We start from the raw sequence: 72089 nt of genomic DNA on the forward strand, positions 1-72089 counted from the left end.
GACAACCCACGCCTACCCTTACCACATATTCACAGTTTTTAATAGATCTGCCCCTAGGTATATATGTATATCATTAAAAAAGCATACAGACTAATGTTAACACCAGCTTATCCCATATGATGATGGATTTTATAATAGGCAGGATTTTAAAGAATAAAAAAACAGTAACTTTAAACAGAACCCCCATATCCTCCTTTAAGGTGGTTATTATATATATTGTGAACAATTAGCGTTCAGTTGAGTAAGTGGTAGCCCATGTTTGCCTTCAGATAGAGGAGACTGGACGACCGGGTTAGAGATACGGTAACTTTATTTTAATTATTTATTTATTTATAACCCAATCGAAACAAAAGAAAGCCTGGCCTCTCTGGGGTCTAACTTACTGTTCTTTTGTTTCCCTATCTGGCCCTGTAGAAGCTTGTCCTTCGACAGGTAAAAAATGTGGTAACTTTACTAAGGTTGTGTCCACTGGCCATCAGGGTCTCAAGGCTCTGGTAAGTAACCCTGCCGTTTCTTGATAAAGTCCTTCAAGCCAGGATTAAGTAGCAATCGATCCTTGTAATTCTTTTTCTTTTCACAGATGTTAATTTCCAGTATGCACTCTCAAGTAAGAGTTTCCCTTGTGTTCTGTCCTTTCTGATTGTCCAGCTGTTTCTGTCTGAAGCCACCATGTAAGTTCCAAGTCTAATGATCCAACTGTATCACCCAGAAAGCAAGGCTAATTTCACTAATGCGCTTTGTCACTCTCTATTCAGTAGAAGCGCCCTCTGCTGGAAGACTCCCTCGACACAGCCCAAGGCCCCACAGACAGCAGCCCTGTCTCCACTATTCACTAACCAGTGTAACAAATAAACGTTCTACTTACACCCAGAACCAAACACTGGGTTCGTTTTGTCTTCTATTATGTGCTGCAGTGTCCCCTTTTTAATATGCTTTAATACAGTCTTGGACAGGGGTTTATACTGATCACTGATCAGTCTTTAACTCGTACCTCCCCCCCGACAAAGTACAGTGACCTTTTTTTAAAACAAAGATTGCGGTAATATCTATAGTCCATGAACTGGTCTCAACAAAAAAAAAAAATACTCGCTGCTGCATGCAGCCCTTTTTAACCAAAAAAAACATTGGACCTGTAGTTTTACTCAGGGTTTCCTTTAAAACTTAGCACCGAGTTCTTCTTATGCACAGTCCAGTTCCTACACAGCCTCTAAAATTAATCAAAACAATTACTGCAGTTTTCAGCGTTCCACTCATGGGCACACTCAGGTTTACACACGTAATAAACAAAAGAAAAGCAATGTAATCATTGTACTCACTGAATGTTTTCGTACGAGGTTCTTCCCACCGACAAAGGTAAGAATTTTCATCAAAGGTTTTATATCCAGTCTGGATAAGATGCTTCCTTGTTCCAGCTGAATCCGATAGTAACAGTCTTTTCACTTTGACTAAAGTTGTAATATTTTCTAGCGTCACCTTCACACTGCACAACCGCTGGCTTACTCCGAGCCCTTACACCCACCTCTGTCACCCACCTCTGTCTTTTATATGCTGGTTCAGCTGCTACCAGGTCATTTGTCTTCCTACTTCCTGACTGTTTCTAGGAAATGGAGTTTTTTAGTTCTCATAACCTATTGCTGTTTGTGAACACTCTTCTACTGATTTTCTTATGTGAGGGGAAAGAATCAGTATCCCCACGTTGCTGACACCTTCTCCTCACATCAAACGATGGCGGTTCCTCACATATCTTTCCCTTCAGCTTAAACCTACCAGGTCGAGCGACCTTCCTACCCCAACAATGCACTCTTGATAATCCGTCAGCGTTTGCATTCTTCGCCCCACTTCTATGCTCGAATTTAAATTTATATTGTTGTAGGGCCAAAAACCACCTGGTCACCTTTGCATTTGTTTCTTTATTTTCTTTCATCCATTTCAATGGTGAATGATCCGTGACCAGCGTGAATTCCCGGCCCAACAAATAATATTTTAATGTTTCCACTGCCCACTTTACAGCCAGACATTCTTTCTCAACCACTGCATACCTTGTTTCTCGGGGTAATAGCTTCCGGCTAAGATACATAATGGGAGGTTCCTCGTCTTCAAAAATTTGGGACAGAACCGCCCCGACCCCCACTTCTGAGGAGTCAGTTTGTACAATAAATCTTTCACTAAAGTCTGGAACCTTTAGCACTGGTCCACTTCATAAGCTTGCTATGATTTTCTTAAATGCTTCATTAGCTTCTTCTGACCAACGCACTTTGTTTGTTTCAGAATTCCTAGTTAAATCTGTCAAGGGTGCTGCTATTGCTGAGAACTCGGGCACAAATCGTCGGTAATATCCTGATAACCCCAGGAATGCTCATACCTGTTTCTTACAACTGGGAATCGGCCAAGACTTTAAAGCCTCCACTTTACTTAATTGTGGTTTTATGATACCTCCCCCTACCACATATCCCAAATATTTTGCCTCTGTTAGGCCTACATGACATTTTCCCGGGTTTGCTGTGAGGCCTGCCTCTCTGAGAGCTTGTAAGACCTGGTTCACCCTCGGTAAGTGTTCCTCCCATCCCTCTGAGAAGACCACAATGTCATTAATATAAGCCAAGCCATATTCACTGAGAGGTCTTAACACCTTGTCCATGAGCCTTTGGAAGGATGCTGGAGCCCCGTGTAGTCTGAAGGGCATTACCTTATATTGGTACAACCTTTTTTCTCCCTAGAACTTGGTGTTAGAGGGATTTGCCAATAACCTTTTGTGAGGTCTAGCATGGACATATATTTCACCTTACCGAGTCTTTCGATTAACTCATCTACCCGAGGCATTGGGTATGAACTTCGAGATTTAACTGTCTGAAGTCATTACAGAACCGCCAGCTCCCATCAGGTTTAGCTACCATCACAATAGGACTATTCCAAGGGCTGGAGGATTCTTCAATGACGTCAAGCTGTAACATTTTGTCTAATTCCTGTATCACATCTACCTTTTTGGCCTCGGGTAGACGATATGGTTGTACTCTTACTCTAACACTAGGGGGAGTTTCTATATTGTGTTGAATTACCGTGGTACGACCTTGTATGTTAGAAAACACATCTTGATTTATTCTCATTAACTGTTCTACTTCTTCTCTTTGCTGTATATTCAAATTGGGTCCTATATTGACACTTTTAACCTCAGTTTTAACATTTTCCTCCTGTGCACAAGAGTTGACTGCTCTATCCACTTCCACTGGGGGTTCATATTCTACCAAGGGTTTTAACAAGTTGACATGGTATATCTGAATCTCCTTCTGTTTGCCAGGCTGATGTACTTTATAATTAACCGGTCCCGCGGCTTCAAGGATTTCATAGGGTCCCTGCCACTGGGTAAACATTTTCGTGGTAGGCGTGGGAACTAAGACCATCACTCGGTCTCCCGGTTTAAATGTATGGGCTCTAGCGGTTTTATTGTAGTGATATGCTTGTTTAGACTGTGCTTTCTCTAAATGTTCTCGTACTATTGGGGTCACTCTAGCAATTCTGTCCTGCATTTGTAGGATATAATCCACCATGTTCCTACCTCGGGAAGTCTGTGTCTCTCAGGTCTCTTTGGTGATATCTAATATTCCACGAGGTTGTTGTCCATATAGCAACTCAAAGGGTGAAAACCCTGTGGAAACCTGGGGAATTTCCCGTACTGCAACATTAAATAGGGAAAAGGAGGTCCCAATCCTTCCCATCTTTCCCTATCAGTTTCCTAAGCATCGCTTTCAATGTTTTATTAAATCATTCCACTAGACCATCGCTTTGTGGATGGTAAACCGTGGTTCTAATGGAACTGATTTGTAATGTACTACAATAATCTTGCAACGCCTTATTTATAAAAGGGGTACCTGGGTCCGTAAGTATTTCTTTCGGAATACCCACTCTTGAAAAAACCTGAACCAATTCCTTCATTATAGTTTTTGATGCCATATTACGAAGTGGAATAGCATCAGGATAGCGTGTTGCATAGTCTAAAATGACCAATCTATATTCATGTCCTTGGGCTGACTTAGGGAGGTGTTCTACCTGATCCATGGCGATCCGCGCAAAGGGTATGTCTATAATTGGCATAGCCTGTAGGGGGGTTCTTAAATGAGGCCGTGGACTAGCTCGCTGACAAGTAGGGCATGATTTACAAAAATGATCCACATTTTTCCTTATCCCTATCCAATAAAACCTTTGCAAAATTCTATAGAGAGTTCTGTCAGTGGCTAAGTGGGCGCCAAACAAGTGACTATGTGCTAGTTTCATCACTTGACGTCTATATGAAGGGGGAACCAGTAACTGTTCTACTGGGTTGCCATTAATTATCGTTCCTCGATACACTAAATCATTTTTTTGAAAAGAAAACTCACCACCACCCCTTCAACCGGAACTCCATCAATAGACACCAACCATGTACATACATGAATTAATGACAAATCTTGCTCTTGTTCTTTGGCAAACTGTTCACTTAAGGGACAAACTTGATCTTGCCACGGTTCCTCAGTATGTTCAGGATTGATTTCAGAATGCCCCCCCGCCGTCTCATTTAAAATGTCTTGTTCAGTGCATTTCACAGTACCCCCTTCTGTACTCGTTTCCCTTGATTTCCCACTAAGACATTTTCTACGAGTGGTCCACGCTCTCGTGCTAAGCGCCTCTCCTGTTGTGTTTTCTTGGGCTTGAGTAGTTTTGTTACACGCTCAGATTTACACACGCAATAAACAAAAGAAAAGCGATGTAATCATTGTACTCACTGAATATTTTCGTACGAGGTTCTTCCCACCGACACAGGTAAGAATTTTCATCAAAGGTTTTATATCCAGTCTGGATAAGATGCTTCCTTGTTCCAGCTGAATCCACACGGTGTTTCTTTTGTTTTCCAGGTAAGGTTCCATACACCCACAGGATCCCGTTCTGCACAAAAGCTCTGTTTCACCGATAACAACAGTCTTCTCACTTTGACTAAAGTTGTAATATTTTCTAGCGTCACCTTCACAGCGCACAACCGCTGGCTTACTCCGAGCCCTTACACCCACGTCTGTCTACAGTACATCTTTCTTTTATACGCTGGTTCAGCTCCTACCAGGTCATTTGTCTTCCTACTTCCTGTCTGTTTTTGGGAAATTGAGTTTTTTAGTTCTCGTAACCTATTGCTGTTTGTGAACTCTTCTACTGATTTTCTTATGTGAGGGGAAAGAATCAGTATTCCCACGTTGCTGACACCTTCTCCTCACATCAAACGATGGTGGTTCCTCACAATATATTCAATAAATCTGACCTCTTCCTAAGGCTGTCTTTGAGTATAATGTGCTATTATGTGACTTTCCCAGAAGCCTTTTCTGAAACAGAAATGCTTTTCTGATTGATTTTGTCAGGTAATGCACTATCTTGGAAGTGACTCACGTCATATTCTTAATGTGTTATAAGGCTTTCTAACAACACTGCACTCCTGTAGACCTCAGTTATACCCAATGGGACTTTCAGCAGTTGCTGGTGTGCTGGTTGGAACCTGGTTGTTGCCTGTTAAATTCTTCTAAATCTTATTTCAGAATTATATAAATATGTATAACCACCAGGTACAGCTACAATACTACACAGTTAACTAGACTTCTAAAACTGAGATGTCAGTTACATTTAACATACTTTAGTCAGTTTGGACAGACTGATAATAGTAATTTTCTGAATTGTTTGTACTTTAATCAGTCTGGACATTAATTGATTTTAAATAGATTTTGCTTGCTTTCAACAATGTGTAATGGTAGTTTGAAAAATGAACTGATTCAAAGGTGCTGGTAGTGTTTCATTCATATGCAGATGACACACAGCTATATCTGAAATTGAATACTAACATTTCTTCTGATATATTAGTGCTTACCAAGTGTCTTGCAGGCACTGAATCTTGGATGTCTGCAATTTATTTTTCAGCTAAATGCTGGTAAAACTGAACTTTTGCTTACTGGCTCTGAAACACAATTGAAAACATTCAGGTTAGTTATGGTAACTATCTACTGTAGCCTTCAGCTTCTATAAAGAGCCTTGGGGTACACTTAGATGCCACAATATCTTTTGAGGCACATATTTCGTTTGTTGTCAATCCTCTTTTTTCCATTTACGCAAGATTGCCAAAGTTCAATGTTTTCTGTCTCTCACTGATGCTGAGATTTTGATCCATGCATTTGTAATCTCTAGGCTTGACTAATGTAACTCCCTATTTGCCGGCCTTCCATCTAAAGCAATTGATAGATTACATAGTTCAAAATGCAGCTGGCAGAATCTTGACTGGTATGAAAAAGTACCACCACATTACACCAGTTCTGACTAAACTTCACTGGCTTCCTATCAAGTGTCGAATCTCTTTTAATCTACTTCTCCTGACTTATCGCTCACAGTGGTACTGGTCCTGTTTATTTCAATGAATTACTTTGTCCTTACCGGTCGGTTCGTACCCTTAGATCCTCCCAGGCTGGCCTGCTGGTTGTTCCTGATGTGAAACAGGTTGGTCTCGGTGGTTGTTCCTTTAGCCCCCTGGCTCCTGTCCTATGGAATGACCTCCCCATTGACATCAGGAACTGCCAGTCAGTTTAGCAGTTTAAAAAAAGTCTTAAGACATCTGTTCGGTCTCGCATTTGGTTAAGGCCCTTGCTATCTGTTTGCTTTTATAGCCAAATTCGGTTTTCGTGTTTATGTCCTGATTTTATGATTGGTTTGTTTATTTCTCTCTTAGATATGGTATTTTTTTTAATTATGTAAAGCGCCTTGAGATGTGCAGGTCTGCATATGATAAGGCACTATATAAATTTAAGTTGTTGTTGTTGTTGGTAGAGTATCATGATGAGCCAGCTGTCAAGTGCATGGTGGGTTTATAAGAGCTGTCAAAGCTAGAATCAACGTCTTATTGTTGAACAACCCTTCTTTTTTCATTATGAAATATTGTCATGCTGTAGCGGACAGAGCCTTTTCTACAGGGTTACCTGAACCATGAGTACAAAGTGCTAACATTGAAGTACATATTAAAAATAGGACTTTTCTGAGAAGACTGGGGGGCTAGTAGCGCATATCCCTGCAGATCTGTGAAGCTGAGCCTTACTATATGCCTTTGCAAAGCAGCTCATGCAACTACTGTACTAATGTAGATCCCACAGCTGGTCCAGCAGAAAAATGATGTCTGTGGCAAAGAAATAAAAACATTTCTCAAAAAAAAAAAATACAAAATCAAAGAGGGTTATTCATTGCACAGGAATTTTCTGAGAGTGCACATGGACAAATAAAACTCCATTAAAGTTTGATGCTCAGTACGTTGTTCTACTCACTGCTGCAGGTGACCCAGCAGAGTTCAGCTGAAAACAGCAGATCTATGGGTGTGTAACTGAATAGAGAATTGCACCTTCTCCTGCCTGACTCGAACAGAATGATGATGCTATATCTGATGTTCAATAATAACTGATTTAAAATTACTGCCTGATTCTGTTCGTACTTAATACTTAATTTGCAAAAACATGGTTCAAATTACCAAGCTACTCTTCTGCTAATAACCTAAACAGTAGTTGCCTAGAGGCAACACCATATTGTGGTTTACATTTTTAAACTTAGTTTGCAACAATTAGCCAGAACAAACAGGACCACCATGAAGCATAATAGTCCAGATACCAGTTTTAAACATCATGCAACATCTAAAATTAGAAATGAACACACAGCATAAATGTTTATTTTGGGGGCAAAATTAACAATATGTTCTATATTTGAAAGTACAAAGACTTCTACTGAAGACAAAGTTAATGGCCATATAATTGGAGTAACATAAGTCAGCAAGCAATTGATTGTTCTTTTTTTAAACATTGAAGCTTGTAATTTCTAATGGATTTTTTGGTGTAATTCTCTCTGTTCATTTGGTAATTAGTGTTTTTATTTGAGCAAAAGTCATAACGCTCATCTGCACCTGCGTATAAAATCTGTTTTATTTTAGTTTGGTTTTGTTTGCTTTTTCTTTACCATACAAATATATCTCAAAATGAACAAATACAATTACAGACTGGGAGAGCACTGTAAGTTAGTTTCCAGAACACTGTTTCCATTACCCATGCTAAATTTAACTCCATTGAAAAAAGTACTGTACTGTTTGAAGGCTTCCTTATTCTTGTTGAAATTTTACAGTTTCAAAGCTTTTGTTAAATATATTGTAAGCAAAAACAACGTTATGATGTAATAAGTTTTGTTTGGGGCAAAGAAAACTACTTTTCTGTGTTTCATTCTGCTGGGTCTGTACATTGCACTTTAGAGTTTTCCCACATAAATTACAACAGAGCAGTGAAAAAGTAAGCAATAACCACCACCATTTTGTTTTCACATAACACACCATAACAGAACTATGAGAAATTTGATCAGGAATAAAAATAAAAACTGTATTTTTATTTGAAAACTTTCCTTCAATTGTATCTGTGCCACTATTGCTACTACCTTTCTTACACAACCATTTTCTAAAATTCACAGTATAATTTTCAATTAAGACACATCTCTTTCAAAGTGTCCAAATATCCCCCAGGAGACAACACTGAAACTTTGTTTACTGTAGCCTGTAGAAATGTTATAGTATAATCGAACGAGTTGCTTTTCAGTAGCCTCCTGAATAACTGGACACTGGGTGAGACTGCTCAAAAAATTAGACAGGATACATTTTAATTAAAATCAGAAGACTGTCTTGTTATTGTGTTTTGTAGATTGAAAAATTGATTACACTTTCTAAATAGAAGTTTTTATTAGTTTCAGATTCTTTAGGGCCTTATTTTGGAAGTATGTGCAAAGGCAAATCTTCATATATATATATATATATATATATATATATATATATATATATATATATAATTTTTTTTTTTTTTTAAATGGTGTAACATTAACAAGGCGGAGACATGAAATGGTTGTGTGTCATTACAATTGATTTATTCCAATAAACAAGAAAACAACCTTTCTATTTAGCTACCTGCATTTTGAGAACTGCTGCTAACCGCTTTGACACAGCAATCAAAACAGATATCAGGTTACCAGTCAGGTTTAATTATTTAAAAAGCTCTCAATTGCTGTTTAGGGCAGCAGTCATTAAAATGAATCAATGTGTCAGAAACAGAAACAACAGCCTAATACCATTTACCGTCTATTGCACCTGTCAATAAGAATCTGAACACAGCTTGAAACTGGGCATACCTGGGGGAGGGGTTGTTCCCATGTAGTTCATAGGAGAGATACAATAGTTTAGATCCAAACTGTATACCAGACTTTCACTTAAATCTCCATTAACAGCAGAGTGAAGAAAATATTTTGATAGAGCAATCTCCATTGAAATTATTAGTAGGATCTTGGTATAAAAGTAAACAAATGTCCTGCTCACCGGGTGACAGTTTCCCGGAGGCAGAGGTGGAATAGTCGGTGTTGCCGGGGCAACTGCACAGGGGCCCACGCACTCTCTTTTTTGAACTCCGCAACCACTCGTACTTTAGCCTAGTGGTCTCTCAATATTGCAAAACAGTTTCCTACGGTCTTCATGGAAGGTTTTGGGGTACTGTTCAGCAGTCTTTTGCAGTTATACTCTGTGTGCACAATTCATCCTGTAGTTTAGGTGGAACCTGTTAACGGGTACTACTGGGTACCAAAATAAACTAAAGCAAATTACCATGCCTGTATTTCTGATTTTGAAAAAAAAAACAAAAAACGAATTTCTGTGCAAGACAACATTTCTGTGAATTTCTGCGGAATCCTGGAGGGACAGGTAATTAAACTTGTTAGCTTGTTATTAAAAAGCATGTAGTATTGAAAATGATGCACGCAAAATGATATTCAAGTAGGTGAGTAGAAAAGGTTCTTCTAACATGTAGTCGTATACTGTTTCATACATGCTAACATTCTGAGATAAAATATTGTTAAAAATTAAACACTTGGCATGTTTCATGTTTATAAAAGTATTACATAAAGGTCGGGCCCACAATAAGGTCCTGCACCAGGGCCTATCTTTCTCTTCCTCCGCCACTGCCCGGAGGGAATTGTCAGGTAGCTTACTGTCATTGCTGTGACCTTTTGACGTTTGGCTTTGTAATCCACTTAGCACTCTTCCAGCACAGGATAATGATCATCTACTGTAAAGAGAAAAAGTGACAAATTCCCATTTGTCAGTCAGACAAGACATTAAGGATAGTGAAGCAACTGAATAACTCACATAGATTGGAACAAATATGAATTATGCATTATGTTGTAACAGAAAAGGTACATTCATTTCAAGCAAGTGAAACTCATACCCATATGGCTATGCCCCAACATAACACATATCAATTCAATTTATTTTTTAACCTGCATGTCATTTATTGACAGCACATATTTTCTAACTCCCCCTTTAAATGAAGACAGGGAATAATTTGAAATGGTATTGGGAAATGCAAAAGTTTGTTCTGAAAGCTTCCCTATCTCATGTGTATTTTGTATTTGCTGACTGTTTAGCAATGGTGAACTGACAGAAGAAAGCTTACAAGTGTTCTTTTTAAACAACTACAGGGAAAGGAGAACAAAGATTTTAAAGTTATGGATTTAACAGGCAGACTTGTGGAGCTGACTTTATCAACAGGGTAGAAGTGTGTGCTAACTTTGAAATAAATCCAGTAAAGGCGCTCCACGTGGAGTGCAGGATGCGCTCTATAGTCTGGACGTCGCAAGTTCGAGTCCAGGCTATTCCACAGCCGACCGTGGACGGGAGCTCCCTGGGTGGCTGCATGGTGAGTCTGCAGTGTGAAAAAAAAGTGGTCGGCTGACCGTTCACATAAAGTCAGAAAAAAACAACATATCAATCCAAATTAACATGTATTTATACTAAAGTAATACAAAAATGACTACAAAAAGATTTAGAAGTGAGTAGTTTTTCGAGATTTACGATTATACTGTAAATCACTTTCACGAATCAGCCCCCAAATGTAGTCTCCCATCATGTTCTCGTTATACTGTCCATGGTAGCGGCGTTCAAAGTCCAGTATATCCTGGTGGAAGCGCTCGCCTTGCTCCTCCGAGTACGCTCCCATGTTCTCCTTGAATTTATCAAGATGAGCATCAAGGATATGGACTTTAAGGGACATCCTACAGCCCAACCAGTCTCAACCAGCTCCACATAGTTTTTGGCCTTGTGATTGCCCAGGAAGCCCCGAACCACTGCCAAAAAGCTGTTCCAAGCCGCTTTCTCCTTACTAGTGAGCTTCTTGGGGAATTCATTGCTCTCCAGGATCTTCTTTATCTGTGGTCCCACGAAGACACCGGCTTTGACCTTTGCCTCAGACAGCTTAGGGAAGAAGTCTTGAAGGTACTTGAAGGCTGCCGACTCCTTATCTAGAGCTCTGACAAATTGTTTCATGAGGCCCAATTTGATGTGCAGTGGTGGTATCAGCACCTTCTGGGGGTCCCAGCCGTACTCATCATACTTCAAGGCGTCCAGCAAGGTCTTGATGCTGTTGTAATCCTCTTTGAGGTGCACCGAGTGAGCCAGGGGAAGAGACGGGTACTTGTTACCATTATGGAGCAGCACGGCTTTGAGGCTCCTGGATGAGCTGTCAATGAAGGACAGTATAACAAGAACATGATGGGAGACTACATTTGGGGGCTGATTCGTGAAAGTGATTTACAGTATAATCGTAAATCTCGAAAAACTACTCACTTCTAAATCTTTTGTAGTCATTTTTAAGTTACTCAAGCACTTTACAATAGCTTGTGAAACGGTGTTGTAATTAACAGCCTGTAGGTAAAGTGTATCAAAACAAATAAAATGTGTAACCCATACTGATCTTGTGCATCAGTCGACTCATCAGTGTGACCACTGACAAGCAACCAGACTGTTTTACCAATTCCATAATCTCCTGTTTGTGATACTCGGCAACTTTAGTTAAGTATTCATTCATCAGCTGGGCTGATGAAGGAATCGCTCCACCATTTGCTACACTCTGTCTGAAGAATTATCGTAACTTTTGGTTGTCCAGATATTTGCGCAAATAAACGCCTCTGTCAGGTCAAAATTTAATAAGCGGACTTTTGGAATATGGAAGTCATCGTTTTTTGTTTCTTTGCAAGTAAAGCAGTCGCAGTACTGCTCTGGATTTCCACCTTTCTCTTTTCGTTGAATCTAAATGTCTGTCAACAGACGATTCTCGGTAGTGATCTACAGTAACGTTGCAGGACGTACAGAAGAGCTTACCTCCATCGCTGTGTAAAACTCCTGCTGGATACTGCTTTACATGATCTGCTACAGACACATTTTCTTGTACACAGTGTGTGGGTATTTTAATTTCTCGCTTAGATTGCAGTGACATGACATAATCACTGCACAGCACTGTGTGCATAGCGAATATTACACGCAGGCACATAGCAGAGCTGTTCAATCTTGTTAATGTGATTTTTTAAAATGTTTTGCATGAAATACAAATAATTATGAAATTATTTTTATTTCTTAAGAATACTGTAAAATCGCGATATTGGGCTAAGTTCACAATTTCCGCGCAACCCGTGAAATCGCGATATTCACAGGGCCTTCATCATAAGCACCCGTCCGTATTATTATCCTGACATGTCTCATGATAATGTTTAGCTGGTGGGCTTATCACAGGAGGAATAACAAATGCTCATGCAAAAAAAAAAAAAAATACATCTACATTAATTCCTACTATTGTGATGTTGTTTTAATGTTTAGTCAGTGGGGAATATTATGTTCCAGTTGTGTTTATAAATTGAACCTAAAATATAAATAGTGTATTCCAATAAAAAACATGGTATACAACAAAACTTACAGTACCTGTATTTACACAGCTAAATACAGGGACTATTTGTAATTCTGGCGAATGGAACCATGGTATTTTAAAAATGTTTCAAAGTAAATCCTTTATTCCAGACCTGCTTTTTTCTCTTAAATGTTTGTATTATTTTATTTACAAAATTAACCCAAATCCCATGTATGCAGCAAAATTATTGTAATTAATGTCAGTAGAGGAAAGCATATTTCCTGAAGGCCTATCTGACTGAAATACAATTTCTTTCCTTTCCTAAATAATTATTTTGATATTTATTATGTTTGCTGTGCCCTCCCACATTAAATTAAAATTCACGGGGCGTTCATTGAGGCTGTAAGGATAGAGCAGAGGAAGCAGAAACAAGCTTGTTCGTGGGACAGAGGCGGACAAAGAGAACCCGGACTTAGGATAGAAGGCAAGCCGATGGTCTGGACTTAGAAGTGGGGTTGGAGGGGCCCGGATTGAAGTTAGGATAGGACGAGATCCCCGACCGATGAGCCGCCTTTACGTAGGACACGGGCTTGGTCGAAGGCTGAAAAACCACCGTGGGACAAACAACAGGAGATGCGCCACTGCATAACATAAAAGGCTGCATACCAGAAAAACGAGCAAGGAAAGGACAAACAAAATGAACAAGAGAAAGGTTAAGAAAGGGTTAGTGTGGGATGGTATGTGTATACCTGCCACCCAGTGGAGAGGAAAAAACCCTTTTCTCTTAGGGGAAAACTTCTGGTGGACCCGGTGGACAGGTAGCCCCCACTCCAGGCATGCTAACGATTTTTTGATGGGCTTCAGCAATGTCAGTAGGTGATGAATGAATATATATATATATATCGACCGCTGAGGAAGCCCAGCACCCCATAATTTTTATTGTGTAAATATTGATGTTGGCTTTTGCTGAGGAAGTGGCTGCTCCGATTCTGAATTAATTGGGGGGTATAGAATTGAGGAGGCAGGCCTGCTCGGGCGAAAAGGGTAGCAAGATGAGAGGAGAACTAGTGGCCGGAACAACAAAGCCGGAACAACACTTCACCACTGTCATGAAATAAACTTGTATCACCCACCACAAGCACTACTGCACGCACCCAGGACTGGTGACCGTGTTTGTATGATTGTGGGGCAGATATTATTGTTTATTATTTGGGACTGCAATCCTATTGTTATTTACCCCATGCAGTACACATTGGTGTGTATTGCAGAGGGATTATTGTTTGGTCGCCAGACCTAGAAACCAGTAATAAAATCCTTTCCAAACAGGATTACAATCATCTCTGTCTGTTTCATTCAGCCACTGCATCACTCCTGCACCTGTATCCACTCAGCCACACCTCTCAGTAACGTCAGTCCCTCCCCTATCCATTGATATGTGTTTCAAGCCTGTACTGCAAAGTACGGCTGCCCTGAAAGTCATCAAAACAAAGTGCTTTTTTATCATGTTTACACAATCGCGGTCCTAGAAGCCCACTTCAGTATGATCGTGTTAACACGATCCCAGTCCGTAATTGCTTACCTGTTTCTTTATTGTTGTTTCTTTATTTACCATCGTTACTACTATTCCAGCCAAAAACATCCCTCTGGTTCCATAGACTCCTTAAAGCCAAAATTCCCAAAAGTTCCAACTGTTGTGGAGGCAGAAATGACAGTAATTTGCTATGGTCATTCTAAAACCTCCTCACTTCGGAAGCCAACCCCATTGTTGAAAAGGCCATTATTTAGAAAGCCTGGTAAATAATGATTTAAGCAATAAACATCATTAATTATGTAATTCAAAACAGAATACTGTTGGATACTAAACAGGTAAGAATGAAACAACCTGAAAATGTAGCTGGAATACATGATCTCAGCCTCTATATGACTGAACATACAGGCCAGGTGCAGCCTTTTATACACCTGCATTATTTAAAACGAGTTGAATTATTCATTAATTGCACCACCAATCAAGGGCCACAGTTTCTTAAATTCCCACCACATTCTCATATGGAAATGAAGTGTTACACATCAAGGTCCAAACATATATGGGGATGAATATGTTCTGATCACAAGGTCAAATTGAGCTTGATACAACTGTTCAAATGAATTATTTATGTAGGCCAAAGTTTTCATTTTGCTAATATTATGTCCCTTCCTTTCAATATATGCACAGGGCTTGAATTTGGGCGAAGGATTGCGGGAATCACGCATTTTCCAAGTTGCTCCCGCATATCTGCAACTTTCAGTGCAGGAAAATCCCGCAGAGATATTTTAAGACACCAAGCTACTGTATTTTTCACTCAATTTAGAATGCCTGAAACGCTACAACAATCTATAAGCAAGTGGGTGTCAGTGACGAAAGCACTATGAGCCACATTCTGAGTACTTTTGGTTAAAATAAATAAATAAATACAAGTAGTACTGGATATTTTAAGTGCCGCGAGACTTTATTCTCTCGTACATGATTCTCGGACGCTATCTTTAAGGATTATAGAAACTCTGAACACTGCAGTAAATAAACAGTTTTGAAAAAGCACCAAAGGTTATGCACATATTACTCAGGCACTGTAAAAGCCACCTACCTGGTTCATGGCTTGTTAAAAGTACAGAATCTGGGCTTTCCAAAGACATATTCATTTTGTGTATGTGGTACTAGCCAGAACTACGATCGCCTGAAATTAAGCCTCTCATTATGTGACAGAGTTCACAGCTTAGGTTTCGTTTTGAGTCTATTGCTCCGTCATTGTAGCAGCTAGACTGAAAGGGGTGGTATCATTGGAATGCTCAGCTCCCACCCCATATTGAGGTTCAATGGTGCAGTGTTTTGTTTTGTTTTAGCCATCTATGACTACAATATATATAGCAGTGACCAAACATGATAACATGATTATTTTGGAAAAACGTTTTTTTTTTTTTTTCCATATATTCTCATCTCTACCACATATAGTATGCCTGATCCTGTTGCAACTTACATAATATGAAAGGACATTTTTGTGGCCTTTCATTTGATAAGTTACATACATGCAGCACAAACTATCCAGTAGTTAAACATACATAAAGGAAAACAGTGAAAAACAGGCGGAAATAGGGCAGAGTGTAAAGAGTTAAAAAAAAGAAATGGAGCGCTGGTTTTCTTCTGCTGCATGCAAAAACTTCACGTTAGGCAATGGCAAAAGCAATGGAGAGAGCTCTGTCTCACAGGGATGAACAGCTGTTAGGTTTCCTGAAAGCAGCTTATTTTAAAGCAACACCAGTGTGATGCAGTGCAGCAATTTATAAATCAAGTTTATACATTTTCTATGAATGAAGAAGGTAATTTATAGTTTTGTGGCTGTCGTACAACACCACATAAGCAATGAATGCAGTCACATGATTCCAAAAGAATTCCACACTTCTGATTTACCTCTCGAACTATTATCCACTACATGATATAAACCCTGCGCTTTTGTTTCACCTCATCCACAGTCATTTTTAATATCACCAAGCACACGTGATAAAAGGATCTTGCGATGTATAAAACATGTGGCAATACCTACCAAGTATACTGCTTCGTCAGCTGACTCTTCACTAATCGCCTCCTGCATTAGTGCAGGAAATACCGGTACATTTACCTTCTAGTACATTATTTGGGAAAGCGTTACAGACAAGTACGCTGAAAGGACAGAAAACATTTTTGATGATTCAAATTCAGACCCAAGGCTGACCCGAAAATTTTAATTTTTTGAACCACATCCGAACCGCAAACCGCGAAAAAGTTAACATTCCACCTGAACCCGACCCGCTTTTGTGGGTCACTCGCGGGTACCCGACCCCATGCAGGCCTCTAACGCCTGTTCTTCGTTCTTGTGTTTGTTCAGGTGTTAAAAGCCAAGGACGCAATGCAAATCCACAAGCACCTAAGGAAACTTTATTGTAATTTTCTATACCAAGATTTAATTATTTACATTTACTCTTAGGTATTTATTTGTATAATTCAAATAAAATCTACAGTAGAGGTCAGTTGTCATATAATGTACGTATCCAGAGTTCAGATCCAAAGCTACAGTTGCGTTGATTATATATATATATATATATATATATATATATATATATATATATATATATATATAAAATGTATTAGAGGTCGGCTCATGTACCTGAAAGCCTGGGTACAGGTCGGGTTTTATATTACCTGATCCGACCCGGGTCTCTTTTTACTACCCGGGTATCGATTATTAATTCGAGAATTTATTGAAAATGTAGAAAATATGACAATATAGTTGTAAGCGCGGGTCTCTGGCCGGTGTAATAAAGTCAAAGTTAAAACAAGCTTTTGCATTAAGCCTTTTCTTAACTGACAGGATATCAAGGTTTTACAGAAAACAATAACACAGAGAGCGACAAGTACACCTCAATAATAGTAACTGCGGAGACTATTCTCAGGAACTAAATCGGAAAGAAAACAACATAACATCCTGTTGGGTTAATGTCAGTGATAACTCTTAATTAATCATTAATTATAATTACCATGTGGCTTCCAATACGGAATGCTTTATTTACAGTTATTAGAACATAAGAACATAAAAAGGTTACAAACGAGAGGAGGCCATTCTGCCCATCTTGCTCATTTGGTTGTTTGTAACTTATTGATTCCAGCATCGCATTGTGCAGATTATAGATTCTTACCAAAAAAGATCAAATAAGTAGCCTTCATTTAAAAATAAATAAACAAATAAATAAATAAAGTATTGTGAGCGGTGTACCCCAGAAAACAGACTGAAAACCGTAAACATTTATTTTTATTTTAATGAAGTAGATTTACTAAGGAAAAGCACAGGCACTCCAAAATGTGTAAGGTGCAAAGTACACAATTAAATCAGTTTGAGAAAAACATTACTCACAAACTTAGGAAACGTTTACCTATTTTGTTTTGCGTTAAATAAAAACATTTGTGGAGCACATTAAAGTACTAGTGCTTAGGGTTGCCAGCTCTGACTGAAGCTATTCCGGGAGATTTTTTTTCTCCAATGTGACGTAATGTCATTAATTGTGCTGTTCAACCCGTTCACAATATCAAGCCATCATTGTATTGTGTGTGGGTGTAAGGAGTGTCAATGATTAAAAAACTATATACCACCGTTATGAATCTTGAATAAGAAATATTGCAAAACTAGGTTAGCTCAATAATGTATTAGTTAGCTAACGTTACTATCGATATGATAATTTTATTTCAATTCGAGATCGGATTTCTACATGTTTACCCATCTTTTTGAGTATTAGTTTGCTATGTACAGAGCAACAACAATGAATAGTTTTAAACTTTAAACCTTCATACTTAAATACTTAAATTAATTATAATTAAATGTTACGTTGTTTTTACCTTAAAGCTGTGTCACCTGCCAAATGTCGTTGCCCTCGGCTTCCTTCCTTTTAAATCTGTATTTCAGCTGGCCTCTTGCTTATGAAAGTCTGCACGGACATATTGAAGTTCAATTGCACCTGCAGCTCTGTTTTCACAACACTATCACTCAGTCTGTTTCTGTCCTTGCTCCACAGTTAAACTGAAAACTCTCTCGCAGTAGGCATTGGATACAGGAATGGAAAGTGTGAAAGAGACCAATTTCAATATTTGGCTGTCACCACTCTGGCATTTGTCTGAAAACCTCCACCCATCTGTGATCTATTTTCTGCTCCTTTGAGACAATCTCTTCTCTTGATTGCTGTAAAACACAGTAGTCATCATATAGCTTGTCAATGTCAATCTCAATGCAGAGTGCTGTAACAAGAGTCTCAAAATCTGACCACTTCACATCATTGTCGAGTGAGAGCACTGCCATTTGTTTGAAAACCGATGTTTCGAAATCATACCATTTCTCCAGGTATTCAATGCACCGTGTCAATGTCTTATACGTTTCCTCTCTGAATTTTCTGTTGTCAGATGGAGAGAAAATGACTTGGGCTGATCTTCCATAGAATTTGTCCTCTCTTCTTATCTTTAGTTTTGAATGGAGGCCTTCCATGACACTGTGCAGTTCTGTGCAGTTGACATTGGTACATTCCAGTTTTTTTTACAGCATCGTAAAACATTCCCATCAGATTATGCAGAAAGTAAACATAACAAAGAGGGAAAGACTTGTGTTCTTCCTCACTGAATGCTTCCCACACAATCTTGACACATTCTTCTTCCCCCTCTGACAAGAAGTATGCCCTCAATGCTGGCCAGCTTTGTAGTACTCGTTCAATAGCGGGCAGAAGTGACAGCCACCTTGTTGGTACGTGCCGAAGCACATCTTTGTATTCCATTTCAACAAACTCGAAAAAGGACATAAGAGACTCTGTCTTCTTGGCCGAGGAGGAAAACTCGCTGTATACTTTGAGGACGAGTCTTTTTACGTCAAAACTCAATGCTTTCATCCCATTTTTGAGGCAATTGTGGATTACATGTCATTTACACCCCACTTGTATCAGTCGGTTATTAAGCTGTTTGAGTTTCAGATACACTGACCTGTGTTTCCCAAAGTTCAGAGGCATTGTCAGCCACGTAAGACAACACGTTGCTAATGCTGAGACCATTATCTTGTAGAATATTGGAGATCCCTGTCGCATGCCTCATTTGTCTCCTCATTGTCGTTGTAAAAATCAAGCAAGCCATGTGTAATTACCTCTGTCGCAGAAAAGTAATGCACGGTTAATGGGAAGAATTTCTTATTTCCCTTGTTGGAGGCATCAGATCCAACTGAAAAAAACTATGCACCATCCAAGTCCTAAGCAAATTTTGGTGCCAAAACACTCTCTGTTATGCTGGTTGCTTTCGCCCGTCCAGAAGACATTTTTCTTGCAATTTCAGAATCAGGTAAATATTCTTGTAAGCATTTTGTTTGCACAGTCTTGGCTTGCATAACTTAAATGGTGCGAAATACTGTGGTAAACTTCAGCCGCGGTCACCAGATTTTCTTGGGATGAGTCTCTTTTGGTAAAAAACAATGTGATTTGTGGCGTTCTTTTCTGTTTCTCTGATTCCTTGTGTTTTGTGCTCTCTGCGTGGCTGGTCAGCTCTCCTCTTCCCTCGTATTTCACCCAAAACCCTTGATGACATAGAATGCATTCTGCTGGAACTGTGTCGATTTTGCGAAGCCAATTTTTGAATGCATTTTCTTTGCACCATTTGTCATTAAAACAGCAAAAATGTATTTCTTTTTCACTGTGCTACTGTTCGAATGCCCCTCACCACCATTCATGATTTTTTTTAACTGTTAACCAAATAGCTGTTGTAATGATTCTAGTGCTCGGCAACGGCAACGTTCATGAGCGTATGTGCGCGTGATGATAGTACTTCCGGTTTACATTACGTATTGCAGCGTTTCAGGGGAACAAACAAGAGCCAGACTACTGCAGCAAGATCTCATTCAGATGTTTATTCATTTAACGTTAGGACACCACAGCCCCCCTGAGACCCCCCTGAGCCCTATTGGCTCACACACACAGGGGTACATTTACATACACACGGTCCAATCGCTCAGACCCTCGGTCCCACGCAAGCAGCTGACCGGCAGAACCGAACACAAATCACAGTGCAGCAAACACAGACCCCATCTACATAAAGCTGCACTGTGCACGTGACACCCCAGGCAGCGCGCAAGCACAGCCTAGACACAAAACGCTCTTTACTCACAGATTCATGCAGGGTGACACACAAACTGCGGGAAAGACAGGACAGCACACACACACACACACACACACACACACACACACGCACACACACACAGCACAGATCGCTCCAATATTATGTCTTTACGCTGCCAAGGGAAGAAAAGTGCAAACAGATGACACCGATATGTTTTAACATTGAATGAACTTCTGTATGAATTATGTGCATTCATTATATTAATTTATTTTCCTAAAATATCCTATTAAAATATCCCGGATTGCTTTCAATAGTCACCGGGAGATTGATGCCCATTCCGGTTGACTCCCAGCCAATCCTGGAGGGTTGGCAACCCTACTAGTGCTTCCTCCTTTGAATGAAATATTTCCTTGCCAGAGTTTGCAAATTCCATTTTCTCCTGCTTGATAAAGAAATTCCACACAATGCTTTTCTTGGATGCCATGTTAATGTACTGAAATATTTACTTTTTTTCTATCAGTTCGGATTTGGAGGACTGCACCTTTAAGTAAAATAAAACCTCCATTATTGGAACACTTGCACTCGCCCTGAATCAACACAAGTACAACATTACATTAAGAACAACAGCGGAATATGGCCAATAGATGTTGCAAAGAATCCTGCAGCATGAAGCGCATTTAACAACTGTATTCAAACTGAGATGTTTTATTATTATTATTATTATTATTATTATTATTATTATTATTATTATTATTATTATTATTACGTTTTTTTCATTACCTGAAAAAAACCCAGGTGTCCGGGTATTGTTCACGGGGGGGTACGCGGTTCCCGATTATATATATATATATATATATATATATATATATATATATATATATATATATATATATATATATACACAGTGCTGTGAAAAAGTTTCTACATTTTTGCACATTTTTCACATTGTATTTGGTCAGATTTTTTTGTGGGTTGTAGTAGTATATAGAGGGAGTCTGAGAGAAAAAATGACACCAAAGTTTGGTGCTTCTTTCATTTGTTTGGTGTGCAAGGTAATCGAACATGCAATCTTCAGGTGTGAAAAAGTTATTGCCCCCCATAGTTAACTCAACCCAATTAAAGGGATAATTAGGGTTAGCTGTTTGAGTACTTTGGTTAACAAACAGGCCTGATTTGGACCAGCCCTGCCCAATATAAATCTGACTAACTTTGGCCCTTACCATCAGAGTGAAGTTGTCAGCACACAGGTTCTAGAGCAGGGGTGCCCAATCCTGGTCCTGGAGGGCCGATGCCCTCCTGGTTTTTGTTCAAACTGTACACTAAATTGATTAATTGGACCAATTAAGCTTCTAATAAGGGCTTGATTGGTCCAATTAAGTAATTTAGGGCACAGTTGTAACAAAAGCCAGGAGGGACATCGGCCCTCCAGGACCAGGATTGGGCACCCCTGTTCTAGAGGCACATCATGCCACGAACAAAAGAAATTCCTGAAGACCTCCGGAAAAAAGTTGTTGATGCCTGGAAAGGGTTACAAAGCCATTTCTAAGGCTCTGGGGCTCCACTGAACCACAGAACATGAATGCTCGTCTCAAGTTTGCCAAAAAGCACCTGGATGATCCTCAAGAGTTCTGGAACAATGTTCTATGGACAGATGAGTCAAAAGTGGAACTTTTTGTCCGACATGGGCCCCGTTATGTCTGGCGAAAACCAAAAACTGCATTCCACAGTAAGAACCTCATACCAACGGTCAAGCATGGTGGTGGTAGTGTCATGGTTTGGGGATGCTTTACTGCATCAGGACCTGGACGCCTTGCCATCATTGAAGGAACCATAAATTCTGCTCTGTATCAGAGAATTCTATAGGAGAATGTCAGGCCATCTGTCCGTGAGCTGAAGCTGAAGCGCAGCTAGGTCCTGCAGCAAGACAATGATCCGAATCACACAAGCAAGTCTACATCAGAACGGTTGAAGAACAAGAAATTTAAAGTTTGGAATGGCATAGTCAAAGTCCAGACCTAAACCCCATTGAGATGTTGTGGCAGGACCTGAAACGAGCAGTTCATGCTCGAAAACCCACAAATGTCACTGAGTTGAAGCAGTTCTGCATGGAGGAGTGGGCCAAAATTCCTCCACGGCGCTGTGAGAGACTAATCAATACTAATCAATAACTACAGGAAGCGTTTGGTTGTTATTGCTGCTAAAGGTAGCGTAACCAGTTATTGAGTCTAAGGGGGCGATTACTTTTTCACACGGGGGCATTGTGTGTTGCATAACTTTCTTTAATAAATAAATGAAATTTGTGTCAAATGTTTGTGTTATTTGTTCACTCAGTGTCCCTTTTATCCAGTATTAGGTTTTGGTTGAACATTCAATGTCAAAAATATGCAAAAATGCAGAAAATCAGATGGGGCAAATACTTTTTCATGGCACTGTATATATATATATATATATATATATATATATATATATATATATATATATATATATATGGGTGTCTGCTAAGAAATAAATCATGTATGTATATATAGTATAATAGAGTATTTATTTCATATTCTATAACATACTGAATAACTTGTGCTAAAGAAGATCCTTAACAAGTTTAATCACAATTTAAGACTTTGCGACTCTTTCCCAAGCTGTCACTGAATATTACTAGCACTGGATTGTGGTGCTGCCCAGTGTTTCTGGAAAGCAAAGTCTAGTTGTGCAACGCAGTTTCCTTACACAAATCTAATCGTTTATTTGGAAACCAGAATGCACTGAACGTTACTTGTCTACTGTGTTGCATTTTTTTAATTCCATAATTCCTAAAATAAAACGAAAATGTAAAATGCATGTACTATCGAACGGTCATTATAAGGCATGCCATTTTTAAAAGAAAATAATGTGCTATTGAAATAATTGTATTTCACTCTGCTAATAAAATTGTACGTGCACCCATTTACCCAGCAACCACATTAACTTACCAGCGTGTCGGTGGGTGCCTAGTATTTATTATGACTGGGAAGAATTTCCCAATTTCCCTGGAAGCAATTTTCCCCTTTATGACCTGCTTTTTTCTTTGCTCAACCGCGGACGCGTGTTCAATGTTGTGAGAAATATTTCAATGGGAGGTTGAAACTAAGAAAAGAAGCGACAGATGTAGCTAGGCGCTGGAAGAGGTGAAGCACATTCCGCACCATGTGGAAACGTCCTCATTGAATGAGCTTGTAAAAAAAAAAAATCTGATGAAGAACAAGAAGACAAGGCGTTTGGTACAGAATAAGTAAGTCGTATTTTTTGTCAATTGCAAAGATTTGCTTGTAGTATTATTATTATTTACAATGTAAATTGTTTGGTATGTTGCATTGTATGTAAAAGCTGCCAGCTGTTTGGTGTATTTACATATTAGTTTGTTAAGAAACATACTGCACAAGGCTGGTATAAGCGAGTGTACGGTACAGTATATTTGAAGCTCATGTAATTTGTTGATGTCGTCTAATCTGTATTATTTCAAGAGTAGTTGGGTTGCAGTTTTGTTGGTTGCTCATCTTGTAACTCGTGCAAAAGAACAAAGTTGCCAATAATGTATGGTTGTGGGATTATTGAGAGAAGTGCTTGATCAGGCAAAAACATCTATTCATCAGCCATTATATAGATCACTGCTAAAATGTGTACATGTACGTGCTTTTATAATCTGATCTTGATTATTTGATTATTTTGTGAATTTCTAGAAAGCAATATTTTAAAAATGCACTTTTCGGTGTGTGATACAAGCTGTTGGTGTTGACGAGACATCGTACATCATTTTGGTTGTCTGTTGCTGTGTGTGTCTGCACTTAACAGAAAGAGTCTTCGATCGTAAAATGAATGGGGTAATCAATTTTGGTTTTCTGCAAGTGCTGCTTTCAGGACAATCCTAGTGCTCTTACAGTGTAACGAGAAACTGGCTCTTTTTTTGCGATATTTTGAAGACTTTTAAAGTAAACATTTGCCTCCAACGCATTCCTTTCTGAAAATGATATTTTCCTAAAAGAAAGCTATTTTTCCAGTGATTATCAAAGAAAATACATAGCTGGGAAGAATGAAAGAGTCCTCCATTATTTCCTATCCGATACGTGAGTATATTACAAGACCCATGTCTGTGTAGTAGTGCATACGGTTACTGTAGTGTATAGAAGCGGAAACAAAATTAGAAAACTGCTGTTGATGTTTTTTTGGTCTTGTCTGCCTGCGTGTTAAGACTTTGGTAGATTTTATTACAGTAATTGCATATAATAATGAAAGTACAACACAACTGTAATATGTGTTGTATTAGCAGTTTTTAATCTCTAAGAAGATTGATACATTCTATTATCGATTATTTTGATGACGTTAGTGATTTGATATAGAAAAAAAATCAGATTTTAATATTCAGTATTTACAGTATGCATAGACCACTTACGATATTCATGCGCGAAATACAATGATTGGTGATGTACTTCTATATGGCATGTTCATATTTAGAACGTGATCACCCTCCATTCAGTTGGCATCTTTATACCCAGTAATATTTGTATTCTATTTTGAATCAATTCCGTTTTTTAATCAGTTTTTGCAGTTTATAATACACACAATTAAGATGCCACTGCCACAGTATTTTCATTTACACCATTTGGACTTGTCTTTCTTAGTCTGCTACATATTACAATATCATGATTGATTTATTTGATTTTTTTTTTTCAACATCAGTAGCCTCTATATTAATATGTTATTTTTGTATTCTATATACAAACATATTTTTAAATGCTTGGTTGCAAAATATGTACTGTACAACATTAAAAATAAGAGATTTTCTGTGGAAGAAAATTAATAGGCCTATATATTAAGTTCTATTAATGTATATACATTCCAATATTGATTAAACCTTACAAAAGTGGAGTCAATATAATAGATTAATGAATAATGCACCGTATGTACTATTATTCATGTTGCTGTAGATACATACAGTTACTATATTACAGTACAAGGGCAGAAATGCAACTTTATCATACTAAAACCTATTTTCTGTATTTTTCCCAGTGGCTGCACCTGATCTCCTGGATCCAAAATCAGCAACACATAACTCCAAACCTCGCCTGTCCTTTTCAACCAAACCCATAGTTTTAAATTCAGATGATGACAGTGACTCAATCACAACAGTCATGAAGTGGAAAACAGTCTCTGCCCTCTTTCTTTTAGTTGTACTGTATTTGATCATTGGTGCTACAGTGTTCAAAGCCCTGGAGCAGCCTCATGAGAGCTCGCAGAAGCTTGCGATTCTGGATGGGAAGCTGGAGTTCCTATCTAGCCATTCTTGCGTGAACTCCACCGAGCTGGAGGAACTCGTTCAGGTAATGAGCATGTCATCATTTTTTAGAGGAAGAATTGGCGCTCGCTTTAGCTACATGTCTAAATTCATGCATTCTCTCATTAATCTTATAATTGCCAGAATGAAGACAGGAGTTGTTGATTTACCTTAATGCAAATTAGCAGCAGGCACCAGGTTGATACAGTGTGTTGATGTAAGGATTGGTCCTTTACACAGATGTTCTGTTATGACCCCAGTAGATACCTAAATTAGGTTGCCTGTCTCCTGCTTTCTGTGCATGCTCAATACACATATTAAAAAAACAAACAAACAAAAAACATATTTAAAGGTGTACTGCCTCATACAGGTTTTACATTAAATAAAATACAGGAGTACTACAGAGAAATAGTGCTTCTACTTTACTGTATATATATATATATATATATATATATATATATATATATATATATATATATATATATAATCTTAAAATTAAAAGGTATACAATGGCACTGTTACAATGGCCAAAATTACAATGGCACTGTTCGGAAAGTATCACCTCGTCAGTGGTTTTGTATAAAATGATGTGAACATCTGGGAAAAAACATGCAACAATCCTGTTTTGCTTGCTGAGCTACAACATATTTTATCCATTCAATTATAAGATATTCAGCAGAAATAAAAAGATAGGTCTAATTGTATAAATTTTACTGTAAAACAGCTTGAGGATGTAATACATTAAAGAGTTGGTTCTAGATTCTGTCATATTTCTTTTTATTTAGTGCTGAGACTATTCCAGATAAAACATATCCTTTTGAACAAGTGACTGTGGTGCTGTCAGCTGCAAATATTATAGTTCCCTGTGACGGGATACTCCTAACCCTCTGCATATTAGGATTTGTCCTTTATCCAAGGTGACTTACAGAGACTAGGGTGTGTGAACTATGCATCAGCTGCAGAGTCACTTACAATTATATCTCACCTGAAAGATGGAGCACAAGGAGGTGAAGTGACTTGCTCAGAGTCACACAATGAGTCAGTGGCTGAGGTGGGATTTGAACTGGGGACCTCCTGGTTACACGCCCTTTTCTTTAACCACTGGACCACACAGCCTCCATTTTGTAGTTTAATGCCTTGTGAGAATGCATGGCTGTTGGCTTCTGATTATTTAATTAGCTGACAGTCACACAGTTTTATTAAACCTGTGCAAAATATGACCATGGGGTTAATTGGATAATTGATAACTAGTTAATCCCTCAGTCACCACTATAAGAACCTGCAGCTTTGGCTGCAACGGGTTGAGAGTTCAGGAGTGGAGAACGAGAGTCAGAGCGAGGAGGTAAAACATTAACTATAAAGAAAACATTTGCTACTCGTGCTGAAACAACCAGCACGATACTTGTTATTATTATTGTTAATTTGTTTTGTTTGTTTTGGCCCACATGCCCTTCTGCTGTAGTTTTGTTTTGTGTTTAAACCTTTCATTTTATTTAATAAATACACGCATGAGCACGTTTCATACCCCCAGTGCTGTCTGTGTCTGCCTTCTTCTGGGTCTGTGACGTCACCACACACGCCAGCCTGCCACATATGGTGATAAGAGATGGGATTACAGCGCCACAGTCATAGGCCAGGAGGGAGACGGTATGCGGGTACACTTTTTTTTCTGGAGTTTTGTGTGAGGAGTGGGAAAAAAAGTATGGACAGCTGGATCTGGGGGAACCGCGACACAGCCAAATTAAGTGGGATGAAGGGCTGGAGGACCTCCTCAGTGGCCTTGAGGAGCGAGGATGGTGCCTTGCATGTGGTGAGTACGGGCACACGGTGGTATGCTGCCACCTCCAAGAGGGAAAGGAGGAGCTGCCAGCCCAGAAAAGGGGGGAGCACGAGCATCCAGCATCCAGAAAGAGGGAGCATAATCGTCCAGCGCCCAGAAGGGGGGAGCACGAGCGTCTACAGCCTAAGACGGGTAAGCCCGCGTCTCCAGTGCGAGGGGGAGAAGCCCCGCTGTGTCCACCGCCAGAGGGAGACTACCTGCAGTTCCAGTCTCCACCAGCAGAGGAAGATTGCCTGCTGTTCCCGCCACCACCAGCAGAGGAAGATTGCCTGCTGTTTCCGCCTCCACCACTAGAGGGAGACTGCCTGCAGCTCCCACCGCAAGAGGGAGACTACCTGCAGCTCCTACCTCCACCAGAGGCAGACTATCTGCAGCTCCCACCTCCACCACAAGAGGGAGACTACCTGCAGCTCCCACCTCCACTACCAGAGGGAGATTACCTGTTGCTCACACCTCCACCACTAAAGGGAGACTATCTGTTGCTCACACCACCACCACCAGAGGGAGACTACTTGTTGCTCCCACCATCGCCTCACAAGGATCAACTCCTGCCCGAGCCTGCATCGCCTAGGGCTGTCACGCCTGTACCGCCTAGGGCTGCTGAGCCTGCAACGCCTTAGGCTGCCGAGCCTGCAACACCTGGGGAGACCTGTTCGCCATCGCCTGGGGTTACCCGTGCGCTATTGCCTGGGGATTGCCTCCAGGGATTTGCTGGGGCCGTTAATGGCTCCGCTGACAGTATTTCCGCTATCAGGAGACTGACAGCATTTCCGCTGTCAGCTGGGAAGCTCACAAGATGCCATGGGCCCCTTAAAGCCTCTGTTCTTGGCCCAGGACTTTGAGCAGGACTTTTGGGATTTTAAGGGGGGAGGTGGCCTTTGAGGCTATGTGTGCTGCGCACAAAGGGGGAGATATGTGACAGTCATGCAGAATTAGTAAACCCATGCAAAATGTAACCGAGGGGTTAATAGGATAATTGATAACTAGTTAATCCCTCAGTCACCACTATAAGAACCTGTAGCTTTGGCTGCACGGGGAAGAGAGTTCAGGAGTGAAGAAACAATAGGTAAAACAATAACTATAAAGAAAACAATTGCTATTCGTGCTGGAACAACCAGCACGATACTTGTTAATATTATTTATTTGTTTGTTTGTTTTGGCCCACATGCCCTTTTGCTTTGTGTAATTTTGTTTCGTGTTTAAACCTTTTTATTTTATTTAATAAATACATGCATGAGTGCTTTTCCTTCCCCGCAGTGCTGTCTGTGCCTGCCTTCTTCCGGGTCTGTGACGTCACCACACATGCCAGCCTGCTACATTCCCCCATAGAAAAAGATGCTAAACAATTATATTTTCTATGAAAAGGGTTACAAAAAGAAAAATACGTGTGTTGTCGAGTAGGTTTTTATTTTGCTTTAGCAGACATTATTCATGGGTGTTCCCTGTTTTAGAGACCAAAAAAGAGAGAAACACGTAAAAATTAGAGAGATGCAACCTAATACACAGGAACTACACTTAACTATAATGCTGAATTGTTGAATCCTTAACAACTTATATAGTAGTACTAAAACTCAATTCCATGTTAAATAGAGATTTAATTAATTTCTTTAAATGCTGTATTGTGAACCCTGTTTATTTATTTTTTATTCTGTTTTTGGATTCATGTTATTAGTGGCTGCTTTGACCTATAAAAAAAGAACACAATTGTAATTTAATTTTAGTGTGCACTGACACCCATAGGTAAATCATCAAAGCGTTGCAATGCTAAAATGCTTCCCCTCAGAACCTTGGTAAGTTTTTTGTTTGTTTTTTTTCTCCAGATTTCTTTTTTTCAGTTTTTATTTTAAGAATAGCAAAAAATGATCAGAAACAACAAAATGGAACTATACTGAACACACATAAGAAGGATATTAAACAAGTATAAAAATATTCTGAGAACATGGCAAACCTTTGGGAATATTACCACTGAAAATTGCAAGCCTATAAATTATTTATCATCATCTGATGGGGATTTGGCTTTTATTAGATACATTTTGCTGCATGCTGAAGACCCAGATTCCACCTGGATTGCATGAACAACCTATTTTGACATTTAATCCCAGGATAACCATGGATCTGTGGTGCATTTGATGCATTTCCCCACTGCTGTATTAATTCAGTTTTGGTTTATCCCAGCAGGGAATAGACCTTCTAAATCAACTTCCGAGTTCATGTAACTGATTTCACACATGTGTGTAAATTCCAAACTGCTTTAAACAACACAGGCATATCATTGCACTTTAGAAAGTGGGGGCGTGGGGGCTCATTCATTGTACACAGCACCCTGTGTGGGAGAAATGCTGAAACGTAAGGTCTCCCCACACCAGACACAATGCAATTTTCTAATTGGCAACGAGATACTTTTGCAGCGACATGACCACACACCAGAAGCGACACAGACGCGATGTGACAGGTTTGAAAACTGCCCGATCTTTACAAATGTTCAAAATTGCTATTGACAAAACTATGATCAAGACTGGTACATATTCTTCAACATGATGTGGAAATTATGAGTGTCTTCTCTGACGGTATTTCAACATATATGGCAATAAATCATACACACCAGGCTTATCCAGATCCTTCGAAATTGACTCCACTATATTATCTTTCAAATCTGTATCTTTATAATTCTGATGTCCTTTGTCATAAAGCTCTGGGTATTTTTTCAACGGCATGTATTATTGTTTCCTCTGTCATTGTGGATACTGCTTCACCCTGCTGGACCACGTGCATTGAAGCTGTTCTCTGATTGCTCAGTGCAGTAGTTGATGCTTGTCAAATCGCAAAAAATAGGATTCAATCCTATTTATTTTGCGTCGCTCCAGTGCCGCCCTTCTGCTGCTTCTGTGTTGCCTGTCGCGTCGCCTGTGATGTGAAAGATATTTATCAAAAGTATAGGTTCTATTCATTTTGACGCATCGCTGCACAGTTCCGCTTGCCACATCTCGTCTGGTGGGTAGCAGCTTTTACTGTGATAAAACACAGACAGTATGGGTCCTCTGTTATCAAATAAGTATTTTAAACAAGGATTTATTAAAAATATATATTTTAAAGAGTAAACATTATTTTGCTGTTTTGAAAAAAAAAGACTACTACTACGACTAATAATTTAAGTTGTGTCACGGAAAAACTTGAAATTCCACAATTTCAGATTCAAATCATTTCAATTAATATTATCATTAAAAACCATTTGCTGAATGATTTTTTTTTAAAGATACAGTGGAAAAACCTAAAATCTAATCTAAGTATTGACTTGGACTGGACTGTTCGTGGAGCCCAATGACCTAGCTAAAAACCAATAAGATTAAAGTATTTGAATGAGTTTTTCACCAAAGCTTATTCAGTTAGCATGTGTTTGCCCACTGACGATGGGAATGAGAATGTAGAGATGGGAGCCTAGCTAACAAGATTTAAGTTTTTGCAGGTATTATTCTTTTAAAGACTGTCACCGCTACTGGAAGCAGGACGATCTTTGGGATACAAATTGAACATTTGTGAAACTGCAACAAATACCAGTAGAAAATATTATTAGCAGATCTGTGTAAGTCCTATTGTGGTGTTCGCAGAGCCACTTCGAGCTGAGCCAGGAGGAGAATTTGAATCTTGCTGGGAACAAGCTGACCTATTAGATATGGATTGGATGCTGTAGAATGAAATACATTGTATCCTTTTGAATACGTCTGTGTAAGGTCTAAAAGAGAGCTCCTGATATCAAAAGGTCAAGCCGACCTTATCAGGCAAAAGATCTTTTTTTTAATTAGTCAGAGCAGAGCCTTAAAACATTCTGATCCAGCGAGAGCAAAATGGCAAACTCTATGGAACAGAGTTAATATGCCAGAAGCAATCGAAGCAATTGATTGTAGTAAGAAAAAACAAAAATATATAAGAAACCTAATATAACAACTTTAAGTATACAGTGAACCGATTGAAGGAAAATAACTAAGTTTGTAACCTCGTTCTTACCTGCTTGTAGTAAAAGCAGTGTTGGAGATGACTCATTGATTTTGGCCGATGAAGCGAGAATTTTTTGCTGGTCAGCAATTTAACAGCCAAGATCCTCTCTATAAAGAGCGATCTCGTTAATATTAACAAATGAAATACCTTTCGGATAATAGAAGGGAGGAGTTTATATTAAAATAAACATTTTCTATATATGTCACAGAAATTAATTAGAACCTGGCAGGAAATGGGAATGAAAAGCATAGGACTGTTTATTAAACTAAGCTAAAATCTGGTTAAAAATAATGAGTATTAGAAAATGCTTACAGTAGTGTCTCATATTAATCAACACTAAAATTGCCAAAAGGAGAGGTTGTCTTAAAACCTGCTTCAACTGGATGTTGTATGAAAAGAGAGTAAGGTCAGACTTAGTTCAGTCACTGTAAAACTATTACATTCTAATATGTTGATAGTGGCTTGAATTTAACCCTTTGAGTAGTACGAATGTACCGGTACGTTCTCTGCTCTCCGGTCCCCAGGGAGTATGAACGTACCGGTACGTTCTGCAACTTTAAACTTGAATTACTGAGCCTACAAAACTCCTGATCACATAATAGTCTAACACTAGGTTTCTGTAACACCTTTTATTGGTCTTTTGCGCCCTCTGCCAGATATTGACTGAATTACGTATAATAAACCCATTCACAAAATGTCAACAGTTTTTGTAAACCAGCTAAAATCGCTCAGTGAGAAAGAAGTATTAGTAATAATACTGAATTCCGATTCTGATTTAAATTCAAATACATACAATTCTTCCACTGAATCGGATGTCAGCGAGTGTGTCCGTGAAGACATAAGCGAAGAATATTTACCATCAACATGAAGTGACAGCGAAGAGGCGGCGCCAAGCTCTGTGTGTTGATCCATGCTTCAAGGAGTATCATACGCTGAAGCATTAGACACTCTCACTCCCTCCGCCCCCACCACCTGTTTACCCGGATATGATTTATTCATGTCGCTCTCTCTCTCTGTCGCCTTTTTTTTGTTAGGATGTTGTTGTGGTTGTTACATCGCGTTGTTTATTGTTTATTGCCTACATGTTATTTTTTAGTCGAAACCTTTCCCTATGACTATAAAAAATATATATCTGTTTTATTTATTTACTGTAAAAAATTATGTGTCTGTATTTCGTCAGTATTCATTACATACATACAAACATATAGCTTTCAGCTTGTTTGTATGCTGTACTCGTAATAATCAAGTGCATGCAGAAAAAAATAACTCACTCCCGTGGGACCGGCAGTGCATCTTAGAACTCACTACTCAAAGGGTTAGATGAAAATCACTGGACCCTCCATTGACCCTCCAAATTATTTCATAACAGATCAATGGAGTAAAATAAAATTACTGAAGTATCTGAATTGGAAATATATGTTATAGAGTTAAACTTTTGAAATAACATATTAAAAGTTTATTATAACAGAAGCATGGCATTGACAATATTGTAAACATATTGTTAAGAAACATTTGAGATAACGTTCATTTAATTTAATCAATTTAAGAAGTAGTTCAGTTTCTGTTTCCAACTAAACAAAAAGTCTTTTAGACATTACAATATCAATTAAACCAAATAATATAAATGCTTAGTTTATATAAAGGTTTTACTGCAATAGAAAATAGGAACTGTTAGGTTTGATATAAAACAAAAGTGTAAACTGTATTTAATAATTTTAGTACACAGTAGACTTACTAAAAAGAATTACATTGATAGCATCGCCTTTACTTGCTTGCAGCAGAGCGGTGCTAGACCTGGAAAGGGAGATTTACTGGTCATCAGCAGTTTTGAATCCAAGGCCTTTCTAAAATTAACTCTCTTCATTATATCATACAAATTAATGAAAACTTGGCAGCCAAAGCGAGCATTTCATTTAAATTAGAAAATTTGTCTACAGTATCAGTTCTTATCAGACAGGTAGCGACTTTAATTGGGATGATGTTTGTGAGCCAAAAAATGACTTAATGCGGTGAATTTGGAAAAGCGCTTACAGTGGAGTTTCATATTAACTCTTTGCGGTCCATTTATTAATCGCACGTCAGGCACGCCAGGTCTAATTAATTTTCACACGCACAGTTAATTTTAGATGCGCTGTTTAAAAGTATTTTTTTTCACAGTCAAACAGGTTTAAATGGCCCTGCATATCAACAAAGCACTCACTAGGCATCTCCAGCCCCGCCCCACCCTTTCGTTTGCTATAGCGTTCACCTATGTAAGAAATAAATAATAATAATAATAATAGTCGTACATACCGATCGATCATCTCCGGATCACTCGTTTTATCACCAAACTCCTCAATAATGCGATCCAAGTCATTATTTTATTACTATAACATCTCAAAAAAGCTCTGCAAATGTCAGTGTTTTCTGTGCGCTGATTCAGTCAGCCAACTTGTTTACTTACGTCAGCCCCCGTTATCTGATACCTGATACCATGTATGACTAATCATGAGATACGCCTTTTTTTTTTTTTCGACTTGTCTCGGCTCCTGTCGCTCCCACTCGGCAATTGAATGGTTTTCTCGGCTTTTTCCGGAGAAAAAACGACTAGACACCCGTTTATTGCGTTGCTATAATGATGTCGGACCCAGTCCGACAAAGGACCTGTGAGGAATAATTGCAATGTCGGACCCAGTCCGACAATGGACCGCAAAGGGTTAATTAAAACACTAGCCTTGGCAAATAAACAGGGTGTCTGAAACCTGCTTGTGCAGGCACATTTTTAGAAACAGAGAGGTCAGGCTTAGTCCAAGCATGGCACAGTTAAATAAGGCTATTATATTTAACATGTTAATTATAGCTTAAATTCAAATGAAAACAACTGAACTGACCACTGTATGCTTTGTACTTTCATACAAGGGCTTATGATAACCCCCTACAGTCTTTGTTCAATAGATTGTTAACACACACCTGTATATGAAAGTAAACTAATCTGAAAATGTGAAATGGTATGCTGCTCAGAGGAAATATATTGTAGACCCAGTTTAATATAATCACACAAAAAGTTGATATATAAAATAGCATCTCTTTTAATACACATATAAACTTGTATTGTATTGTAGGAAGGATCCTACAATACAATACAATTTTAGAGAAAGGAGGGTTTGAAAATGAGAACCATGAGATTATGTTCCAATATTTTGGAAAGGAGTTATATCCAATTAATTTTGAATGTTTTTTTTTATATATAACTCCAGTTAGTTTTAAAAAAGAGCTGACCGGATCCTTCTAGAATATATCATTAACTCAAAGATGAGAACTGTTAAGGCAGATTGATGATCAGATTTAATTTGGACCCTTGATGTAGTCAATGGAGGGAAAATCCTATATAAACCCAGAGCAAGACCCCATTCACCCCCATTAAACTTAATCTTGCAAGCTGACGTGGTCCATGCTCTGAGGGTCTCTGAAAAACTGACTGCTGTTTGGTCGTATTTAGAAGTCTCTGCCTTTTGAGGACAGTTCTTATTTTTCAATATATCCTATACTACACTTCCATATACTGGAAGGTAAGCATGTATTTGAATTTATATCTCGTTTATATTGGATGCATTGCTATAAGGTATAGAAATTATGTTCTAATCTTAAGAGAGTGATATATTGTATTTGGTAGGATTTAGCGGTGGGCGCTTTAGCTTTTTGCATTTTATAGCCTGAAGGCTAAGCGTACGATAACCATATTTGTTGTTAATCCTGTAGAGGCACCGGAAACACCCAGACTGCCTATTAGCAGGGATCCAAAGTGGCTTGCAACCACTCAATCCATTATTAAGCATTTAATAAATCGATGGAGTACTAATACTGCTCTGATTCGTTAACTTTAAATTAAATGAGTTTGTGTGATTCTTTTGATTATTTAAAAGTTGTCTGGACATAAAGCATGCCCAGTGCACAAACAAAACCACTTACAGGAGTTTAAAACATCTCTGCCCTGAAATGTCTCCCCTGAGTTGAACAGTGTGCTCAGAGTATATATATATATATATATAAAAATAAAAAGATTATGTGCAATGCTGACAGTGGTCTGGTGCAGATGAGTAGTAGATATACTAGCAAACCATTAAGTGAGATGTTAAACCAAGGTCCTGTATCTCCCTGTGAAGATCCCATGGGATTTTTTTGCAAAAAGAGCTCATCGCTAACCCAAGTGTCCTGACTAAATTTCTCTTCCACATTTAAAAAAAATAAATAAATACTGGGGCAAAAACTAAAAGTGTTTTTGTTGTGCACTGGGCCGATGTCTTTCTGATTGCCTGTCAGTTGTTCAGTGACTGTGAAGTGCATGAGACATTGCTCTGTGTGAAAGGGGCTATGCAATTTAAAATTCCTATCCAACCCCCGTTGGTTACTTTGGCTGAATGTGGTTGCAAAAGGTATTTATTTGTTGAATAGGATTGATTTATAAACTTGTGGCCAATTCTCTATGAAATATGGGACTTCTTAATGAACTGGGCGCACTGCACAGTGTATTAGCATCTTGGTGTAAAATATGTTCATTGACATCATTACAGTTTACGCATAGGACACTAGGGCAGTTAAAAAGAGCAGTACGATGAGATGTCATTTCCTGCATGTGTTTGATTTTGAAAAGATCTTTAGTTTCTCAATAGTAAAGTTAATCAAGTCTATAAAATGTCTATTAATTTGTTTGTAATTTATTTAGGCATTAATAGTTCATTAAATGAAAATTGCACTTCGGTGGTTACACCGAAGGGTTGTGGGTTCAATCCCAGGTGGGGGACACTGCTGCTGTACCCTTGAGCAAGGTACTTTACCTAGATTGCTCCAGTAAAAACCCAACTGTATAAATGGGTAATTGTATGTAAAAATAATGTGATATATTGTAACAATTGTAAGTCGCCCTGGATAAAGGCGTCTGCTAAGAAATAAATAATAATAATAATAATAATAATAATAATAATAATAATAATAATAATAATACTATCATCACAAGCATTGCTATGGGCAATATGTAGGTAATAGAAATCCCATAGGAGAAACCAAACCAAAGCGAGACGTCTTTTTGAAGTATGACTTTGAGGCTCAACTTGCTAGTTTGCCTTTGATCATCTCTTGAGCAATGTATCATAGGGGACTATGCACTATGTTGAATAACTATGAGGATAATTTGTCATACTGATGCATTCAATTGCTAAGGAGTACCTTGAAGGGGTTGGGAAAATACAGTTTTGTTCTTGCTAATACTTAATAGTATTTTACTGTCTGGAATACACAGTATGTTGAGCGCAGTTGAAAGTGAGAGTCAAAAGTGGAACAAAAATAAATTAATTTGGCAATTATAACCAAAAGGGCACATCTGTGGTTTCAACATGGGTATCCTCGTCAGAAATAAATGGATTACTTGGCAGTTAATATAATTATTAGGTCATTTCATCTATCTTACAAGTCATCTGTTAGTTTACTGGTTCCATACCCCACAGAACCACAATGACCTGCTGGAAAGAAATTAGAACATAACAATATTATAGTAATAGTTCAGCATATGGCCTTGATGTTGTGTTTTCTTTACAAGACTTTCTATTGCCAGAATGGAATATCAGATACAAATAATTTCTGAAATACTCCTACTACTGTATATCTAAAATATTTCTTAAAACATTTAAAAACACAATTTAGAAAAAAACACATTTTGCTTGAATTTCACTGCTGTCATCACTAGTCATGCCAGACCTTCACACCTTCACTGGCTTCTTCACTGATATGCTTTCAAGCACTAACATGCTTTGACCCAGAAGGCATGGTTGAGATAAAATGTACAAGGAAGTAAAACAATAACAGACTTCCTGGAAGATATGGCTTGCAAACAGATCTTTAACCTCCATTAGAGTAATACCAGATATAATATTTTTAAAAGAAAATACACCTTTGTTATGACATGTATTTTGTATAAACTGTTACTGTAAAGTACTGTGAAACACTTTTACTGTACAATAATTATTTATTTTCAGTGCATAAGTCACTTTCAAAAAGACTTGTATATGAGTTTGCAATGTCCCTTACAGTATGAATGAACTTACTTTGGAAAGAAATGCATAATTAGTAAACCTTTTCCCAACATTGACCTCTGGGTGTGTAAAAAAGCCATTGCTGTTAGAACTCGTACTCTGAGCCTTCATACATGTAAGGTTTGATTTTGATCCTTCTGAAGTCCGAATATGTATTATTTTACTGGTGGAAGTGAGTGGGCTTAAAAAAAAAATGGATATGTTTTTACTTGGATAGTATTAATTTTACACTGAAAATGTACCAACAAAAAAGTACGGTAAGAGGTTTGTTTGTTTACGTGCAAGTTTTGCACAAATGAAGCCTTAAACTTAAGCATCAGTTTTGTAAACAGCAGAATAGTTTTTTTTTTTCAATTCAACATTTTTTCAACATTTTTTTTAACTGCTTAAAAAAGAATGCCGTTGAGCTTAAATTTCTTTGTGAAATAAATAGAATGGTGGATAGTATTCAGCAGGCTTACAGTCGTGCCACAAACGTTCAAATGACCAGTACAGTAAAAAAAAAAAAAAAAAAAAAAAAAAAATGTACACTTTGTTTTTATGGAATTGTTGTTTGGGTAATTTGACACTAAATGAGTATTTATTTTTTTATTTGAAATTTTTTTAAGTATAAACTGTTCCTCAAAAGTAAGCATGTATGTTTCATACAGATGGGCAAAGATGATAAAACGTCACTAGTAGACCTACTGTTGTGTTAAGAACTAGTACTGTAGTTTTAAAAAAGATTAATGTTTTATTAAAATGGCCTGGAGATACTGTAATTGTATAACTAGCAAAATAAAACGTCTGAATTTATTTTAAACATAGAAGGTTGTGTGTGTGTGTGTGTGTGTTTTATTTTAACCCTCACTATAAGGCCACCCTCGCTTACTGCCCGTTTTTGGCCATGGCCCTTACCAGGCGGTATAAAGAGGGTTATATATATATATATAGATATACTGTATATACACACACACACACATTTCCCAGTGTGTATGGCCTCTGCCCTGTTACAAAAGTTTTGCATCACCCTATAGAATTAACTAATTTTGCTTCATAAAGTCGAATGAAACCTGATGAATAATGTTACGTTAGCATATTGAATTACAAACCACTTAATGAAAAACTGACACAAAATGAAAAATACGACATTTAAAAATCTAACATGAAATACTATAATACTATTATGGCTTCTGATACTTTTGCAATATCATTTTATAGTTTGTTATGTTATATGATGTTAAATGAAAAATCTAAATTATGTTCAACAGTTGTTGGTTTTTTTTTAAATTGTGTCAATCCTAAAATTCTAGGTGATGCAAAACTTTTGGACATGGCTATATTATGTCTGCATGGTTGCGTAGCCATAGTTAAGGTTTGAATGAAGATACTGTTTAAAGTTGATTTTACAACCAGCTCAAAAGGGGGGTAAAAGCCCACCAATATGCATGAAAATAATGTGTGGTCAGATTTTTTTAGAAATGATTAAGATGCATTTTTATACACCTGTATCTCAAAAAGTATAGCAAATTAAGGAACCACGCTCAGCATACACATAGTCCCGGGGGTGTAGATGTGCAACGGAGTATTAATAATTTTTGGGGGGTCCTAGTTTTACAGAAATTGAACCCCAAAGATAATGGTCTGACGTCACTACTGTCTGAAGTCGTTGCTAGGCAGAGGGACTTGCGACCGTTCCATTGCACTAAATAGGGAGATGTGGAATATATAGTTCAGCACACACAGGTCACATCTGTGTTTCTGTCTGGTTTAAAACTGTAATCAGTGATAATGTTTTTTGTGTTTGTGCCTTCAACACTGGGGAAACTAATAATGTGTTTTTAATTTAGGAACTACGATTTTCATTAACCCCCTCTCACATTTGATGTTATGGTGCAGTCGGGATTTCAATGATACCGTTCCATTCTAAAATCAAATCTATGTTGCTGTCGGAATTAAAACTGTTATCTTACTTGTGCTTTTAAATAATAAAACGTGAAAAATAAAAGGGACCCTCTATATAGTGTTGCTTATTATACAATTAAGATCAATTAAACTGGTGGGGACGCAAATAACAAAATAAACAATAACAAAATGTTGGTTGACAGCAAGACATAAATGATAACATGCTCCTGTTTACAGTTTATAAAGAATATTCCGAAATGAAAATTATTTTGTAAAGACATGAATGCATTTTATACGTTTATTCCTACCAAAAATTACTTATTTGAAATGTCACTTGTGCTGAATTAGAAAATAAACATACTGCTCCGTATCACCAGATTTATACAGCGCCATTTTAAAATGCAAACACGGAATTAATTATCCCCCATATTGTTTATTAGTTTATTAAAATGATATTATATTGCAATTAATACAGCCAATGTCAAGCATAACAGAGTTGTAATTGATAGGAAAATATTTTAAACCCACCATGTTGCCTGGGTACGAAAAGATGAGCAATGGTTTCAATGTAATGATACGCAATGCACACAACGCATTAGACTGCCTAAAATCCTGCAGGATTCTTACATGATCTTTCTAGAGAGAGTGGACAGAGCCATACAACATGAAGAATAACTGCCCTTAGCACTACTATTTAAAGTTAAACTTCGTCTCCAGTCTCAGGTACAGTTGTTGCTGTCCCCACCTCTCCAGCCTCAGGGACAGTCGTTGCTGTCCCCACCTCTCCAGTCTCAGGGACAGGGATTAACATTTTTCACATTTGATTTGGCTTCAATTAATCTGGCTTTAAAAAAAAAAAACTTTACATATTTGGTTCATGTCTCTTTCTTCTGTGCTATTTAGTGTCTCAAGTTGTGTTTTCACCACTGCATTATGTGGCAGATGTGGTTATTTGATTTTCCAGGATGCATTCTGCAAAACAATTAAAATTCAATGTCAAAAACTTTGTTAAAGTAACATTAAGGTTTGGTTGCAAAAGTCCAAAAGGTTAGGAAATTGCAAGTTAAGGTAGCCACGCAACCTTAACTCTGCACCCGTCAAAGCACATGACAAATTCTCCCAGAAGATTGGCCATACGGACATAACACTGGGAAATCATAGTTCAGTAACTGCATTAGACTTCAAACAATGTTTGCTGTCAAGCTAATTATTTCACCAAGGTCCTAAGTAAAACCAATAAACTCAGAATACAGTAGTGCTATAGAATTAATTAGGGACCTTCCATGTATTACTGGAACTAATGTTAAACAAGTCATATTTCTCCAAATGCTATCAGCAGTATTCATACAAACAATATTTCAGAGTCAACTGTAAAGTTTGAAAAAAGAATGGTTAATCACAGTGCAAACATACACATACTGCAGAAAATGCAGTGACTCCTTGTACCAAGTGAAACAGTGCAGTTAATACAAGAAAGCCAATGTTGCAGATTCCAGATACAGAAAATATTGTATGAAATATTGTATGAATATTGCTGATAGCGTTTGGAGAAATATGACTTGTTTAACATTAGTTCCAGTAATACATGGAAGTCCCTAATTAATGCTCTAGCACTACTGTATTCTACTGTTTTACTTAGTGTTATGTCCGTATGGGCTTTCTTCTGGGAGAATTTGTCATGTGCTTAGTGATGTCATTGCCGATGTCATTGACGGGTGCAGAGTTATGGTTTCGTGGCTACCTTAACTTGCAATTTCCTAACCTTTTGGACTTTTACAACCAAACCTTAACATTACTTTAACAAAGTTTTTGCCATTGAATATATATATATATATATATATCTATATATATATATATATAGATATATATATACACAGTGTATATATATATGTTTATATATATATATATATATATAAAAACAAGTAGCCTTCGAGTTAAGGTGAGTGAATGCAATAAGTACAAATGGGTTATAGGGAGATATCCAAATAAAGCATTACAAGAGCCAATCAAATCGCATGAAAGCGTTTTAAATGTCAAAATACAGTAGCTGCATACACGTTTGGCCCGTTTTGGGGCTCATCAGTACAGCGCAACTGTATTTTGACTTCAGAAAGGCTCAGGAAAGTAAGTAAAAACAAGTAGCTTTCGAGTTAAGGCTCTTGTAATACTTTATTTGCATATCTCCCTACAACCCATTTGTTTTTGAATTTATTGCTTTCACTCACCTTAACTCAAAAGCTACTTGTTTTTACTTACTCTCCTGAGCCTTTCTGAAGTCAAAATATATAGTATAATAGCATATCTAAATAAGTGAATCAAATGTAAAGAAAACTAAAAGAAAATGATAATACAGTAAGTATTAATGTCTGAAACAAAAAAAGATACTGGAGATACTTTGGCTAATCTAGCTTGTGATACATATGTCTATTGCTGGCAAATATAAATGTAGCTTCTGAACTGAGGCCCAAGCACATTATTTGAGTAATTGCAGTAAGAACCACTCAGATAGACTGAAAACAGCATACAAATGTATGGGGACAGTAGGCTAAAATATAAATATGCAATTTGAATCTACTTGAATACAAAATAATTTGGTGCAAATAAAGTCAATCTGTATATGTATGTGTTTGTACGTATTTACTTGTATAAGTATTTTAATTATTTTTTTTTTAAATGTATTAAATCTGTTTGTTTGGGTGAAGTCTGAAAACGACATAATGAGGAAGCACTATAGTTTTGAAAGTGTTGAATATTTAATTTATAGTCCATATTGTTGTTTTTTTTCCCCCCCAACAGCAAGTGGTGGCAGCAATAAGAGCTGGTGTTAACCCGTCTGGGAATTACTCGAATCAGACCAGCATGTGGGACCTGAGTAGTTCCTTCTTCTTTGCTGGCACCGTCATAACCACCATAGGTAGGACTTGATTGTACTATTTATTGTACCTTAAAATCCTTATTATACTGTACAATATAGGGGGTTATTTTCAAGCTTGATAGAGTATTTTGAGCAAACTGACCCCCCTTTATCATTTATTTTGTATTTAAAGTTGCATCTTAATTGTATTCAAACTGAAATGTATATGCATAAGCAATTCACAAGCACTGTCTGCATCACAGGTTTTTTAATTATAGTTTTATTGCAATGAATTTAGGTTTTAGGCACACTATTGATAATTATTTGGGATCTAGAGAGGTGCCTGTCCGCCTGCCTTTATATGGAATCTATGTCACACAGTTTTTACTTAAGCCTGTATAAAGGGATGAAATCAAGTCTGATTACTATAGAAAGCTACAGCATATGAAATGACTGAACCCCAAATTTACAATAAAACCTTTATTTCTTACTATTCTGCAAGTAGTTGGATTTTGTACTAAAAATGTGTTGTGTGTGGACATTAAAGTAAATACAGACACCACCCCCCCATCTTTAACACAACATTAGCATGACGTGATGTTATTGCTGGTAATGTAATTCCTATTCTGATTGTTGTACCCCTGAAGAGTGATATATTAAATAATGAACACCGCGCACAAAGCTCAGGCTGCAGTTTACTAGTTTAGATCGCCGAAGAGATTGCAAATAGATCATAAAAGTGCAATAACAGCAACTTATATAGCATATACTTTCCAGTGTATATGTTACAGGCAAACCCCGAAACCGAGCGATTCTCAAATACATGTTCGGCCATGGAGTTTGCACAAAAAAATTTAAAAATGTGGTGACAAATACAGATGCAGTCACTGTACAGTATTTTCCATCATGGCTGTGCATGGTAACCATTACTTTTTCAGTTTCAAACCAAAATTAGGCACTTTTATGTTTTGCAGACTTGAGAATTGCATTTACAAAAAAAAAAAAGCTTTTGTATTCAATGTGGTTGACGTTACACTTTATCATTCATTATGGTGGGAAAAATATATATTCTCCCAATTGTGGAGCTACCGTATATAAAAATGTGAGAAACGTCATCAGTGTGTCCATCTGTCTGCGGTTATTACATAGCCTATATTGTTTTTATACAGTTCTACGGTTATGCACCAATGCAGCGCTGTGAACACGGTTTATATTTTCTGCACTCTTAAGGATTGTTCAAACACTACAGGGTGGTTGCCAGCCCCGTTGAGACTCACTCACATGTGTTCGTGGGTTGCTTTGAGCTCCCTATGAGATATTCGGATACAAACAAACCCAGCATAAAGTTACTCTAATACGAATCATATGTAAAGTTTGGAATAGGTGAGTACACCGTACACAACATCGTAGGAACCTGTTAATTGCAAGATGATATTTCCTAACTTTTACTTTTTACTTTTACTTACTTTTTATGAAATTCGAAAGGTGTTTGTTCAGGTCTTTTTCAGGTATCTGGTGAAATTCTCTCGTTTCTCCCACTGAACGCAAATACGGCTTTGTGAGGTTTATGTCATTAATTGTTTTTCTTCTTGTATTTTCATTATCTTGCTCTTTTAAAAACCTTTGTTTAAATTTTTCTGTTATTGGTGTGAGCGTCGTTTTTTTTTTCGAATTGTCCATATCTTTGTTTTGAATGTAACCTATTATTAGCAGCAACTGGCTGTGGTTGAGACGGAAAGATCCTGGCTAGGGATCTCAAGCACAATAGAAAGAAAGAAACGCTGATGTACAGGTAAGTAAGCTGGGCTGAGTTGAGTTGGGGACGGAGGGGGGTGATGCTGGGACGCCAGAATCACCGTCGAGCCCTCTTTTGAGGTGTCGTGGGCTAGTCGACGAAACACTGAGGATGGAAGGTGCCCACTTGAAGACCCCAGAGATGTACCCTACTTAGCTCAATCCAGACGGTTGTCATGCTGATGTACTGGGGAGGCCGCACTGTGGTTGATCCCCGGAGCCAGCATCGCAGCCGTTGTGTGTGCTGATGCGCCAGGGAGGCAAAATAAGCTGATCCCTGCAGCCAGCATTACACTTCAGCCATTAACACCAGACAGAAGGATATCTACATCATCATATGGAAGGAAACATAAATGGATGGAGACACATATGGATCACATTAGTTTACTGTAAAGCTACGTCTTAGTTGGTGCTTATCTTGGCGAGAGCCGAGTTCAAATCAGCATGAATTTTTAACATCTACTCTCGTGTAATGGAAATCATTATCTGCTTTACAGTGCTTGTTGTAATTAATGATAAATATGGCAGCTGTTGACATTAAGCGGCACTGCACACTGGAAAAGGTGATGATGTAGGAAGGAGTCTAATATGAAAAAAATATTAGTCACATTCTGCCATATGAACGTAAATATCAAGATTTTTTTCCAGTTTAGGGGTCTGTTGCCATGATAACATAGAATATATAGAAAGTAATGCACAGGGTAGTGTGTGATACAGGAAATATCAATATCAATATCAGACGTGGTGCCTGCCTTGTGGGTTTGACCCCACTACCTTTCCCATGGCATTTTTCCAGGAACTTTTTGATGAGGGGAAATCACCCTCCATGTTAAAGGTCTATCTGGCAGCCATTTTGGCTTGCCATGTCAAAATTGAATCGGTCTCCCCAGGAGCTTACTTCCTAGCAGGGCAATTTTTGAAAGGGGCTTGGCAGCTTCGGCCGCCTATGAAGGACATTGTTCCTCGCTGGAGGTTAAACGTGGTGCGTAATGCACTCATGAAGCCTCCATTTGAGCCCATGCATTCAGCTGAGCTGAAATATTTATCGTTCAAAGCAGCTTTCTTGCTTGATTTACCTCCGCAAACCGGGTGAGTGAGATGCAAAAGTCTGCTTAAGTTTTACAGAGGCCAGGACAAAGGCTACGCTCCGTACCAATCCTGCCTTTTTGCCGAAGACGATCTCGGCATTTCATGTCAACCAGTCTGTTGAATTGGAGGCTTTCCATCCACCTCCTTTCCAGTCTGACAGGGACTGACAGCTCCATACACTCTGCCCAGTGCGGGCCCTGGCATACTATGTTGACAGGATGTAAAGTAGGAGGCAGCCCAAACAATTTTTTGTCTGCTATGGGGCTAAGTCCCATGGTCAAGCCCTGTCTAAACAGAGGCTGTCCAAATGGATAGCAGACACAGTCAGGACTGCCTATGAGCTGGCCAACTTGCCCCATCCAGAACATCTCATTACCCATTACACCAGGGACATAGCAACTTCATGGGCTTTACTCCAGTGTGCATCTGTCAAAGACATTTGCAATTAAGCAGTGTGGGCTACTCCCCATACCTCAAAACCCTGGTTTTGGAACGAGAGTGTTAAGGGCGGCTTCCCAGTCGACCCTTACAACACAGGCATAGAGGCGAGTTTCTCTCTCAATTATTTAGCCATAGCTACTTGTTACTGGGGTTCCGTATGGTAAGGCACAAGGCAGCCTCTCGACTTAGCTTTGTATCATTCCAGTCATTCTGCAACCTTGCCCTTGCGATGGCTTTGGTACTCTCACACATATGGTAATGGCTACATTTTGTACTTGAAAGGGAACGTTAGGTTATTATCATAACCCTGGTTTCTTGAAATAGAAATGTAACCATTAACCTTTAAGGTTACTGCATCTATGATTGTAGCAGGCTTGAAGGAAAAATGCTTCAAGGTCTTTAGGAGGTAAATACCCATATGTTAATGGTTACATTTCTATTTCAGGGAACCACGGTTATGACTATAACCTGACGTGTTATTATTTTGGAAACCTGTTGCAGCTAGAGTGCCTCTCTGACTGAATGGTCTAGTGTTTTGGAGGCATTCATGTATACTATTAGTAGAACCTTGGTGTATTTCGGGGGGCTGGAGCTGGGACTCCTCCCTTGTGTCATCCCGCTAAAATATCTGTCAGTCAACCTTTAATTAACTGTCAGTCACCCTATTTTAAACTGGAGCCCGCTTCATAATTCTTGCCTTGCTTTTTAGTTTGCGTTTACCACGCAAACTTGCAGACCCACTCTTAAAACAAACCTTTTGTTTTCAATCAGTTTAAAATGACTACTCACCTGAGGCAGCTTTCGTTTTCATCCGAGAAAATTTCTCTCCTTCTGGCTGTCTGTCTTCAACAAATAATCCACCAAAACAATTTTCAAACAAATCCGCCTGTCCTGCTTCTCCTCCATCTGACAGTGCTGCTGCTTCAACCTCCGCTCATCCAGCTGTGGCTGCTGCCATTCCTCTTTGCCGCTTTAAATGCATCAAACCTGATTCTCCAGCACAACCTTTTTTTTTACATGGATTTGCCCATCGACAAGCTCCTGAAAGTTTTGTTCCAAAAAGGATTGCCGATTGAAGCAGGGAGTGATTGGGCTGCTTTGTTTCATACTGCAATTCCATATCGGCAGAGCCTGTTTTTCCCCCTCAAGAGTATCAGTGCAGTGTAAGCTTCACTCGCTCATGAGCCAGGTAATACAACCCCTCAGTTTTCAATTACATCTGATCCTTCCCCCAGTTTGCATTATCAGATTTTCAACCATATCAAGCAACTCATTCATCCTCCACCTCCATTTCTACAGTATCTGATCACCTGAATACGCTAGATAGCAGGATCACTTGCTTGGAACCGACAGCCATTACTTCCTCATTAGTAGCACCAGCAGCAGCGCTCGTCTCTCCCGCTGCTCCAGCCACACCCACACCTGCTCCCGAGCTGCCAATCTTCACTCTAGCAACCGTGTCTAGTTCAGGATCCTTCTGCTTCAGTATTCCATCGCCACCCACTCTCCTTAACTGAGACACAATATTATTGAAGGTAAAGATATTAATTTGGTCTCTATTCTTATTGCAACCTCAGAAGTTCTGGCTCACAGGATAGTAGACCGTGGAGATTTGTCTGTTACTCTTAAATCACGGGATCCTCGGCTGTGTAAAAATCTTACTCTTGGAGAATTTGTGCTTGCTTTCTCTGTTTTTTGCGATGTCCTTTTTAAAAAAGAAATTTGTCTCTGAAGTAGTTGATAAAGTCACTTGGTCCAACAGAAGACAGTTGTGGCAGCACTCTATCAACTACTTTAGAGACAAATTTCTTTTTTAAATATTTTTTTCCTTGTGGTAAGCACCTCACCATAAACTTTTTGTGCACAAATGACTTTTTGATTCAGTTTATATTGGGAAGGAGAGTTCCCTGTTTTTTGTTGCACACTGGTTTGTTTCCATAATGGAGGACTTCCCAACACCTGACATTACTAATCAAGCTTGCTGTTTATCCTATAATGATGAAGAAGCCAACAACATAATTCTGCCACAAACTCTTTTTGGAGAATTGCCGCGGAGACTGCCTAACTCTGATATTAACATCACACAACTTAAATCGAAACTGGACTTTTTGAATAAAAAAACCGCGCGATACCAATGGCATGCAATTACCTCCAATGATATTTGGAGCTAAGAATCCAGAATTCCTGAAAAAATGGGACATTTTGAATAAATACTCAATGGACTTGATCTTATTCATTATTGAGCAAACAAAACTGGAAAGTGAACAGGTTAATACAGAGGCAGCCCAAATCAATGCAACACTATAAAAGAAAATGGAACCGGATGTATTCAATGGATTTGTACAAAAAATAACTGATGAATTGCAAAAATTTCAATTTGAACTAAAACATTACAAAATCAAGAAATATGAATGGGACACACAAGACTATAAAGATGGAATAGTCTACAGTTGGAATGGGAGACACAGGAAATTTCAGGATATGGACTATCAATTTGATGGACATTCTTCAACTACTAGTAACACAAGCGACCCAGGAAGCCCTGATGAACCGTCCAATGTAAGATCTGGTCGTTTTTTATAGAAAGGAGAAAGGAGTTACAAAAGGGGCCAAAAAAGACACAATGGGGCAAGAGAAGGAAGAAAAACCTATCACAACATGAAAACACGGAGCGGGAGGTAGCGGTTATCAACATTTCCAGACACCAATTGACGTCAACTCAACTAACCGTTCTCAACAAAGGTCTGTCATTCGTACCCACCAATAATGTGATTTGAAAGTTGATTGTTATAATTTTTTAGACAATTACATTTAAAACATAATTTTTCTACTAAAAACTATGTTCCTGGTCCAAATGAAAACTTTGAGAAAAAAAAGTAACTTCTTTCCTGTTGGTGTGTTAACCCTTTGCGGTCCATTTATTCAGTGCGTGTCAGTGCTGTCAGGTCCAATTTATTTTCACACGTGCAGTTTATTTTAGACGCGCTGTTTAAAAGTATTTTTTTTCACAGTAAAACCGGTTTAAAAGGCACCCACCCCTTGTTCGCTATATTTTTCAAATAACTCTTAATAATAGTACATACCGATAAATCATCTCTTGATCACTCGTTTTATTACCAAACTCCTCAATAATGCGATCCAAGTCATTATTTTATTACTATAACATCTGAAAAAAGCTCTGCAAATGTCTGTGATATTCTTTGAACGCTGGATGCGGAAGCAGCTATCATGTTTGTTTATGTCCGTGTTATCTATGTGATGCCGGGGCTATCAGTATTCATGAGATAAGCCCCTTTTATTTGGCTTCTCTCGGCTCCTATCGGCCTCACTCGGCCATTGAATGGTTTTCTTAGCTTTTTCCCGAGAAAAAATGACTAGAGACCTGTTTTTTGCGTCTTTTTGATGATGTCGGACAGGGTCTGACATTGGACCAGAAAGGGAAAATTGCGATGTTGGACCAGGTCCAACATAGGAACGCAAAGGGTTAAACCCTACAATACTACTTTTAGGAAATTAGTTGAACAGGATATAGAAGATTTAACTAAGAAGGAATTTAGATCTAAACATTTGAATATTAACAAACAAGAACTTGTCATAAAACCAGCAGATAAAGGGGGGTCTATGGTCATACGAAACAGTGATGATTATGTAACTGAAATCAATAGACAATTATTTTGTACTGATTTTTATAAACTTCTAACAGCTGATCATTTACTTGATTTAAAGCAAAACAGAGACAACCTATGCTTTGGCAAGTAAATAAATCACTCAGAACCAGTATGATTTTCTTAAAACTGATTTTCCTTTAACACCTGTTTTGTATACATTACCTAAGATACATAAAAATGTTACTAATCCACCTGGTAGACCAACAATGTCTGGTAATCAATCAATCTCTGAACCATTGAGTCAATTTGTTGATATCCATATCAAACCTATTGTCTCAGAATTACCTTCTATTTGTCTGATACTAGAGATGTAATTAATTTACTTGCCAACTACACGATCCCTAATGATGCATTCCTTGTAACCTTTGATGTCGAAAGCCTGTACACTAACATACCACATAGTGAAAGTCTTGAAAGCAGTGTCCCATTATTTTTCTTTGAAGACAATTAATCAACAAACTGATTTTTTGTTACAGTTAACTGAATATAATCTTACATTAAATTATTTTCTTTTCAATGATAAGTATTATTTGCAAACCCAAGGCACTGCTTTGGGCTCTGCCTTTGCACCTAATTATGTACATTTATTTATGGGGCTTTGGGAAAAACAATACATTGATGACAAGACTATTAACCCATTACTACAACATGCTGAATTATGGAAAAGGAATATCAATCATATTTTGGTTGTCTGGACAGGCTCTGAAGAAGACCTTCACTCATTTAAGAATTACATGAATGAAACTAGACCTTTGTTAAAATTTACTATGGAATATAGCAAGTCGGCTATACACTTTTTGGATTTGTTAATTTCAACTTCTGATGTTGGAACAGTGAACACATCTATCTTTAGAAAATACACATATAGAAATACTTTATTACGAGCGGATAGCTATCATCTTAAACATCTGATTAGAAACATACCATACAGACCATTTTTAAGACTTAAGCGTATCTGTAACAAAAAAACAGATTTCGAAATGAAAGCTTTGGAAATGTATTATCACTTTCGTATTAGAGGCTACAACACACTTGATGAGGTCAATATTAATGGTCTATACATTGCTTCTGCCAACCTAAATCTAACAAATCTGCTCTATTGCCGACCTTATTCCATAGTATTGTTTTTAAAATTATATTTAGTAATCTTAGTAAGTGGATCAATATATTTTTGTTTTGCTTATGCAAGGAAATTTACAAAAAATAAACAAGAACACCACAATAAACATTCATGGAACTTGCATACCATACAGTGTTAGTTTTAAACTGATAATAGCAATACTGATAATGACTGTAAAGGATATGGCACGCTTTGCTTATTGCACATGCCAGTTTTGTATAAAGAACATTGCATTCAGTTTCACTAACCAGAAAGCAGATTTTAATCTATGATGTTACGATGACATATTTCTCATTTATTTAATTAATACCAGATTGTCTTCTTGTTGTAGGCTTTGGAAATATTTCACCACATACTAAATGCGGGAGAATATTCTGCATCATTTATGCTTTGCTGGGAATTCCACTCTTTGGGTTTCTTTTGGCTGGAGTTGGGGATCAGCTGGGGACAATTTTTGGAAAAGGAATAGCCAAAGTTGAAGACATGTTTGTTGTGAGTATTACTTTAACATCCATTGGTTTATATTTAACTGCAATTACAAATAAAAAAAAAAAAGATATGAAAATGCATGAGGGAATTTAATGGGTAATAACTGATTTTTTTTTTTGGTGCCTTTTGAAGGGGTTTGAAAGGTCTTCCACAGATATTGCTGTTCAATCAATGTTTCATTAATTATGAAAGGAAATCCATATTATTTCTAATGGTTATTTCAAAATTAACCATTAAAAATCTGGTTAGTAAACCAATACTCCACAAAGAAGCACCAATCAATAATTTAAATTACATTACAGTAATTTCATTTTTTTCTTATTTGTTTTTATAAATAATGTTATTAAACTCAGTTCATAATAAAACTGTACTGTCTCTTTAATTCTTCCTTTAAGGAAAACATCCCCTCAGTTTCTGTTATCTTTGACAGGGACCATCTCGGATTGAAAAAAATGATCAGTTAAGCCCAGCATACACAAAGAAACATGTTAATTTCTCCTCAAAATTATTTTGAGCCACTGTGATAGAATGTCATATAGATATAATATTTCCCCTTATGTTTCTCAAAGTAGAAGCCAGGTCTGCTCAGCGAAACATGTTTCCTTGCTTTCTGTAAACATCCTATATTGAAGCATGTTTTTATTTATTTATCTCAAAACTTATATTCAGTTGGAGCTCAGTAGCTTTTATTCATTAGTTGCGATTTTGTTATTCTGGGAGATAATGTATCTTGCTCTTCTCTTGAAACCTTAACAAAGTGATAGACATGATTATTAAATGGCATTAAAACAGAAGCATAACTCAGTATACTGTGTGAACTGCTATTGCTTTGCAGAAATGGAATGTGAGCCAAACCAAGATACGTGTGATATCTACCGTCTTGTTCATCCTCTTTGGCTGCCTGCTGTTTGTAGCCTTCCCTGCAATCATATTCCAACATATAGAAGGCTGGAGTACACTTGAGTCCATCTATTTTGTTGTCATCACCTTAACGACTATTGGGTTTGGTGATTTTGTTGCAGGTAAGGGGAACAACACTTCATGAAATAACCTTTTTTTATGTAAACTGTAATTTAAATACTTCATGTTACAGGGGAAATGATGTGTAATGAAATAATCTGTTACCTGTGAGTAATGGCAACTTTATCATTTTGCTATCCAAAGTCCTAGGTCTCATCCTGAACTACCATTGTCTATGTCACTATGTACAGGACTTTATACATATACTGTGCTGACACACATTATTCTATCAGATAACTTAAGTTTTAATAACCATAATTGTATATATTACAGTAACACAATGCATAAAGCTACAGAGAGAGTTAAGTTATTATAGAAAAAAAGGCTGTAACAGAACTGGAAACTGGAAAAAATCCCTTATTCACCCATGAAAATTAAGTCATGCGAATTAAGCATGAAAAGTTTAATCTCCATTCCCAATACTGTAAGTCCAACAGAAAGGCTACCAACAAATATGAATTGAGCTGCAAGAAGCAGCATTTCTTTTTGACGTCAACATAATCTCCTCCATATTTAAACTCATCAACACAGATTTTCAAAATTAGACTAGTTTTTAACACACCATTCTGTCTACATTTGTGGATCCAGAGCCCAGAGGGGATATAAGCTTTAAAACATACCTGCAAATACAATACTGTTCTCACTACTCACCTATCCATCAATTCATTAGCTCTTCAAAAGGCAAATACATTATAATGTCTCAGTACATTTGAGAAAGTTCAGATTGTTCAACCATTTTGATGACAGTATAAGGAGCTGTGATTTTCTATTGCTTAGGTGGATCAGAAACTGAATACCTGGATTTCTATAAACCAGTTGTATGGTTTTGGATCCTGGTTGGCCTTGCCTACTTTGCTGCTGTTCTTAGCATGATAGGAGACTGGTTCCGGGTGATATCCAAGAAAACAAAAGAAGAGGTATGCTGGCTATTATGTTTTACAATAAAATGTGTGCCATAAGTTATACCTTTATAATTTTCTGACTATTTGGGGCTGGATTTACTAAAACAGGTACATTACAAAGATTGCAAGGGAAACTTAACACCCTTTTCATCCAGGCACTTCTGCATGCAAATAATGAACTCAAATAATTTGTTCTGGCAAAGAACAAAGCTTTTAATCATTACATTTACAATAAAAAATGTCCACCCCTCACGTGGCATGGCAGTGTTTTTTTCATAATGCCTCCACCATCTCCTAACCCCTTGCTTCACTTTCACTGCTCATTGTTTAGTGAGCCAAACGGAACAGAAGTTAGTTTAGATCTGCTGCTCTTTCAGAACTGTCACAGACTTAACAGCATGTGCAGCAAAAATCAAACACACAGGAGAATAGCAGTCTGGAGCAGGCCCGGCATTAGGGGTAGGTGGCTGCCTAGGGCGCCAAATAATGTGAATAATACTGTCCTGTTACAATGATACATTGCTAAAGTATAATCCATCAATAAACTCTCTTGTTGGAATTTTTTCTTACTACAGTTTGGATACAATTTTGAAATAATGAATTCACTCATATTTTCCTGTTCACTGTACTAAGTGAATGGAGTCATTGCTGTAGAATTCATGGATGGGTAGCGGTGGTGGGCGATTTTATTTGGCCTGCCAACAGTTAATAGATGAATTATTCCACTGTGATTTTATTTTATTAATGTTTTTATTAAAGCATACTCCAAATCTAACGTGCCATTTTCATTGTGGAAGACCGATGGCTGGGGGGCGAGGTTGTGCACTTGTCTGAGTAACATGTAATGCTGTACAGTACTGTACTAGTAGAACGGAATTCAACGTGTAAAGTGTCAGGTCTGTGTATTGCCCCCTGGGATGAGAGTGAGGTAAGCAAAATCGGCAATTCTCTTTTTATCATAAGAGAGAGAAAACCAAGCATTGGACGGTGGGAGCGTGATTTTTTAAAGAAAATGGAGATAAGCCTCAATGCCTTGCATCTCCAAGTTGTGGTGGTGCCAATGGACCATCATGACAGTAAAAATAGACATAATGAAGCGTTCTTACCTTTGTATAAGTTAGTGATCAGCAGATGTGTCAGCCACACGAAGAGCACGCGTGTGGTTTTCACTAACTACTGTGCAGAATAATTTTTTTCTTTCTATGGGTAAATATTGGGACTTTCTTCCTATGCATCAGGACACGGGACATTTGCTAGGAAATCAGGACTGTCCCGACCATATAGGGACTGTTGGCATGTATGGATATATTGCTGATTAACAAATCCACAGTTTGTGCTACGAATCCACAGAAAACTGTAGATTTGTTAACGAAAACCACAGCGAGTCAGAACAATTTAACAGAAAAGCGAATACCATGTTATTGCGCAACAATTAGTTAATTATTGTATTACACATTTCAAACGTAACACTTGTAAAATTGCTTGCAACTTCATTATAGCAAGCAATATTGTTCAACAAAAGTAATACAATTATACATTAACATAATGTAAAATAAAATCATAATTACAAATTCACTTCCACACAAACTTCCCCCTTCTCATTTTTATTTCACATTTCTTCTGGACAGGTTAAAAAACAGCAATTTCATCATCACATACAACTTTAGTAATCTGTTCATTACAAACTGATTCATTTCTTGGTTTCTTACTCTGAAGTATTTCAAAAATCTCATATTTTTTCTCATCCCTTGTCCTCTTATATTCATATACCGCATTAACTCTATGCCAGTTGTTTCACAAATTAACTCTCATCAACTCTCTTACTATATAAACATGTGGCAGCTCTCAAACTAAAGTTTGTATAAAACCTTTCAAATCCAGCTTCTCTACCCAACTTTCTGACGATTTGGCTCAGATAATTAACACCAACTGGCTGGTAACAATACCATTGATTTAATTTAACAGTACACAAACCCATAGAAAATGTGTTAAGTATAACTTTTACTTTACAAATAGTTATTACAAATACATACAAGGAGAAACACACACGCACAGGGGTCTTGGTTTTCCTATTTAAAACAGAGCAGATGTTAAACAAAAGACATACCGTAGACCCATTTATTTTTTTATAAAGTCGTACCACACATCTGTCAGGGCTACTGTACTTGCAGACCACCGCTGTTTCTTGCACTCCAATTTCCTATGTTGCAGACCGCCGCTGTTTGTCTAGGTTATGTCCTCTTTGTATTTTAAAAAAACTTTGCAAGGAGTCCATGCTCAACTCAAACGGATAAACCAGAGTATTCAGCAGTTTTTGTTCAAACAAGCTTACAGCCCACTTACATTTTGCCCGGGTACTTTTAGAAAACCGATCGCTGGCAACGATATTTAGGTCTTCATCCGTTTTAGGTTTGGCAAAACGATCTATAACTTTACTTTCTGTTCCCAGTACGCATTCATTTTTTAGCCAATGCCACTTTAATGTTCTACATCTAAAACACAGTCCTCACTACTATCTTCACTTACAACAGACACTTTTGTCTGTGTAAGCGGGATTTCAAACTCAAACTCCGAAGAACTCATGACAGCATTCTTGCAACATGAGACAAACGTTTTAACTGTTTGAACTAAGCATAACAAAGGAGCGAAAACCAAATCCAATTTCAAATTTACTATCAATTGAATTGTATCATTTAGAAAGAAATGGTTTAAATTGGCATAAACAACTCAAAGTGTTGAATCGTTGAACGGCACTCGAAACAGTGAATTATTTTTACCGATTCAACACCTATCGTTGTTTATCCCGTACATAAGGAAATATCAAGTGTAATAGAGTTAACAAAGACAAGAGCTAGTAAAGTGAAATATAGGAAAGATAGGTGTTAGTTGTGAAGGAAGATTTTGGGTATTTTTGATATCCAGTTTTCCTACATTTTGATATCCAGTTAAGTTCCCTTCTCATGTATTTGGTCTATTTCAGGTGGGAGAGTTCCGTGCCCATGCTGCAGAATGGACAGCTAATGTCTCGGCAGAGTTCAAAGAGACTCGCAGGCGCCTGAGTGTGGAAATCTATGACAAGTTTCAACGAGCTGCTTCCATCAAACGCAAACTGTCGGCAGAGCTAGGGCTCAACCCCAATCAAGAGCTGACTCCAGGCAAGAGGACTCTCTCCGTTAACTTTACAGATGAACAAGAAAGAGATGCCCCACAAACCTTGACAAAAAACGGCAGCCTTTACCTGAATGGCTTGAGTGCACAGTACGCCAGTGGGGAAATTGTTGTCATTGAACACATTAAATAAAACTAACAATGGATGCCGATTCATTCACAGTAATTTACATGGTATCTATGGACTGTATCAAACCCAGTGTGTATCTGATATTGGATTACAAGAGTACTGCACTTTGCACATCGGTAGGTCAAGGTGAAATCAATGTATATTGCATAAAAGCAACTACTGTCAAGTGATGATAAATCATTTTTTAAATGAATCTGGAAATCAACTTGGATAAATTGGCTCAGTAATACATTACCCTATTTGGCTTGATTTGGATGCTGCCAGTTTGGTTGGAGTGTTGAGGTCCCTATTTTGTATAGACTACTGAATAAGAAATGCTAATGGATCACCTCATGTTTTGTACCAGCTGCATCTGAGTCTACAGAGGTCAATTTCTATTTCTAATTACAGGCGCTTATATCTGAAGGTGCAGCTTTTTTTTTCTTTTTTTTTTTTACTTAAGGAATTTGAATAGTGCCTTACATAACAGAAGAAAAAAAAATCTTATAGATATTGCGTATTTGAAGGAATTATCATAATTTGTCTTTTTTTCTTTTTTTTTATAAAACTGACACTAATGAATGTGAGGATTGTAAATGATGAAAATAATGGATGGAAGGCAAACCCAAAGGACAGCAAAGCAACGCTCCTAACCCTAGCTTAACTGACTGCAGTTACAAGAGTTGCAAAGACATACTTCGGTAAAATAATTTTCTTTTCCATTAACCTACACAAAAGAGCAAATCTATTTCAGTTTAAACAGCAGGTCTGTCTGAATAGGTTGAAATGGTATCTCTTTTGTGTGTTGCTGTATCTTAAGTCAGTGTCACTGGCCTTGGTTTCACAATGACGTCATTTATTTTCCCAATAATTTTCTATTTTTATCACATGTATATCTATTTTCATAATATATTGATTTATCATGTTAGAGCACTATTTTTTCCAGAAATGTATTAAGCATATTGAAAAATATAAACATGAACCTTAGAAAGTAAGCATTCTTTTGAGTTATCTGTCAACTCAGTAATGTTAACTGAACTAAGTTTTTTAGTTGTGACAAACCTTTAGAACTGTGCTTGTGAATTGATATAGTTCATGTTTATGCATGGGGCACAGTGGACAGCCCTTCTGTGCACCTGTAAACCAGCCCTCCTAAGAATCGAAAATATTACTGAAAAGGGAGGACATCATTGTTTCTGCTGTTTGGGATCCTCAAACTAAAAATGTTGAATACGAGACTCACATACCGATTGTACAGGTCTGCTTTGCTTTTGCAACACAGAGAAAGGCTTTAGAAGTAAAATAAATAAATACATTAAAAAATAAAAATAAAAAGTCCATTGCATAAGGGGAGTGGGGGACTGCAAATTCTTTATAAAAAGAAATCTAGCGATTGTTTGTTTTTTATTTAAAGAAAAAAAGATGAATACTGTCCTTTACATTAATGTACAAATATATTTCTACTGTATGCGTTAACTATGCCTTATTCAGAGATCCACCTTGAGACCTTTTGAAAGACAGTTTGGGAAGCATTGATCCTCATTGCTTCTTTGAAAGACAGGTATTCTTCATAAATTGACACTGTCAATAGTGATTCTAGTGTGTTTTATAAAATACAAATCGAAAGTATACGCTTAGCCATTTATTTTTACGATACAATAAGGCTATCTTGCAAAGGTGTCTTCGGATTCAAAACGAAAGGATTGATTCCTTGTGCAGTTAAATATTCAGACATGAATGCGATTCTGAGACGAAGGGGACATGTAGGCAAGTCAAGATTGGGGATAACACAGCTCAGCTAACAAGTGCATAAATATCAATCACATATCACTCATCAAATATAACCCTAAAACAAATGTTTTTCAGTGTTACTGAGGCTTTACAGATAACATGGCCTCCAGCATTGACTAAATTATTATGAGCTGGTTGATTCACAAAAGGATTACAAAGCTAACGCACTGGAGCATCTCAAAATGGATTTCATGGTTACATTGAATAATTAAAAGCTGAAGAAGTTGTTTGTAGCTAAAATGCTTTTCAAAAAGGCCAGCGCAAAAAAAAAACGGACGAAACATTTACCAGAAAAAGACTACCATCTTAACACAATTAAATGTGAAATAAAACTCAAAATAAAAAGCTTGGTCTGCTTTGTCAAATCCATAAATATAAAAAATGTATAATACTAATTCAGCATTTGAGGCATACCAGATTTAAAAAACAATTAAAAAAATGTTAAGCATATTGTTTCTGCATGCATTAAAATTTAATTATCACTTTTGTCTCCCCCTGTGTTTCTAACTTGTAGAATGTTTTGTTGCATTCTTAACCCATTCTTATATTTCTACATTTTCATGCTGTTAAAGGATGCAAAAATAAAGTGCATCATTTATATTTTTGCCAACTGGACTTACATATGTATATACTGTGTATATATATATATATATATATATATATATATATATATATATATATATATATATATATAGTGTCTTGCAAAAGTATTCAGACCCCTGACCAATTCTCTCATATTACTGAATTACAAATGGTACATTGAAATTTTGTTCTGTTTGATATTTTATTTTAAAACACTGAAACTCAAAATCAATTATTGTAAGGTGACATTGGTTTTATGTTGGGAAATATTTTTAAAAACTGAAATATCTTGCTTGCATAAGTATTCAACCCCTGTGCTGTGGAAGCTCCCAGTTTACACCGATGAAGGAAATTGCCCTAATGAGGACACAATTACCTTACCATTGGCCTCCACCTGTGAACCATTAAAGTTGCTGTCACATTTTCTGGATAAAAACCCCATTGTTGAAGGATCATTGGTCAGGCTGTGAATCTGAAGGAAAATGAAGACCAAAGAGCATTCTACAGAAGTTAGAGATAAAGTAATACAAATGCATAGATTAGGGAAAGGTTACAAAATAATATCCAAGTGTTTGGATATCCCAATGAGCACAGTTGGATCAATAATCAGGAAGTGGAAGCTGCATCACACCACCCAGACACTGCCAAGAAAAGGTCGTCCCTCAAAACTCAGCGCTCAAACAAGAAGGAGACTTGTGAGAGAAGCCACAGAGAGGCCAACAATCACTTTGAAGGAGCTACAGAGTTCAGTGGCTGGGAGTGGAGTAATGGTGCACCAGTCAACCATATCAAGAGCTCTGTATAACACTGGCCTGTATGGGAGGGTGGCAAGAAAGAAGCCGTTACTCAAAAAGTACCATCTGAAAGCACGTCTGGAGTTTGCCAGAAAGCATGAGAGTGACCCAGCTGCGATGTGGGAAAAAGGTTTTGTGGTCAGATGAGACCAAGATAGAGCTTTGTGGCGCAAATCTAACACTGCCCATCCCTCAAGACACACCACCCCTACAGTGAAGTATGGTGGTGGCAGCATCATGCTGTGGGGATGCTTCTCATCAGCAGGGACTGGGCATCTTGTTAAAATTGAAGGAAGAATGGATGGAGCAAAATACAGGGAAATACTGCAAGAGAACCTGCTTCAGTCCGCTAAAAAACTGAAGCTTGGGAGGAAATTCACCTTTCAGCAGGACAATGATCCCAAGCACAAGGCCAAAGCAACATTGGAGTGGCTCAAGAACAAAAAGGTGAATGTCCTACAGTGGCCCAGTCAAAGTCCTGATCTCAATCCCATTGAGAATCTGTGGCACTATTTGAAAATTGCGGTCCACAAGCGTCGTCCAACCAACCTGAACAACCTGGAGCAAATCTGCCAAGAAGAATGGGCCAAAATCACTCCGACACTGTGTGCAAAGCTGGTACATACTTACCCCAAAAGACTTAAAGCTGTTATTGCAGCAAAAGGTGGCTCTACCAAATATTAATGTGTGGGGGTTGAATACTTATGCAAGCAAGATATTTCAGTTTTTTATTTTTCTTTAAAATATTTCCCAACATAAAACCAATGTCACCTTACAATAATTGATTTTGAGTTTCAGTGTTTTAAAATAAAATATAAAACAGAACGAAATTTCAATGTACCATTTGTAATTCAGTAATATGAGAAAAGGCACTGTATATAAGGAAGAAAGTTTGTTTGTCTGTCTGTCTGTTCCTTTATGCATTCGGACCCCGCTGGAGCCAGTGCAACCAAACTTTGCATAGCCTCCTCTTTCATCCAGGGGAAGATCGAGGGCTATGTTTGGATCCAAAATTTTGGCCCCTGGGGTACTTTATTTAGTAACCCCATTGCAGGATCACTACAGTGGCCATGTATCTCATATTAAAGAAACCCACAAAACCAAAATAAATAAATAAAAAGAACAACAAATTAAAACAAATTTAAAAATGGCAAAAAACAAAACAAAAAAAAAAGTTAAAAAAGGGAAAGGGGTCTGAGCGCATTGTGCGACACCCAAGATCAGTAACTTATAGGAAACCATAGTGCTACCGTTCCACAATTTGTCATGCATGAAATATTGAAATATTGAATTTCCCCGGGCAACAGTGGGTACTTCAGCTAGTGTATATATATATATATATATATATATATATATATATATATATATATATATATATACAGTGCCTATAGAAAGTCTACACCCCCTTGAACTTTTTCACATTTTGTTGTGTCAGTGCCTCAGAGTTTCATGCATTTAAATGAGGATTTTTTTCCACGTATTTACACACCATACTCCACACTGTTAAGGGGGAAAAAGTTTTTATTGAGAAAAAAATTATATATTAAAAATATAAAACTGAAAGATCATAACTGGATAAGTCTTCACCCCCCTGAGTTAATACTTGGTGGAATCACCTTTGGCAGCAATTACAGCTGTGAGTCTGTTGGGATAGGTCTCTACCAGCTTTGCACACCTAGATTTGGCAATATTTCACCATTCTTCTTTACAAAACTGTTCAAGCTCTGTCAAGTTCCTTGGGGAGCGTTGACGGACAGCAATCTTCAAGTCATGCCACAAATTTTCAGGTCTCTGACTGGGCCACTCAAGGACATTTACCTTTTTGTTCCTTACCCACTCCAGTGTAGCTTTGGCTGTGTGCTTTGGGTCGCTGTCATGCTGAAAGGTGAACTTCCGTCCCAGTTTCAGCTTTCTTGCAGAGGGAAGCAGGTTTTCCTCAAGGACTTCTCTGTACTTTGCTCCATTCATTTTCCCTTCTATCCTGACAAGTGCCCCAGTCCCTGCCAATGAGAAACATCCCCATAACATGATGCTGAAACCACCATGCTTTACAGTAGGGATGGTGTTCTTTGGGTGATGTGCTATGTTGGGTTTGCGCCAAACATAACGCTTTGCATTTAGGCCAAATAGTTCCATTTTAGTTTCGTCAGACCACACAACTTTTTGCCACATGGCTACAGAATCTTCTGTGTTTTTTTGCATACTTCAAACGGGATTCAAGGTGGACTTTCTTGAGTAATGGCTTCCTTCTTGCCACCCTACCATACAGGCCAGATTTGTGGAGTGCTTGGGATATTGTTGTCACATGCACACTTTGACCAGTCTTGGCCATAAAAGCCTGTAGCTCTTGCAAAGTTGCCATTGGCCTCTTGGTAGCCTCTCTGATCAGTCTCCTTCTTGCTCGGTCATCCAGTTAGGAGGGACGGCCTGATCTAGGCAGGGTCTTGGTGGTGCCATACACCTTTCACTTCTTAATAATTGTCTTGACCGTGCTCCAAGGGATATTCAAGGCCTTTGATATTTTTTTATACCCATCCCTTGATCTGTGCCTTTCAACAATTTTGTCCCAGTGTTCTTTTGAAAGCGCCTTGGTGCTCATGGTTGAGTCTTTGCTTTGAAATGCAGTACCCAGCAGAGGGAACCTACAGGAATTGCTGAATTTATCCTGAAATCATGTGAATCACTACAATTTAACACATGTGGAGGCCACTTGGTGTGTGATTTTGAAGGCGATTGGTTACACCTGAGCTAATTTAGGATTGTTATTACAAGGGGGGTGGACACTTATCCAACCAAGCTATTTCAGTTTTTATTTTTAATTAATTTTCTACAAATTTCAAGAATATTTTTTTCAGTTGGCAGTTGTGGGGTAGGATGTGTAGATAAATGAAATAAAAACTATTTTAATGCATTTTAATTCCAGGCTGTAAGACAACAAAAGGTGAAAATTTTGAAAGGGGGTGTAGACTTTGTATAGGCACTGTATATTAGGGGTGGGCAACAATATGAAAATTCTATATCGATATTGTGCACCTGTTTCGATAATACTGAAGTCTTCCAAAACAGAAAAATATAATAACACAATTGCAATATGAAACATATACACATATATAGACGTCATTTACATCTGAAAAGCAATAACTTACTTTAACTTAGTGATGCTTTGCTTCACAATATCCATGAAAAACAAGGTCTTGTTGTATTGTTTTACTATTCCACCATCAGCCACCTCAAAACTGAAATATTTCTGTACTTCACTGAGCAGACTTTGGGATTGTTCATTTTCTAGCCAATCTGAAAGTAACTGAATCTTCTCTGCCTGACTCACACACACCTCTAAAAGTATTTAGTAAGGCGCCATGCTGAATTTTGCATTATTTTGAGATCTGTTTTGATGTTTTAAAAGTACATCTTATTTATAATACCGAAAGTTCACATTTTAAAAACACATTAATAATAGCGTGTAAGTAATCACTCGAACAAAATGCAATGAATCACTGAAGCATGCGCATATCTCAAAATAATGCCAATAGTGCTTAATGCAGCATGTAAATAGTGTTTGTTACCTTGTGGTGAGTAACACATAATGTGGAACCATAAATGTTCCACCTGCTGTTTTTAATTTGAGCCGCAGCAAAGCACGTTCTCAATGGAAGATAGATTAAATTATATATATATATATATATATATATATATATATATATATATATATATATATATATATATATATATATATATATAATTATTTAAGCTGATTCTCTGTTTATTATGGTTTTTTTGTGTTAAATTTGTTTTCAGGTGTGTATCCCTTTAAAAAAAAGATGCTCCTGTGTGTTAATTAGTTGATGCGCTGACTTTTTGAAACAGGAGTGAAACATATGCGAGAGGGTACAGGTTGTGTATTTTTTTCTTTCTTTCTTGATTTATAGCTATTGAATGTTTGAAATACATTTGTTAATCAGGTTCTCAGAAAAAGAAAAACGCCAAACAATGGAATAAAATGGTATGTTTAGAGTTTGTTGTATCTTAATATGAAATAAACTTGATTATACTGCATTTGTATTTTTAGCAGTATTAGCAATAAAAAGTATGTCTCTGTGAGCGTACGCAGTTCTTATATGTATTTTTTAAATCCCACGATATCGCGATATGGAAATTATCGATATCGATATCATAAAAATATTGATATTGGTGCCCACCCGTAATTATATATATATATATATATATATATATATATATATATATATATATATATATATATATATACACATCAGATTTATAGCCACATGAGCACCATATCTAAATAAACGCAGTCAAAACATTGACAGCTTTTGTTTAGCCTTTACTGTTTTTAAAATCAGAAAAAAGTGTTTACCTTGTATTACATGTTCTATTGCAATGTTGATACTCCATATTGTGCAAGAGTGCCATAAAATATAAATTCTTGCCTTTATTTTTATAGAATAGCACTATTTATATTGACATGGGTTTACAATTACTTTTACTTCTTAGTGGGAAACTCCTGAAAAGGATTAACTTTAACTGCCAAATGTATAAGCCTGACCTGGGCAAATCCTCAAGAATACAATGAATTCACAAAGTAAACATCTGCTCACATGATTGCTACAGTGACATTTTTGGAGCCCTGAACACTTGGAGCTTGAATAGCCATGCCTTTTTAGATGTCTGTCTTCTTTCTTAAAAAAATATATACAGTACATCTGGATTTTGATATATTGGATCTAAGCATTCCAATATGAAAATGTGTGAAAATAACTGATGCGGATGTATTTGATTGTACCTTACATATAGCTAGAATGTATTTCTGGACCTGCTATATTTGGAATGTATATGTCATATAGGGTCCAGTTCATAAACAAATCCTATATATTTTTAATGTCTGTTTTGAAACCATTCTAGGCTTATTCCAGAGAAGGTTTGGAGTGCATTCTCTTGTTTCATAACTCTCTAATAGAATGTTAACATACACAAAACGGTCTTTAAATGAAGCACGGTTTAAGTATTGTGAATACATACATATCCAAGATTGAATGTTTGGCGACAGTTTATACTTTAGGGTAATAATAGGGTTTTAGTTTTTGATTATTCATTAACTATTTGAGAATAGTTGAAAATATATATATATATATTTCAAATAACTTACATATATTTAAATATTTTCAAATAGTATTTGTTTTTGCAAAATATATATATATATATATATATATATATATATATATATATATATATATATATATATATATTCAAATAATATTTGATTGTGCAATTCATAATTGAATATTTAAAAACAAAATTGATTTGAGCATATATATATATATATATATATATATATATATATAGGAGGCTGTGTGGTCCAGTGGTTAAAGAAAAGGGCGTGTAACCAGGAGGTCCACGGTTCAAATCCCACCTCAGCCACTGACTCATTGTGTGACCCTGAGCAAGTCACTTAACCTCCTTGTGCTCCGTCTTTCAGGTGAGACGTAATTGTAAGTGACTCTGCAGCTGATGCATAGTTCACACACCCTAGTCTCTGTAAGTTGCCTTGGATAAAGGCCTCTGCTAAATAAATAAATAAATATTTCAACTATTTGAAATAGTTGGTGTTTACAAATAAAATATCAACTACAACTATATATTTGTCCCAGGTCTGATACAGTATCACAAAAATCTACCAGAAGCCATAATAGTATTTCATGTTAGATTTAAAAATGTCCAATTTATGTCAGTTTTTCGCGAAGTATATGGAAAAACTACAAAGCAATATGTAATTCGATATGTTAATGTAACATTATTCAGCAGGTTTCATTCGACTTTATGAAGCAAAATTAGTTAATCCTATATGGTGTTGCAAAACTTTTAGCCATAGCTGTTATGTCAAAAGGGATAAACAGAAATGCAAAGCAGGGATAAATAGGAATGCAAAGTGAAAAGCTGTAAGCAAACTGTGGTAATACATTTTCGGTTTCTGTTCTGTACATTTTTTAGTTCTGCTTAGCCCAATACAGCATATTCCAATTTATATACTAGATATTCTAGCACATCAAAATATACAGTAAGCATCAGTTTTAAAGCAGATAGAAACAGGCTATTCATTACCAGGGTTCTTAGAAAATCAAATGTCATGAAATCACATAATAAATATACTTTCACAACCTACTCTTACTTCAGTTGTCTTGTCTACTGGTATGTCTGCATTGTGGACTCATTTCAGTGGGAAAACAACTGTACCCCCATCTGTTTCAGATACTGAGAGATTGAATAAATCAGGTCGTCATTGCCAGCCAATCAAAACGATTGTATTTCATGCATGAAGCAATGTTAAATAAGCATGTCTAGTGCCCTAAACTAAATGCTGAGCACAGTCTGTAAGCACATAACTCATTTCAAATCCTCATTCCATAACAATGTCTTCGCTCAACTAAGACACATCGAGAAATACTTACTTGGATTTTCATAACTTTCAAACAAACGACCTATATTTTTCCACAGTAGAAGTATTTAGATCCCCAGCTGTTTAAATCAATTAAATACACACAATACACAATTAGATTCTGAAATAGATGTTGACCAAGAGCTATTAAATAATGCAGACAAAAAATGTGTAATTTATTACCAAGAACGAATCTTAACAAAATCCACTAAAATTAGGCCCTTAAAGAAAGAAAAAAATGAAATTAGTAATTCAACCTTCAAAGCAGTTTAATTTAAACTTTCAAACCACACCATTACCATTAAAAGATATACAACCAAGTATTATCAATTAATAAAATAAGTGGAAGACTGTATGTGATTTATCCTTGTTATAAAAGGGATTCACTAACAATATGCATTTTCTCCAGAGTTTGCTTCACCTTGTGGAGTGGGGACATTAAAAAATAATTGTATATGTTATCATATTAATTCACATTAGTTTCAACCTGTTTGTAATATATTTGTATTCATTCAATGTATAACTTCAAAGAATGATATTATTGTATTACCAACCAAAGGCATGTAGTAAATAGCATGAAAACGTTTGGCCACCAATGTTTCAAAATGTATTTGAGACTGTGGAACATGTACTGTATGTGATTGTTATATTCAGTCTTGTACATTGTTTTCTTTGTTATACATACTTGCATAATTAAAAATATTTAAATTTAAAACTTGGGTGTTGAAATGACAAATCCTAATTGTAAATGTTTTTTTGGTTTTGTTTTGTTTTTTCTCCATAGGCACAACAAGGGACCTGATTTAATTTAATTCTAGTCTTTTTTAAACCTTTGTGTTTATCCTCCAATCTCTGTATCAGTTTGGCTTCTCAATGTCTATTACAGTAAAGACAACAATGGCATATTGAGAGCATCTGTTGCTGTCACCTGTCTGTATTAAGGGGGGGGGGGCACATTAAACAATATGTGTGTGTGTGCGTTTGTTGATATGGTTATATAAATAAATAGCATTACACTCACTCGCCATGTAACAGGGAAGCATGGCCAATAGCACCAATAGGTCGAATAGATCAGGATACAGAAGTCCCAGGTCGTGTTCTTTACAGACCTTCATGAGTTCTGGAAAATACATTGTATTGTCCGATTCCCAATACAATGTATTTTCCAGAACTCATGAATTTCAATGCAGAAAATAAATCGTACTGCATTTCAGAATGACGAGCTTGCCTTTTTTTCTGTCATGAGAGTCTCATTCGCTCTAAAGCAGTACAACCCGTTTTTGACCCAGGTGGCTTTCCATAGGGATCACTATGCGTGCTCGCACATAATCCTGTTTGTTTACTTTTTATTGTCTCAAACCTTTAACTAGAGGCTCAAGACATGCTGTGTTGATCCTGTGTTTCTTTTTGTAATATATTAATTCTCACATATCACACAGAGCTCTTTTTCATTTGCCATTTTTCAAACTGTCGCACAACTTCTGGTGAGGAGGTAAATAAGTGCAAGATATTTTTGTCATTTCTAATGAATACGAGCATCTGATTTTTGTATCAGAATACATGTCAAAAGATATTCGTTCGAATATTCGGATATTTATCCCAGCACATACAGACAGACAGATTAGTGTTGGGCCAAATATCCAAACATTCAAACTACTATTTTTCAGGAATAAACAGTATAATAGCTTTTATTACCTTTTGAAAACAAATGAATATTTAAATTATGATCGAATATTCAAACATGAAAATCCTGTGTTCGTTCCAGTACCTATATATATATATATATATATATATATATATATATATATATATATATATATATATATATATATATATATATATTGAGGTCGGCACGGGTACCCAAAAACCTGTGTTTCTCTTGCCCTGCGGATAAAGGTGTCAGGTGTGTATTCTTTTTTTAAAGAATTAAAACTTGATCCTGCCAATAAAAGAGTATTGTTTATTTTTGAAAATATGGCTGAACCCTGGTCTTTTATATGCTTCCCCACAAGGCCTAAAATGAACCCGGTTACATGGGCATAGCAAATGTGACATTCCATGCCACAGTGGGTGCTTATCAGTTAACAATCAGCAACATAATCCTTCAGGGAAAAGGCCACAGTAAGGAATGTTTATGGAGCAAGCATCTCCCTTATAATGGGTAAAAAGCATTGGGCTTTATTACATTGTGTCAATATTAATACTGTACAGTGTCCTGTGGAGATAAAAATTGCATTACATTTCTTATTATATCATGCTTTTTCTTTTAGAAAAAGTCAATATCTCCCCTGAACAAAATGAGAATTTCAAAACAAGTTTACCCATTCTGTAACAGTTCAATAGGTTGGTTACATGACTTTAGAGCGAATAAAAAAGGGGAAACACTGTAAAGGGCAGCAGTGTGGAGTAGTGGTTAGGGCTCTGGACTCTTAACTGGAGGGTCATGGGTTCAATCCCAGGTAGGGGAACACTGCTGCTGTACCCTTCAGCAAGGTACTTTACCTAGATTGCTCCAGTAAAAACCCAGCTGTATAAATGGGTAATTGTATGTAAAAATAATGTGTAAAAAGTAATGTAATTGTATGTAAAAGTAATGTGATATCTTGTAACAATTGTAAGTCGCCCTGGATAAGGGTGTCTGCTAAGAAATAAATAAATAAAATAAATATTCCTTGAATCATTCTAGTATGAGCCAGAATGTCAATTTGTATACAGTATGTTTATTATTAGGTTTATTGTAAGTAGCTATTCTAAATTGGTTTATTTTTATTTTAAAAAATACTGTATTTATTGAAACAGTCTACCCCACTTAAGTGTATATCGTTTAAGTGCATAGCCCACCTAAGTATATTCAATTCTAAAATCCAAAACCATTACCAATGCTGCATCATTAAATTTACCCAGTTTAAGTGTAATATTGTAAATGTATATTCCCAATACACTGTATAATGGTAAACTTAGACGACCACAAGCACTGTGAACCGCCATAAACGGGCACGGTGTCAGGAACGTAGACGCTATCAATACATTCCTGCACTAAAATGGCTGCAAAAAGGAAAATGAAAAAGACTTTTCATTAAGAGACTGTAAAATTAACACAGCATCTGTTAAAGGTACGTCGATGATGATTTCTGTTTTCAATTTCAATTTTCAAGTAGGATAAAATTAATACGTTTTTCAGAATAAATATCGAAGAATAGCATGAGGGTGACTTTTGTGCCCACAGGGTCAGAAAAATCATTTCTCAGATCTCTTCTGATGATAATTTCACTGTTTGGAGGAAAACAGCTGTCACCACCGAGACCGGACAGAGAGCAATATAGAGCTTGGCAGCCAGGGGGTAGCCGTGCACCAAGAGGCGGTGAGGCGGCACATAAAATAAAACTTTAAAATACAAATTAGTAATAATACATTTGAACAATAATGAAAGCAAAAACTTTTATATTATAATGTTGTTATTTTAATGGCTACATTTGGCTATCGTTAAAGTAAAATTGAAACATCTATGTTTCGCTTTTGTAAAAGGAATGTAAGAGAATTATTGTCTTGACTTGACAAGTAAAGCAAAACCATGCAAAGAAAAAATAGGGATTTAAGAGACCAGTTTGGAAGGTACAAAATGCTTATGACTGTTTACTGAGTAAGTGTGTTAATACAGGCTAACTTCACTATAACGAACCCCCATGGGACCTGGAGAAATGTTCGTTATATCAGGGTGTTCACTATAATAGGGTTTGGCATTCTGTATCAGAATAATGACAAAACGGCAAATTTGAATTGAACATCAATATATAGTACTTTCATGAAGATTTCTTCACATTGATCAACATTTAAACGGTATTGCAAGACAGAGACACAAGGGAATTGAAATGTCGGCACAGGTGCGCAGGATTTATTAACCACAAAAACAGAAAGTAAACAAACGGGTCATGTGACGCTACCAACGATGGATACGCACAGAGGACACATACAGAAGACTGTACAAAAGACAAAATAAAACACAGTACAAAAACTACAAATAAAAGGTGCAACACAGGATGAGCGCTAGCCTTAGTGAACGAGGCGTCCCGCTCCTAAACTAACCTACTTATGAGCCAGTATTCTTACTGCTGCTTCATATAACCTTGGCTGGGCATTGCCTTCACAAGTACCATCTTGCAGTCTGTAAACAATCATTTGATCAAACATAACAACTCCAAGCACACAAAACAAACCCGTTTCCACATATAAATTACACCAACACTAATTTCCCCCAGTGCAGGGCAATCACCCTGCTACAGGTATGTTTAAAAGATGAAAAAGGAAAGAATGCACACTTACATGCTGAATACAGTAATTACATGTCCTTTCTCTTGAAAAACCTATCCAGCGTGGATTGCTCCACACGCCCGTTGCCTGGTTGCAGTTTGTGTGAAGATAACTGACAGGCAACGATTGCATTCATCATGCATGATTCGTACTACAACAGGTAATCTTTGAATTAGCGTTATCTTTTAATTAGTCAACCATGGTCTTTGTTTTCACTGAGAGAATAACACACTTGACACTGGAGAAAGTTCAGTGTCAGTCAGTACTGAGATCGTTGTATCCAGGTTGATCCTACATGATCGTTCTAATAGGGCTAATTTGCATTGAAAAAATCGGTTCTTGCTGTTGGGAACGCTAAAAACGGGTGTTTGTTATAAGAAGGGTTTGTTATAGTGAACTTAGCCTGTATACACCTTCCTCTTGAAATACAGCAGGCGGCTTGTATATTGAAAAACTATTAAAAAAAACAAAGAGAAGACAGAAAAGGGGAGAGTACAATGAATAGATTTTCTTTTAACACTTTCTTGAATTCAATTTTGATGTGTTCTGGGCGTTTTGCAAAATGAAGGAGACAAGGAGTTTAGTCTTTGTGTTTTAAATGTATATGTATTGAATCTTGCAAGTTTGTAACAAGGAGGAAGCAAGCAAGCTGGAAGCCAACCTTGACTCCTTAGGTACAGGTACAGTGGAAGCAGCTAATTGGGTATGCTATTTTAAGCAATAAGAGAAGTTATAAGTTTGAAGAAAAAAAATCACTTCAAGGACAGCTGTTGGTTAAGACCTATGGGTTTTTGTAACATGGTTTTGAGAAAATAAATAAAACTTTTAGCAACTTGGAAGTTTACTTTTCAAGTCTGGGTGATGTATTAATTATAACAGATAGCTGCTTGTAATAATACAAAGAAAAACCTGCACTCTGTATTTCAATTGAGACCTTTGGAATTAATAGCCGTAAAGGTCAAACGGGTAATTAGATCAAGAAGCAAGCACATTTTTCTCTGTTACAAACTGCTGCATGAGGTATGTGTTCCCAGATAATAATAATAATAATAATAATAATAATAATAATAATAATAATAATAATAATATGCTTTTGCCTGATAAGGGAGGTTTGGAACTTTCAGCAGGTCGGCCTAACCTTTTGATACCAGGAGCTCTCTTTTTCAGACCTTACACAGACTTATTCAAAAGGATACAAAATTCAGAATCCTACAGCATTACTATTTGCAACGTATTTCATTCTATAGCATCCAATCCATATCTAATAGGTCAGCTTGTTCCCAGCAAGATTCAAATTCTCCTCCTGGCTCAGCTCGAAGTGGTTCTGCGAACACCACAACAGACCTTACACAGATCTGCTAATAATATTTTCTACTGGTTTTACATTATTTAAAACATATCACAGTCATTACAATATTTGTTGCAGTTTCACAAATGTTCAATTTGTATCCCAAAGATCGTCCTGCTTCTACTAGCGGTGACAGTCTCTAAAAGAATAATACCCACAAAAACTTAAATCTTGTTAGCTGGGCTCCCATCTCTACTTTCTCATTCCCATCATCAGTGGCCAAACACATTTTAACTGAATCTGGGTCCATCAAAGAACCGCACATCCTTGCAAGCGAGACCTTCCATGCAAAAGGATCTAATGACTTTTAGCACAAAAGGGATGTGCCAGAACCGTCTGCGACAACATATACTGATGCACAATGAAAACACAACAGTCTAAGTTTTACATAGGCTTGCTAATTTTTGATATTAATCTGTAAAGCTTGTCGAATTCCCCCAAAAATATGAGTTTGACTGAAATAAATTTATATGGGATAAACGTTGGTAAAACCACATGGTTATTATTCATTTAGAAATCATCTCTAGTTTGTGTAGTTTGTATATTTACTGTCTGTCCCATCTCTGTTCCACTCTGAATGGCTAGGGGTCACTGTCAGTCATATCAGTGGTATCTTAGTACTGTAGTTTCACTGTCACGGTCACTTTTACCCTGTTCTGACATCGTTGACTGAAGCAGTGCTAGAATGCTCTCATTCG

General features: G+C 37.3%; 1 protein-coding gene across 1 annotated transcript; it reads left to right on the top strand.

The window, feature by feature from the left end:
• Positions 1 to 23395: 23395 nt before the first annotated feature.
• On the top strand, positions 23396 to 58513 carry LOC117410373 (potassium channel subfamily K member 2-like). Its single transcript, XM_034016824.3, has 7 exons — positions 23396 to 23641; positions 25417 to 25727; positions 42260 to 42377; positions 50761 to 50921; positions 51754 to 51940; positions 52716 to 52855; positions 55821 to 58513. Coding segments are annotated over exons 1-7 (1239 nt in total). The 5' UTR covers positions 23396 to 23640; the 3' UTR covers positions 56142 to 58513.
• The last annotated feature ends 13576 nt before the right edge of the window (positions 58514 to 72089 follow it).

This window comes from Acipenser ruthenus, chromosome 6 (assembly GCF_902713425.1).
Source record: "Acipenser ruthenus chromosome 6, fAciRut3.2 maternal haplotype, whole genome shotgun sequence".
Classification (NCBI taxonomy): domain Eukaryota; kingdom Metazoa; phylum Chordata; class Actinopteri; order Acipenseriformes; family Acipenseridae; genus Acipenser; species Acipenser ruthenus.

Excerpts from the sequence above, each read along its gene's own strand:
- LOC117410373 (XM_034016824.3), top strand. Across the intron at positions 25,728-42,259 it reads AGCTGGAGGAACTCGTTCAG|CAAGTGGTGGCAGCAATAAG; the intron begins GTAATGAGCATG and ends CCCCCCCAACAG. Across the intron at positions 50,922-51,753 it reads AAGTTGAAGACATGTTTGTT|AAATGGAATGTGAGCCAAAC; the intron begins GTGAGTATTACT and ends ATTGCTTTGCAG.